This window comes from Melopsittacus undulatus, chromosome 4, assembly GCF_012275295.1.
Source record: "Melopsittacus undulatus isolate bMelUnd1 chromosome 4, bMelUnd1.mat.Z, whole genome shotgun sequence".
In the NCBI taxonomy this organism is placed as follows: Eukaryota; Metazoa; Chordata; class Aves; order Psittaciformes; family Psittaculidae; genus Melopsittacus; species Melopsittacus undulatus.
In genome coordinates, this window is record NC_047530.1 from 54,945,669 (window position 1) to 55,017,757 (window position 72,089).

General features: G+C 41.2%; 1 protein-coding gene across 4 annotated transcripts; it reads right to left on the minus strand.

Moving 5' to 3' along the window:
* Positions 1 to 7,532: 7,532 nt before the first annotated feature.
* RRAS2 (RAS related 2) lies at positions 7,533 to 52,099 on the minus strand. 4 transcript variants are annotated; one of them, XM_034062429.1, is made up of 6 exons: positions 51,765 to 52,099; positions 20,611 to 20,698; positions 19,785 to 19,887; positions 17,350 to 17,458; positions 9,464 to 9,582; positions 7,533 to 8,995 (listed from the first exon to the last, which is right to left on the minus strand). In XM_034062429.1, exons 1-6 carry the CDS (start codon positions 51,867 to 51,869, stop codon positions 8,908 to 8,910), a joined length of 612 nt encoding a protein of 203 aa, XP_033918320.1. In that variant the 5' UTR covers positions 51,870 to 52,099; the 3' UTR covers positions 7,533 to 8,907. The 4 variants fall into 4 exon arrangements, with proteins under 4 accessions (XP_033918320.1, XP_033918323.1, XP_030908604.1 ...); XM_034062432.1 differs by lacking the exon at positions 51,765 to 52,099 and adding an exon at positions 37,252 to 37,273; XM_031052744.2 differs by lacking the exon at positions 51,765 to 52,099 and adding an exon at positions 34,483 to 34,504.
* Between the last annotated feature and the right edge of the window lie 19,990 nt (positions 52,100 to 72,089).

Here is a 72,089-nt window from a genome sequence, read left to right on the forward strand (position 1 = left end):
CCCTGAAGCCAGCCAGGAGCCAGCTCTCAGCTTTGCTCCTTGGGAAGCAGCACAGAAAGTTTGACACAGTGCATCTATCCACTCTGCTGCTTGCTGCCTTAGTCAAATGGCCTTCATGGTGTAGAAGGTACATGGGCAATGCTATTCAAAAAGGCAGCATTTCACTCGTGTAGATCCTTCCGTTCACATGGACCAGAGATATAAAGACTAGAAAAAAGCAGGGAGGAGAGGGCAAAAAATGGCACAAGAAAGGCCTCAGAAGAGGCAGAGAGGAAAGACATGTAACTGCAGTGACACAGAAAGAAGCCAGGAGAGTAATGCAAGACTCCAAACCACCACTCAGATACAGCAGCCATATCAAACACTTCAGGCCCAGAGACAGCTTGTGAAGAATTGTCTGCAAGGAACAGCAGTTAAGTATCAGAATAGGTTGAAGTGCACAGCTCCAGAGGTGTGCACACAACAGCTGAATGCATTGGTAACACAGCACAGGCAAAGGGACACGCTGCTTTTGGCTGAGTCATGGCCGAGCTGTCCCCTGCTCTGTTCCTCAACCCTCCCACAGGTGTTGAGCAACCTTACAGCCAGCTCTTGCCTTGTGCATGCTGTTCTCCACATTACTTAGAGCAGATAATGTCCTCATTGCTGGGAGTGAGCTCCAGTTTGGAGGCAAACGAGCATAGAGGATGTCCCACAGCAACAGCGAGGTTAAGACCAAAGAGCAGTTTCTATCAAGGGCAGGATGCAGGCTCTCAGCCCAGCCTGCCTCCATCCTGTCAGATGCCAGCAGTTCAGAGCACCTTCAAACCCTGGGGTCCTGCAGGAGTGACAATGGCAGAACCTGGTCTTACAGCCAAAAGGTGTTTTAAATCCCTGCTCTGCACTATACATGTCATTTCCCTTGCTATTCCTCCACAGTTCTAGCCAGCTTTGGCATTAAGCAAACTGCTAATGCATCCATTGGTTGTGTCCTCAACAGCAGCTACTGACACTCCCACAGATTTCTGTAACTACCACAGACAGTGGGTAAATCAGCCAGTCAGGCATCCCTGCCTTAAAGCAGTGCAGTAACAGGGACCATCACCAACTGGTTTCTAATATGGGAGTTTTAAGGAACTGTACCTCTTGCTAGAGAAGAAACGCAGTACCAGGAGCATTACAATTGGGATGCTCAGGCTTTTTAGATTAGAATTTGGGTGTGGGAGGGAGCAAAAGCGAAATTAGCTGATTTACCCTTTAAAATTAATATGTAAAGCTTACAACATGAGTTAATGTTATTGAAATGACATGGGAAATGGGGATTACTTCAGGACAGCAGAACAGGAAGTTCATAAAAACATGAGAAAGTTAATTTGAGATTTTGTAGTGAAAACCAGACAGACAAATGCCCACAAACCCACACGTACCTCAGGCTTTCCCCTCTGCTGGGAAGCAGCTTTGTCACCTCAGTGGAGTGACACCAGCCAAAAACGAGGTGGCCCCACACCTCAAACAAATGGCATCTTCAGGAGAGCTGGCAAAAAGCACCAATACAGCTCCACACTGCTGTCAGCCCTACTGCACCTCAGGGGGGTTGTGTGAAAGTGGCAGATTTCATGATGGAGAACACGTACACCCCTATTACACTTTCCAGCTCTTTAACATCGTTTTGAAATAATACAATTTCCAGGTATGGAAGAAAGTCACTTGATCCTGCTCTGACTGATCCTGCTCTGGCTGAGAAGAGTGCGAAACAGGAGTTTATTCCCTATTTGCACATCCAGAGCCCTCCAAAGGCATTAGAGTTAATACTAGTGGGAAGAAGTCATCACGGAGCAGCTCCTAGCAGCAATGATGAAGCCCAGGTCTTAGGGCCTGGCAGTGACAGATACCTTCCCAGACACATTACAAAACCAGCAAACCATGGTATTAGACCTGGCAGATATTGATAGCATCATGAAGGTGGCTACTGTAATGAGGATTTTAATGATCTCAAGCTGGTTGCTCAGGAGAAAGATAAACAAGAGAGGTCACACTGCCTTGTAATCACAAAATGGATCAAGAGCTTAAGACATCTAGTTCCAAAAGGCAACTGGAGACGTGAGCAACTTCACTGGGAAACTTGCACATTAGGAACCCACCAGACAAAAAGGTATCAACATATCCAGAATTCACCAGGTGTTCTCCCTCTCGTTTCCCAGAAATACAAGTGGCTGAATGGGTATTTTAAAAGCAGTGCTAGTCGGGGACAGAAAGGTTACAGCAAGCACACGGTACTTGAAAATGCAGCCCTCAGAATGACCAAAAGTCAATCTTTGGAATGAGAGGGATTGACCACTTATATAGAAGCATCAGTTCCCATTGCCAGGGTGGTACACTATACTTGCAAATAACAAAAGTCAGATCAAGACACAGAATGAGGAAAGAAATAGGACTGAAAGTCATTGACGGTGAAACAGGAAGCTAGCAATTCAGGCGTATGGACATTCTTCCAAGAGGCGATGAAGGACAGGCAGACTTTACAGTTTGCAGGACAAACATTAGAGCACACGTGAACTTTTACTGTTTAAAAGACATGGCAGGTGTTGCCTGAAAGTTGCTGTAGGAGGGAGAAAAGCATTAGAATGTAGTTTCAGTTTCAAAGGTCAGCACCATGCTCAAGAGATTTCCCAGCTCCTCAGGGAAATGCCAGGCCTGGAAGAGAGGGACATTTTCCTCCTGCTAACAGCCACCCTCATTTAGATGTATTATTTAGCCGAACACAAAGTGTTTATACATAGCTTTCCTATTGCAAATTGTACATGTTGCTAATGATATATAAACATTACTCATTTTATTTTGACTCCTGTACTCCTGGCACAGCTGGTGGCTATGAGAGCTTGGCAAACCAGAAAGAAATTAAGGATTTGTACAGTATTTTAATTAACATGTATCTAGTGGTTTAGATTGCAAGCATTCTTCCTGCTTTCCGCACGAGTTTCTTCAGAACTACTATTTATAAATCATTGTTTTTTCTCTCACTGCTACCCGGATTCTACAGAGTTCACAGAACAAAATACTCTGAAATAGCACTGACACATGGCCCCGTTTAATTATAGATCAACAGCTTTGTTATGGTTCTTGTCCTTCATTCCTACCCTGCTTGTAAAAATAAGAACTTGAACTCTGTACAAGGATCTTGCACAAGCAGCCCTGGTACAGCCCATATACTGAGGTATATGCCTACCAACAGTGACATCTCGTGGTTGTCAATAAATCGTTCCCTGTGCGATTCACATTAACTAGGCCTGCAGCTAATGATTGTAGCAGCTGCTACTGCTCCAGTTGAACTGTTCAGGGTGGTAGTTACCAGTTTTCTTTAGCCATTCTCTCCTCCTTATGCCTTCACCATAACTTCCTTCCACATGGCTTTTATTGCTGTTTTTAATCCCACCTTTCTTCCCCTACACAAGTCCACTGATTTATAAATCATCACAACAAAAAGATAATACACCATCTATTCCTAGGAGACCTTCCTTCTATAGAAGTGCTTGTCTTACCTGTTCAGATCACAGCTTTTCATAGAGAGGACAAACTTGTGTTACGTTCACATGGTGGACTGGATACGCGGTCCTAGACAGGCCTCAAAATACTGCTTCACAGAATACTTTTTAAAGTATATAAGCTATTTGTATCACCAGAGTAAGTTTATTTTTTTCTATTTCTCATAAGAAACATGAGATGCATTCTTAGGAGTATTTGTTCTGTGCTATAGCTCTTCAGCAGCCCAGTTAAAGTGAAATGCCTGGAGAAGAGGAGGCTCTGAGCAGACCTTGTAACAGTCTTCCAGTACCTAAAGGGGGCCTACAAGAAATCTGGAGGACTTTTACAAGAGCATTTACAGAATAGGACAACAGGGAATGGCTTTAAACTGACAGAGGGCAGATTTAGATTAGATATTGGGAATAAATTCTTTACTGTGAGGGTGGTGAGACATTAGAATAGGTTCCCAGAGAAGCTGTGGATGCCCCATCCCTGGAAGTGTTCAAGGCCAGGTTGAACAGGGCTTAGAGCAACCTGGTCTTAGTGGAAGATGTCCCTGCCCATGGCAGCGGGCTGGAACTGGATGAAAACTGTCTCTAGTACATGTTAACTCATTACTAGGACTAAGAGGCAAAGAAGTAAGAGGCTTTGTAATTGCCTCTACTTGCATTTTTGGTGCCCATACTGTGCTATGGTAACTTCTCCCTCTCTAAAGTACTTCCATGTCAGAAACATTGTTCAAAAATGTAGTAATTTAGAAAGTGTGTCACTACAAATTACTGAGTACCAAGTACTGTGGGTCTTAATACAGCTCACAGCATCCAGTTCAAAAAGCAGCTGAACAGACTATGACTTGTTCAAGGATTAAGATGTTGAACATACTTCTACTTAACCCCTATTAAAACCCAGAATCTGCTTCAAGCCTGCAATTTTAACTTAGCTTTCCAATAGAACCAGGTAATCATGGCAAGAAAAGCTGTATTTACAAAAGGGCAAGCACTGCATTTACCATTTGGGATGCTCCGAGCAAGTGCCCATCTAAACAACTTCAAGCCTTGAAGTTTTGACAGATTGCTGCTCTACAGTGGGTCAGCTGAACAACACAGGAAAACCCCCATGGCCCCCACATTTCCAGCTTGAGTGTTTTTCTAAATTCAGTTTGAGTGCTTAGCACAGTTTTGGTACATGAGAGTAATCAACTTCCAAAACCTGCCTAAATTAAGTGAACAAATGCATTCCCTGTTTAGCAGATTCCTGAGCTTTCCTAGGCAACACACTTCTAAATAAGTACAGATAACTTATGGCAGGGCTTGGCTTGTGGTGACTGACTTCACATGTCTTCTGTTTGGAATAAGCTTATTAAAGCTTAATAACAAAATTATATGGTAAGGCCAGTCAACAACGGCTACAGCTATGCCACGGGTGAAATCTTGTCACATAAACTGATGTCAGAAGAGCTTTAGCTACAGTTTTTGTATGAATCCAGACTTGAACTTTATCAGCAATGACTAACTACAAGGCCATGCATAAAGTCAGAGTTTTCCTTGGCATCAGTGGGTGTTAACTCATTCCAAATATATTTTGCTTTATTAACCCTTTCACAACAGCTCACTACATGCTCCTACACTGGGCTAGCCACTTAGAGCTAGAGCATTTATCTGATCACCTCTTGCCCACTAGTCTGAGCACTCAGCACTTCTCCAGGGCCAACACCATTAGCCAGGGCAATGAGGAAGGGATGGAGGAGCCTTTCTTCTTCTGCAGGAAGAGGGCAGGCACTGTCAGGGTGCACCGCACCATGTGTCCTGTGTGCTGCAAGACACCACAAACTTGCATCATTAGAAAATTGAAAGGAAAACAACTGTGATAGGAAGATCACCCACCTCATATGCCTACACAGCTGTGCAGTTTTATCAGAATAGGTTAGTTTTAACCTGCAGCAGAAGGGCTGACCAGTTGTAGGTGCACGGTCCAGGCAGGTGCCCAGTGCAACAGGCTGGAAACAGACTAAGCAACTAGTCCTACTTTTGATTTCTCTCTTTTCTGCACAGTCAAGGTCAATTTGTAACTATCATCAGTATCAGTGGCTCTGCTGCCCTGAACAGGCCATGTCACAAAAGAGCAGTTTTAGAGGAAGTAATGTAATACTTCTGGAAATTCCCCTCTTCACCTGTTTATGTTAGTTAGCATGAGTACTGATGCAGAAGAGTTACTAGGTCAGAGAAAGCAAATACATCAATCAGAGCAGGCATAAGGAAAGCAGGCAGTGCACTTACGTGGAAGTAATTCTTCCCTATTATGGTCCATCTATAAAACATCACCAATTACAGAAAAAGGCTTTTGCCTATGAGCAAGTCAATCCTCCTCATCCAGCAGAGTAGTAAGCTCTCCAGTGATTCCAGAAAGAAGAGAGTTATTCTGTGCCTTGAAACAAAGGCCCAGACCCTCCTTCTCTGCTCTAGGAGGAGCAGGAGGTCATTTCTGGGATACAACTTGAGCCCCCCAAATTCCTCAAGTGTGAATGTAAATGGTTCATGAATGTGGCCCTGAAGTAACTACAAACATAAGTTACAGATCTTTCAGCATTTCTTCTGGCAGGTGAAGTCATAAACTCTCAAGTTGACAGCTAAATTGATGTCCTACAGCAAGGCAGCAATACTGCAATTCACAACTAATCCAAGGCAGACAGATCAGGGCTACTACTGTTGAAAAGACTGACAAGGTCCCTCTTGCACTTTGCAAGCTCCAGGCTAGGGAGAGAAATGCCATCTTTCACCACTACCTTCAGGTACAGCAATTAAAATACCTCAAGATGTTTGGAACTGAGGACCCCCTAGATCACTATTACTGTATCCCTTTTCTAAATACCAACTTCCAAGTCTAAAGACTAGGATCAAAATAGCTGCATCTAACAGTGTCTTAAGAGTGCCATATATGAACCACTCTCAAAAAGAGACCACATTACATACAGATTTCCCTGTACATTCTCTGCAGTAGAAGCCTTAAAACACATGCACAGGAATATATCATCTTAGTTAATGAATACAGAGCTGACTTCCACAGCAGCAGCTGATGGTCCCACTTCTATTTAACTTGCTTACACAGTTTACCATGTGGCTTAGCAGATAGGAGTAGGTTGCTTAGCATCAACCACCTCGAAGCTATTCAGCTTTCCCTATGAGCAAAAGCAAGGGTGTGGGTCTCTCCACCTTCCTTATGAATTACAGAGTTAGATATTAAAAGGCCTATCTTTATCACAGTCTACTATTTTAAAACCAGTCTATGATGAGTGAACAGTTAAAAAAACAGAAAAGAAAAAGATAAAAAAGATGAAACTTGAAGGTATTTGCACTCAGAAATCCAGCCTCAACACACATGCTGCAATTTGTTGTCTTAACTCATTCTAACGTCACACATTCAGTGACTTAACTCCAGAGCGCTTTGCATATTTAAGAAAACATGTGGGTTTTGCTACAAGCTGTAAGTTCTTACATTTGACTTGAAAAATGTATCCATCTCCCAAAAGTACTTCCTCTGTAACTCCTTGCTTCAATCTTCTACACATTATTCATAAGTAGCCCTTCAACAACCAGTAACTTTACGTAAAGGGGATGAGGGCGGGAGCTACCCACACTTTCAAAACAGTATTACACAGCCTAATCTAAATAACACAAGCAAGTTAAATTTCTCTGCCGTGCATGACACTAGCATTATTTCTAGGTTTAACACCTTGCTGCTCTGCAGGTAACTGAACTTGTTTAAGCACTGCTTTCTCAGCAGATGTTTACAGATTTATGGCAGAGCACCTGACTGTGAGCACAGCAACACAACAGTTGTTGACTGGACCACTGACTACATACTCCAAGTCAAAACAAACATAAGCTTTTATCATCTATTATGATTTAAATGGAAGTAGGCTTTCTTCCAAGCCTTCAATCTACCTCCTAAGCAGGTCCCATCATGCCCTTCTTCCCCCCACCCCAAAAGAATTCAAGTTTTGGAGGAGAGTCAGAAAGAGGCAATGTGCTTACCCCCTTATAATGGTTAGATCATCTTTAATTCTAGCACCTGAAGTTATACAAGGGTTTGCTTAATAATCAAGTTTCAAAGAACTGTTGGACACATTCAGTAAGGTGACAACTGTGCAATACCACTCAGTATTTCAATATCAGGGACCATACTCTTGAATTGTTTAAACACAATCCACAGAACTCAAAATTAAACAACCATCCACAGTTTAACTAAACAATCAGTTAAAAGTCTTACAATTTAATAATTCACGTAATAGTCTTTAGTAGGGGATACTGAAATTCATTAAAACACAACACTAGATTTTACTCTATGGGTGTGTTGGGCAGGCACATAATTTGGCCATTCTTGGGTACAACAGAAGAGTAAGGAGAAGTTTACCACAGTTTGGCAAATCCCACATTTTGTCAGTTAAAAGTGAACTGTGAGAATTAAATACTCATCTTTACATATACACAAGTTATGCTGTGAAAGCATATTTGCTTACAAACATATAAAAATACTTGTTAACTAGTTTGATAAGAAAATAATGTATAAAAGTATATAGCAAAAACATTTAATCATCTCTGACAATGGAAAGATCAAATTCATTTTTATATCACATGAAACAAAAACAGCTACAATTTTAGTTTTCCTTAATCCCTTACCCAAAAATACAAAGGAAGACACAATTTGTTTCCAAACAAATGATGTGAAATTTCTTACTAAGCTGAAATGCCTCAAATCCAGAATGAGCTCAGGTATTTGGCCATATCCTAATAGTAGTAGTAGTAGTAGTAGCTGTCCTGTAGCTGTTCTGGATTCATAAAATAAATACAGTAGACTGTTTTGGCCACTGAAATAAAACTGCAGCATAAGTGAGAGATGAAAAGTTTTGCTGACAATGAAATTCAGTGTAGGTTTCTTAAGGCTAGCTGAATACTCAAGTCTAATTTAACTGAGGGCAAAAAAAGCCAATCCACCCCTTCTTTAAAAAGTATTCTCTATACTTCCATATAGGTCTTTGTAATACCTAAAGAAATTTCAGAAGTAAAAATAAATTAATTCAAAGAGACAACTTATGCATGACTTCAACACCTTGTCCTACACGGTTTTGTTTCATCTCCTTTGCGAATAAAACTCCACAAGGTGCAAGCTCTTAAGTGAGAGGAGGAAGGAACTGTGGTATTAAAGAAGCAGCCTTAGTGTTTTGCTTTGAAGTCTGCCCCAGGATGACAGTCTTCTTCAAGAACTATTTTGCCAGCTTCTTGGACTAAGGCTATTCTGGTGACCACTTTTAGGACATGCACATGTAAGGCTAGACCAATACCAGAAGTGATGTAAAATGGTGGAAAATAAAAAAGAATCTGGCAGTTGATAGCTTGGTTCTTGGGATTCTCAGAAAATAACACAATGGCAGCCTTTCTTGTCTTTTTCTTTCCGTGTTGGCTCTGGTGAAGGAGGGCACTCTTGTTCTTGAAACTTCCTGAAACAGATATTTCAAATTAAATTCAGAGAATCATTTTCAGTTACATAAAAATAAATACTGTATTTTAAGTTATGGGGTTTATATCCTTATGGAGGATGGACTTACTTTTGACATTCAAGCTACTGATTAAATCACAGCTTTTTGAGATTTGCCTTTTTTTTTTTAATAAGAAACATCCTTTTTTACAGAAGGCCAATCCCAAATTTAGTTTATCAGGCTTACTTACGAGGTGATCAATAAAATCAGAGAGATTAGGGTGAAGAAAATACCTTTCAAATACATATTACATTCATGCAAACATTTTTCCTTATATACAAGAACACTTTGTAATAGAGAGCACTGGTCAAAGCTCACAGGAAACAGCAGGCAGAACTTTCTCAGTGATTTTCCACTACATTTCAAAACATGTGCTGCAGCTATATCCATTAATGTATGGGCATCGATTACCTGGTCAAGTTATCATACCTTATAACTCTGACAAGTTCGTGAAACGCTTGGTCTACATTCAGTCTGATTTTTGCTGAGGCTTCCATGTATGTTACTTTGAGCTGCCGTGCTAGCTGCTGACCTTCCTCTTGCGTCACCTGTAACAGACACCAATCATTAAGTTCAAGGCTTTTGCATATACCTGCCAAGGATTTATTTCCCTCAAGCAATAATGTTCATTTGGCCACAGAATAGCTTCCACACTGCCCACATAATACAACTGGGAAGCAAATCCATGTGAAACCTCTTTTCAAATGCAAGTGAAGAGTTCTTTTTTTCCCTAAGCTTCTGCAACAAGCAAAGACCAGCCCTCCAGGGAATCTCCCTCACTGCAGCTGCCTCATCTTCACTCCAGTTCTGCATAAAAAGACCAAGTTTTTCTTCACAGGCAAGCAAAAGTCCTTCACTCCTCAAAGCAAGTGCTTCAGTTAACATCTGCCAGATTACTAACACAACTGTGAACACTATTGCTAAACTGTCTCCCTGTCCCAGCTAAATCTAGACATCAAAAAAACCCCACCAAAACACAGATGACTATTTTAGAAACAAGTGCTGAAGTTTAGCTTCTGAATCTTTGTATTTAAAAATCTGCGTATGGAACAGCAAAGTATTAATACAGACAGTCTTAAATGTAGCTTAAATTACAAGAGATCTGAAAAATCCATTAAGCCTTCAGGCTATCCAGAGATATTGAAGAAAACCTGTCTACCTTTTGACTCCTTATGACAGAGAAAAGGGCGATGAAGACGAAATAATGAGCATCATAGAGCTGGTATAAAATTTAAAAGAGGTGAAGCAGAAGGCAGGAAGCTAGTGAACCATTATAGCAAGGAGAAATCAGTCGGCCACAGGGCAAAATTAAAGGTGATCACTGTGAATTTTTGGATGAACTAAGTCGAAAGCAGTGAGGTCAGAAAGTGGAAGGCTACCCTGAGCAGTGCAAGGCTTGTGAAGCTTTAACAGGAAGGTCACCCACAGGGCCAGAGAGGAAAGGGCAGCTTTCAGTGATAAAAGGAAACACAACTGATCTTGCCAAGACAATGTCTAGTGGAAGAAATGTCAAAGATTACACTGCTTTCACAGAACAATGTTAAAGCAGCACGTACAACACTGATATGATGAGAACAAAAAAAGAACAAAAAAAAATCCAACAAAAAGAAGGTTTATTTTTAATTAAGCTTTGAAAAGGCACTCACATATTTCCTTAGATTAAGAAGCTACACAGAAATAGATGGGAATAAGAAAGCACAGAAGTACTTACTAACTTGTAAAATACTTTCCTAACAGATGCACACATGGTTTGACAGTCCTCTTGCACAGTTTCTCAGTATCTTTGATGCTTCTGCCCTTAGTACCTCCACTGGCATTATATTCATTCATTTACTGCTGAACTGTGGGCTGCTCCCACTAAACCCTCATGAAGCTCTACAAAGAGATCCCAGCTGGAGTAACTCAGGATGCATCTGCTGATCTCAAACACTCTCAGAAAATACTACATTTATTTCAGTGTTATTACCATCAGCTGAAGCCAAAAAAGACCCTCAAAACCAACCCAAGATCAGCTACTGGAGCTTCATTTTTAACTGCAGGGCACAATATGAGAATGGCTGGGATCCTTCAGTCCTACACAGGTGTCTGAATACAGAATTATATTCAAGATTTGTGCTCCACTAACTAGAATCAACCCACTTCCACCTTCCTCTCTAGCCCCAGATGCTGAAGTATCCTTACTCCAAAGCTTACAAAGGCTGCTCTTTGAGAAACATTCACAGGTACTTTCTGGCACATCAATGACATTGCAGAATCTCCCAAAGTTTGCATTAGGGTTTCCAGAACCTTCTCTACATCTCTGACTCGTCAGACAGAAGTAGGTTAAAGTACAGATATGGCTGTTTTTGCAAAACTAACCATTTTTACTTTTCTTCATCCCTGCATAGTCTTTTCTAGTCCCAGAAAGTGAGAGGCTAAAGTGTAATAAAAATAAATAACTGGGAAAGAATGCATAGGCTTGAGGAGAAACTGAACCCAGCCTTTAAACGTACATGGTTACTACTTTCTTCATTACTGTCTCTAAAGAACATTAGAAATACATGTCAAACTAACACTGTAATAACATCAAGCTACACTTCCACAATATTCTGCATTAAAATACTATAGATGCAAATTAAAGTCCTTATTGCACTTACTAGACTATCTATAGTTGCTTCTATTCTTTCTAGTCTGTCTTATAAGTATATTGTCAAGTAGCTTGTGATCAATTTTAGTGACCTTAGAAAGAATATTTGATTTTGAGTACAATACAGAAACATTTGCAGTGCCCAAGCTGTAAATTAGAGGCCAGAACATACCAGTTCCATTTTTCAAGTCTGAGGGAAATGCAGTATGTGCAAACATACAAAAATATGAATTTCCATCTTTTTACTCTCCCTTCTTGAGTACAACAACTCTGTATCATGACAGGCTTTTCAGTAAGTGTGATGCTAGAGCTTATTAAATATCACCAGAAAAAAAACCCCAAAAACTAAATCCTTTTTCTTCAAAGAACACTATTTTATTTTGACAGAAGTAGATAACTACAGATTTTCTGGTAGTAACTGTGTGTGTACATGCGTGTGTTGGTTCTGCAAGGAATCTCTCTTTAGTTTCGCTAAACTTAAGGCTGAATACAAATGGGAATCATGATATTTATCCTTTTGTTGCAGGATATTTTACTGGGGTTTTGGGGTATCATTAATTCATGCTGTTCAGATACTTGGCAAAAGCTTCTTAACCTAAACACAATTACAGAAGATTTAAGTGAGCAAGTTAAACACGGAAAAGCTTATTTCCCAACTCCCTAAGCTCAGTCTTCTTACTAAAAGTTACCATTTGAGTATCTGTGCAAGAATCCTGTGAAAGCATCTCACATGGCCCTCCCTTTTAATTATTGTACCTGAGAACTCTCAGAATATGTCAATTTCTGAAGTTTCTATTCTTTCCTCCACCTAAAGCACCTCTACAAGGCTACCTAATCTAACACTGCACCCGTATTTTGCCTGAACACTTACAAAGGGCCATACTGTACTCATGTCAGCAGGTAACAGTTAAGTGTTTCCTCAAGTTTGAGAGGAATCCATTTCTAAGTCCTTGTGGTCACCCTGCAGTGCTCTCTGCTCAGAAACATTGCCTATTCCTGCCAAGAGCTCCATCGGTCCTGAAGAGTGCGTCTGCCATCCCACCCACAAGTGCTGCTTGTTCATGCTTATTGTGGTCTACCATAATGCCTTCCTGGGGGTACTCCACTATTGACCAATTCTATTGTCTGCATTTTCATACAAAAGGTCACTTTGGTAAATATAAACTGTGGTTATGAAGCACTGACATATTCAGACTGACTTGCTGCATTCATACTGCATCAGATACCCAATTGTTGGTTATCTATAAAGTTCAAAATCAGGCAAGCCAGGGGAAGACCTGAAGGTACAACCCATCTGTAAGAACAGAAGCATCACTGTATGTGGCCATAAAAACCTACTACCTCAAGCAGTTAATGTCACACTGCCATACAAGTTCACAGTCATTAAGAGAAGGCCAAAACAAAATGTCGGTGAATTTGGGTAGGCAACCACCCAGGTCCTCGAACCCATTCACCTCCTGGAATAAGCCAGCTCAGGCCAATCTATTTATGAAGCTGGGAGTCTGCAAAGCCAAAATTAACTTCTTGTTTGCCAGCACCTAGGCTGATGCTGATCAAAGTACAAGGCTGTTTAACTGGGATCATTAGCTTTGCTCATCATCTATCTGCATAAACTGAAGTCACATGCACCTCTCTTTAAAACCTTGCTTTAAAGGTATCTAGCAGCACAGACAATATTAGCACTAGGTCATTGCTTTAGTTTAGTCATGATGCAAAACCAAAAACTGGCAACATGCAGCACTTTCCTGTTGCAACTTGGATTTTCCTTGAAACCCTGCCATCTGGGGAATGATCAGACTTGACCCATTTAAACTAGCAGTTATCTACTAAAAGTCATACGTGTCCTGCACTGACAAGTCTACTCCATCAGTAATGTTTATTACTAAAACATCTGGTGCTCTTCTGAATTGTCTTAGTGTAGAAACATTCAGCGTTGTTTGAGTTCTACAGAACTGACCCATTTAAGAGAAAGACTACTGTGCAGCATTTACTTTAAGGAAAGAGCCATGAGAGATGTGACTGATCAGCGAATCTGGAAACCCTGGTAACTTTATTCATTATCATACAAGGACATCCTAAAGATTAAAGCTTGCTTATCCTCCAGTAACTTATTTTTCTTTGTCAGCCTAACCTGTGGATATTGAGGACTTTGCCTCCCATACCATACAGTAGATAAAATTACAAGTCTGCTTAACTCCATTTATCTATACAGGTACCACTGTAGCAAATCACTATTTCAAACTTCCTCTTTCACCTCTCCTCAAAACACTTGTGAGTTGACACTCAGTCTATTACAGTCACTACTCTTTTAAGCTACACCTTTGGTATGCCCCAACACTTCAAGATTATATTATTGTTTGTGCACTTGTGCTGTACAACCTAGCTCATACATTTCCTGAGGAACAGCTGCCACCACACAAGAGTTAGTAGTTACACATCATTTGCTCCCAGATGTATGGTATCACAACAATACTAATCTGCACTGCCTTCAACTACAGAACAGTTACTTGCATAAAGGTGTGGTCAGACCCTTGGGACATCCAAAACATGTTTAACGCCAGCTCTGGGAAGATTTGTGTGTTAGTTCTGTTGAGAATTATTTGCTGACCAAAACACACTACATAACTTTATCTCAGCCTTAGTCTCTCAGAGGTAGCACATGTTCTTTATTATTTCACTGGTTTGCCCCTGTCTTTTAGGAGAAAAAGACAGGTGTCTAGTACAAGTACTTTTGCTCTAAAAACTCATACTCAACTTCCTCAATTTCTAAAAATGCTATTTAAGTTCTGAAGCTGAAAAATGTATGTTTGTGACTAAACAAGGAAATAAGATGTCTTCTTGTAGAACTGCCAGGTAAGTAGCAGGACAGCAGTGTGACACTAGCCTGGCTGACCACGTTTTGCATGTAACCTGAGTGAGGCCTGGCATATCACCAGACTGAAGATGCAAAAGATCCCACAGTGAAACTGGGGCACCCCACACTTCCCACTTGCCCCAGCACTCCCAGGCAAGGTGAGGGAGCACTCTTGTCTTTGCCTCCAGGCCTCTCATCACAGCTGCACGTGCAGCAAGCCTGCAGCCAGAGCAGGACGACCTTGCTTGTCAGGAGGTTTTCCCATACCTGGGGAGACCTGGTGGCAGGATTAGTTTTCAGCCAAGATCAACAAGCTGGCACAACTCACTGACTGGATGTCTGCATTGAGAGTTCACATGATGGAGCAGAAACAACCCCCCCAATGAAGCAGAAACTCTGGCTGCATTTAAAACCCTGTTGATAACATCTAACTGCTTGCTGCTGCTGCTGCCAAAACGCAAGATCTCACTTTCTACCCCCACCCCAACTCCTCCCTGCTCTGCTCCAAGCCACAGTCCCACCTCTTCCAATGTTTCCAGCACTGGCACTCAAATCTTTGCAGGCAGATTTAACTCACACAGATCCCACAACACAATTCCACCTCGCCTGTTTTTCTCCCCATCCAGAGATGATCCAGCTCACAAAGTGCTTCATCAAGTGAGAGCTAGGGCCAGAAAAGGAAAGAGCAAAACGTGCAGTCAAGAGGGAGGGGAGCCTCTCCCTCTGGGCACCAATTAGGTCAGCTCAGCATCCTTAAACCATTCCTTCAGGCTGACTTAAGGCCAACTGAAACACACCGCATGGTGGGGAAGGGGCAGGGAAGAGTTAAGAAGACACAAGCAGCTGTTTAAGCAAACCTACAACTGCTTTTTCAGCTACAACTGCCTAAGCCTTAACTTCTGATGGAAGTCACGAATCCACCAATTTGAATGTACATTGTGTGAGCGACAGCACTAAAAGTTATGCTTGTCAACATCTATTCAATTAAGGCAATTAACAGCCATAAAAAGTGAAAGGAACTTCTGGGGACATATGCTTTTATTTGTGTTCAGATGTGAGCAGCAAAACTGCAAATTTAAGCAATTTGAAACCAGCTGGTTTGAGCTTGAATGTGTGCCAGCCCACCATCACCTGAAAAAGCAGCTAGGAATAAGGTGCAGAAGGACTAGCAGGGGAATAGGTGACAGGCACCTCTTTCCTCCTTTAAGGGAGAAACAGATTTGGTGTAATAACCTTAGGAAGGTGGAGGACAGATAACAAAGTTCTTAACGATTTCTAGAAATGGATCTACAGGATTGCCAGCTACATTTGCAGGCATCCTCCAAAAACTGGAGCTGACAGCAATGATGTTATTTCCCTCCCAAAGCACCTGCATGTTTATCCTTCAGCAATTACAGTTTGCAGAGCAGTTCAGTTTCACCTACATGGTTTCCAAGCCAATACTTATGCATAAGATAAAGTACAGTAAGTTTCAAGACCTGCAAGGTTAAATTCAGGAATTTTCATTGGGGTGTGATGACAACTGAAGAAAGAAAGTTTCACTTCTGTATCAGGGATAGGCTGAGAGTTCTGTGCATGTGTGAGTACATGAAGTTACTCCTGATGAGTCTGTGAGCTACTTCTGTAAAAACTTCTTTCAATACAGTATCTTTCAGCACTGGTGTTGATTTTGGCATGATCCTTCCACACAGGTTCTGGGGTAAAAAGGCTGTGACAACCAAGGAAGCATACTCAACAGGAACATTTTTGTACTGAAGGTTTTATGTAGTATTCAAGAAATTCATTAAACAACAATGTACTAAACCACTAAACTCTTCAATGTTATTTGTTTTGAGCCTAAATTTTTTCTTGTCCCAGACACTGTTTTTTGACAGAGAAAAGAACAAAACCTACGTAAGCACTTATGGACAGAAATAAAGTCATGCCCTGGTACACAAATCTGGGAATGTCTTATTGTTAAAAGTTGTGCTTTCCTTGTGAAACTCTTAAAATAATTACAGCAATTTTAGTAATATTTAGTTTACTCTCAGATAAAAATCAATCACATGTTAGTACTAAGCTTTTAAGAGTCATCTGACTGACTCAGGAGAAAATACTAAACTGCTGAAGTAAGTTGCTGAAAAAGAATACAAGTTTGACGCCTGCTCCTTTCCTGCTGATGTAGTAAGATTATTTTAATTTCAGCTCAAGTCAGTTTGGTTTATGACAAATCATGAGTAAAAGGGAAAACAAATTTAATTCCCCTTTTTAAAATCATTCTAAACTAAATCTTTTAAGATCTCTTTACAACTAGAGGTGACGTTGAAGACCTACTTGTTTCAAAACTTAAGGTACTTAAATAGAACAGTAATTATGTTGCTGTACTTCAAACCTTAAAAGCATTAAATCAGTTATACAGAAGATGAGCAGCCAAAGAGAAACCAGCAAATGGCTACTCATACATAACAAGAGTGAGCAGTAAAAGCAACAGCACTGAGGTCAGGATCATTAGAGCTAGTGCTGGAATGCACTCCGCTTGGCACAGCGCACTATGGTGAGTAACGGAGAGGAGGAATTAGACACGTTCATGCCTGAGTAATCAAGTCATAACAGAAAGCTCTCAACCCTGTATGTGAATACATTTGGTCTCAACCTCAGTGAGTCAGGCAGAAGATGTACTGTATGTGGAATGCCACCACACTTCTAAGTTCTTCAAGTACAGACACTGAATGTCATCGTGATTCTGGCATTGGAACTATGATGTGATTTTTCATTTGTTTCTTCCTTCCAAAAATAGAGTGGGAACAAAACTAAAATTCCTAGAAGGTGAGCAGTAACTAATAGCAAGTGAATTACCTGTCTTTGGTGGTCCAGATCTGCTTTATTACCAACTAGAATCATAGGAAACTCATCACGATCTTTCACTCTAAGAATCTGTCGCTGAAATTTATAGATTTCTTCAAAACTGTAAAAGAATAAAAGTAGACATCAGTGTACTAATTCATAGATTCTCAGGTTCTGTAGAAGCTCAGAAATTATGAGTCACCTATTTGGACTTGCCCTGCCATGCCACACAAGCACAGACAGCTGCAGGCACTCCACCAGAGTTCACTGTCACAGCATGACCAGTTAGAGAATCATCCAATGCTCAAGCTAAAACCAAAATCCTGAAGTTAGCAGTGTGCTTAGGTGGGGTGATCCAGAAGAACTTGGATGCCAATGGGCTACAGAAAATCAAGTGACCCCAGTCCATTCTCCGAATACTGACTCAAGCTACAATATCCCAGTTACAGTCTACAGACCCTGGTGATAGGCATTTGAGCTGGCAACGTCAACAGCTGCTTCTGGGAAACTTGCGGGAAGCTACCAAAGCTGGGCAATTTTGTTCTTCTAAAACAGAAAAATTGAAGGGTTAAGTGATCAGAGTGCTTTCCAGTTACCAACTGAGTTGTACCAGGTACTGATACTGTTCAAGCAGTAAGGAATAATCCAGCAGTACTTAAGGCAAAGTGAGCAAAGCAGAAAGCTATGAAAACTGTACATAAAACAAGTTAATTCTGGCCTAAACAAGGATTTCTGGAGGCAGAAGGAGGGATGGATAAACAAATAATTGCTTTCAAGTAAACACTATCAAAGCTACATCACTACATAACGAGCTTCATCACAGATACTTGCAGACAATCACATATCCTTTGGAGCACAGACCTCCCAAGCATTGTATTTAATTCCAGGCATACAGTCTGAAGCCATTTACACTTAGATTGCAAGCTAAAAATTTAAAAGCAGGATGATTTATAAGTAAGAAAATTGCATTACAAAAAAACCAAAACAAAATAATAATTATGCAGTCAGCCATGACAATGCCAATCCACACAACCCATATACTGCAATCATGAAAAGAAAGGTGAATTAGAAGGAAGATATGCCACTAAGCATGGCTGCATCTCCATTTAGATATGCTGTTTTAATACTCTGCTCAGAAGTCTGTAGCAACGAGAGAGTTGAAAGTTACCAACTAAGTCCTCTAGGTTTCTTCTTGCTTCAGAATTATTTTCCATCACACAAGCAGAACAGACACTGCTAGCAGATACTTCATTGACAGGCAAGGAAAGTCTCGAATCAGTGGATATCAGAACAAAAATGAAAACTCTGCTTTTCAGAAGTCTTTGAAGGATTTCAGAGAGGAGAATGATATGCAAGTTTAATGTGTCAAGACCTGCTTAAAATCAAGGCAGACCTTTAGCCAGAAGAGCAAACAAAAACTTCAGATTTTCAGACAAACCAGGAGTTCACATGATGACTTCAAAAAACTCTACAGTCCTCTGTAGCAAAAATATTTATGCTAACACAAGTGCTCAGTATGTCCTAAATCCACAGACCCAGTCTTTTCTGGATGGTACACCAAGATGAATTTATACGTTTAGCAGCATTAAGTGTAAGATACACATCCAATGGAAACATGCTCATGCTCCATAGAATATTTATCTTAATTCTCATTGATAGAGCTGTTAGTAAGATCATAAGTAACATATTAGAGCCTAGACTGAATCTAAGTGGGGGAAGAGAGAGGAAAACATGGACCTTTTTTTTGTCATTTTACTGCTCTCCTGTTGCAACTTGAAACAAGTAGAAGGACAGATCCCTGAGCACTTCTTTATCACTACGTATCTGATAAGCTCAATGGAGGAAAATCACAACCAAAACACTGATTGTCTGTATATACATGGAAGTTTCCTACTCTTACAATGATCAGGAGCTTCCTGACCAGTCTCTGTGAGCTTCTAAAAAGATGTTTCATCTCAACTCCACAGTCAAACAGCTATGGAGCTTCTAGTCAATTCAGGGGAATAAGAGTAAGCACTGCCTGCAAAAGAGTGCAGAGACACACTGAACTGGATAACCTGTTCAGAAATCCAGAGCCAGACACCTGACATTGATAAGTACACAGCAAGGGAATATTTCTAAGAACTGATCAGACATCTAGTTTCAATTTCTGTCGTTCAGGGAACCAGAATTCTGGACTGTAATGAAGAGCTTGAACAGAAGTCCCTTTTTTTTTTGTGCGTGTGTATGCTTTCAAGTCATCTGTTCCAAGAGACTGATACTTTCAATAAGAAACTGGTTTAAAATGGGCTTTCATCAGTGCTGAGTGTCACACCATGGAATCTAAAAGTGAACGCATACTCCATGTTTCTGTTTGAGATTACCAATAAAGTATAACCACTAGCATTATAAAGGATAGTAATTTAAGATTAACTACAATTTGTTTAATAACTTGACATCAGGCTTACCTTCCTCTGTCAGTGACTGAGAAAACAAGGAGGAAACCTTCCCCTGTCCTCATGTACTGCTCACGCATAGCTCCAAATTCTTCTTGCCCTGCTGTATCCAGAACTGAACATAAGCAAAACACTGATTACTATGGTTCATGGTCTTAAGAGTATAGACTAAGAAAAAAAAAAATCCTTTCTAATAGGATTATAGCCTCTCCTGTCCATCATAACCAAGCAGAAATCACATTTCACAGATTCTATTAGATTTTTGCTAAGATTCCCAACAAGTTCTTGGACTGACTGAACAATTCAACACCTACCAAACAAACTGAATAACAAAGCTTGGTGGACTTTGGCTAATTCATAACCAGCTGAACCAGCTGGAAAATGCTTATAGACTTGAGTGAGGTGCTGATTTGTCCTTAAAGAAATCACTGGCAAGGGAGAACTGAAACTTTTAAAGCAAAGCATTTATATAGCATTTGGAAGAGACTGCACACAACAGTCAAGTGATGTGCTTTTCACTCCACCACGGCACCCAGGTAACTGCCAGGAGTCACATAAATTCTCCTCATTTTGTAGACACTATGGATTTGGGAATAATTCTTAAAAAAAATGTCCAATTTGCTTTAAAGACAGACACACATACTTAAGGCATAAGTACTTCAGATCCAGGGTATCTTATTAATAAATCAGAGGTAGGTAGCTTTTATTAGCCATACACTTACATAAACCCCACATGCTGTGCAGCCATTTACCTGCATTACATTTTGTGCATACAGATGTAAACACAGGCACCAACAGCTACAGGCTGTCAGTACCATGCTTTAGCAAGGCTACTTACTGTCCAAGCGTGCGGCTCTCTCATCTATCACACATTGCTTGGTGTAGGAGTCTTCAATCGTTGGGTCATAATCCGTAACAAAATAGGACTGCAGAAAATAAAACAAGTTTGTGTGTAAGACAAGCACATATAGGACACTGATCGAGTAACATGCTAAAACCATACGCTTGGCAACTTCAGGAAGATGAGCAGGTTTTACCCATGTACAACTGTTTGCCACCTTACCCAAAAAGTTACAGTTAACAGCTTCCCTATTCCTAGCAAATACCCATAAACTATAGATATTACTAGCAGAGCCACTGAACTTACTGGATTCCCACAGAATTTCTAGCATTTTCTAGAGACTTCTGGTAACTCCTAGAACTTTCAGTTTCTAGTGGCTCTTTAGGTCTCTAGTAACTGCTAAGTTCCTCTGAACTTCTGGATAAAGTTAAGAATTTCTGGGAATTCTCAAAAGTCTCCAGGATTTCCTCTCCTGCTCCCAGAGCCAGTCAGTTCTAAGTGCCAGGATTTTCCCAGCTGTTTCTAGGATTCCCTAGCAGTTTTATAACAATTTCTAGCAACAGCTCCCCACAGCACAAACAGCACTTGTTTTGTAAGGTGAATAAAGTTTAGGGGATTATACCTGTTCCCAGGATTTCTATCCTGGTTTAAATGACTAAGCACACACCTCCTTCAAAAAGAAAACTCCTTAAAGGAGAAAAAGCCATGGAATGCCTGTGTCACTCATTCCCTCAGCACAAGGCTCTACCAGATACTGCCAGTCTGTTGTTTATCACCCAAACTGCAGAGCAAAGCACATCCTGGTACATCTTTCCAGTGTCAAATACTGCAGTAACAATACTATCTGAGGACAACACGGTTAGATTTTAAAGGATGACTTTTTAGCTTACATGCAGCTACAGCAAAATTACTTTCACCCAAAGCTAAAGCACATTGGCATAACAAATCTGTATTCTGATCAAGTTCCTCCCCTCTGTGCCCAATGAAGCAGGCACTGGTGATGTGCATACCCTGACAGTTCAGAAATAAGGCACACTGGGCATGCACACACCAATATGAACACCACAGTAACTGAAGGCATACTATCTGAGTATATTACTCAGTCCTGTAAGCCAGTAAGGAAATAGGAACACTTTAAAACGACATAATGGCTCCTAGGAAGCAAAAATAAGGGGGTGCTGTCCTTGTATTAAGAAGACATCACCAAAAACAGGGTGCATCTCCATATTCATGTCAGAATTAAGAGTTCTCTCTGAAGTGTCTTTCCCATCACACAAATTCAAAGATACCAATAAGACACTACCCTGTTCCTCTAAACTTATCAAGTTCACAAGTGTGAACTTGCAGGGAGAGAGAGAAGGAAAAGTATGCAATACAGCACTAGCCCACAAACCTTCTCCAGACACATCACTGCCAGTATAGAACACAGTGAACTCAGTTCCTGCAAATTTAGTTTCACTAATATGGATGTATTTGTTCTTGTCCAGTTTCAATTTGGAGTTGCTCATGGGAGCTGGCTGCAGTATTCTGTCCTGACTGCACCCAGCTGACTCCCACCATTTGGGCACATCTGCACTAGGTTTCATGTCTAACAGTGTGGACATAGGTTTCCCTGCAAAGCTCATCAATCCAGCTGCAGCTGCCTTACTGGGAGGAAAACATCATCAGTTGTAACATACTTCACCAGCAATGTATACTATACATAACCCATGCTCATATACCACAAACTCACCGTCACACAGTTGGCTACAGGACGACTATGTACAGGTTGCTGTTGATCTATTCATTGAGATCTGGGGTGTTGGTCAGTGAGAAACTTAACGTGATCCAGCAGTGTGCACTCACAGCCCAGAAAGCCAACCATATCCTGGGCTGTGAGTGCACACTCCTCAAATGGAGTGTGACCAACAGGTTGAGGGAGGTGATCCTGCCCCTCTACTCTGCTCTTGTGAGACCTCACTTGGAGTATTGTGTGCAGTTCTGGTGTCCTCAACATAAAAAGGACATGGTACTGTCAGAACAAGTCCAGAGGAGGCCATGAGGATGAGCAGGGGACTGGAGCATCTCTTATATGAAGACAGGCTGAGAAAGTTGGGGCTGTTCAGCCTGGAGAAGAGAAGGCTGCGTGGAGACCTCAGAGCAGCCTTCCAGTATCTGAAGGGGCCTATAGGGATGCTGGGGATGTACTCTTCATTAGGGACTGTAGTGATAGGACAAGGGGTAATGGGTTAAAACTTACACAGGGGAAGTTTAGATTGGATATAAGGAAGAAATTCTTTACTGTTAGGGTGATGAGGCACTGGAATGGGCTGTCCAGGGAGGTTATGAATGCTCCATCCCTGGCGATGTTCAAGACCAGGTTGGACAGAGCCTTGGGTGACATGGTTTAGTGTGAGTTCCAACCCCCCCATGGCAGGGGGGTTGGAACCGGATGATCTTAAGGTCCTTTCCAACCCTAACTATGCTATGATTCTATCTGGCCCCATACTGAAAAACTGTTGACCCCTAGAACAGAGACACTGAACAGCTCCACACATCTCCTTTGCATTTTAAGCAGACACCAGTAAGCTATCTTCTCAGGATACACCTACACAGTAGTTTCAGTCACCCTGCATCCACAGCACCACCGTGGTACCAGCTACACTTAGCTAGCAATAACACTAAAACCATGTTCCCGTCCAAGAAGTAGAAAATCTTAGGACACATGAGATGTTGCAATTCACTCCTTTAATAACATGTAAGTCAATGTAGTCATTTCTGGATATGAAATACTCCTTGTTTAAAACATTCACCGGGATAAGCAATCTCTCCCCTCCAACCCTTCCCAAAACCCCACCCTCACAAAACAAACAAAAAACCCAACAAACCACAGCCCCAAAATTTAATAACAGACTTTCTGAGGAATCAATTTATTCATAAACGATAAATTAGGTCTCAAGTCTTCTGCAGCCTTTAACAACCTTTGAAAGATGGAAGAGGAATTCACCTATGTGAACATGCTAATAAAGCAATTTACAAAATCTGACTTTGAAAAGAATGATCACAAGAAAGGGAATATAATTCTTATGTTTCATGAAGGAAAGAGAAATGGGTATTTATAAACAAAACAACAAACAAACCATGAAGTAACACCATATATCTAGAAATTCAGGGTTGTGATCTGGAAGATAAAGCACACATTCCGAAGTTATTCCCTGTCCCTCTCCTGCTTTGACTTTCATCTCCATATCCTGCAAATTCAAAGTTACTGTCCTACCCTTCACATGCATAAAGTGGTAAAGTATATGCCAAGTTTTAAGTAAAAGGAATAATTTGGAATCAATTTACTTCACTCCCATGAATTAGTATGAGTAGACAACCTAAAGCAGCAAGTTTCTATCCAAGAAGGTCAATACTTTTCACTGAGAAAAGTCAGAAGAGGAAAACTGTAATAATCTCAGAGGAATTCTTCATATTTTCCTTATTATTTGTCCAAGGGCCAAGAACTGTAGCACGTTCTGTAATCTCCAAGGCATTTCTGTGATTCCCTCCACCCTTTTTGGTTTAGTTTGTTGGTTGTTTGTTTAACAGAAGGAAGCTACACACAAAGTGAGAATGCCAGACTAGCTACAGAGACATGGAACAGGGTTCCTCCCTCAAAAAATGGAACAAGATTCAGTTGTCCTGATCCAGCTTCAGCCACATCTCAAATTCAGCATGAGCAGATGCCAAAGCTCCCCCATTTAACAGGCCACTTAGTGCAATTTCTTCCCTCCCATGGAGCTGCACTTCCAAATCTGCTGTCACAGACACTCCAGGAGAGGTTTGCAAGGCAATTAGCGCTGTGGTTTTACCTCCAGGCACTGGACAAAACTAATGTGCCTGAAACAGCTGCTGGTTTTGAAGGATGCTTTCCAAATTGCACTGGGACTATTTGCCACAGGGAGCATGTCAACCATAGCTTGCAGGCCTCATTCAGTCAGGGCTGATTTACAAACATTAGATGCAGCAAACACAGTATTTATCAGTCTGAGCAGAAATGGACTTTTCTGCTGTAAAGACAGTGATAAAAGAACTGAAGCACTTCAGAGGGATGTACCTTTACTTCTGAATGCAACAGCAGGAAGGTGCCTGCACACCCAACAAGCCCAAGACTATATACCTGCATTTGTAGCTTTGTAAAGGTCAAGCAGTTTGCAGCAAAACTGCTTAGAAGACTAACAGGAATGCAATTCCAGCAGATGCAAACCATTGGCAACCTACTGCTTTTAAACTGATGCCGAGTCCAGACAAATTGGAGGAGCACGCACACACCACAGCCTGTGAATACTCAGGCTTGCCTGCTGCTGTCTCCTTTCTGAAAGCGATATGTGCAAGTCCTAACACTTCAAGGCAGTTGCCCTGCTAAAATACTAACCTACCAAAAAGCTACAGCAGGTGCCTCAGATGGACACTGCACCACTCTAGGATGATCCCTTACAGACCACTTTGTCAGATCTGCTCTTCCTGAAGCAGTTGAGTTTCTATGATGAATCATAGGAGCTAAGTCACAATCCGTTGGCTCCAAAGCAGCTGGATATCGCCTGCAGGAAATAATTAGAAGAAACTAAATTTCTTCTATGAAGACAGTAATTTGAACACACTTTTACACCACTCCCTTAATCACTAACGGAATCAAGGCTCTTTTCCACCCAGCTCCGAGAAGGGAAACCAGCAGCTGAGCCCAGTAGTCTCATCAACCATTCAATTTACCCAAAATGTTATGCAACACGTTTTCTAGGTTTCCTCTTTCGAAGACTGCTGAGGCAATGAAGTCCAGAGATGGGAAATCCTGCCAAGGATGCAAGCCGTTTTGCAGAAGGGGAAGATCGAAACAAAATCACAACAGCGACAAAAAAGCTCATCCTCTCACCATACACCACTTGTAACTGGGCAACCCACCACCAAAATCCGTTCCTATATACATACTTGTCATCTTAAAATGTATTTCAAACACAGTCTCCTGACCTTCGCAGGAGTTTCTACTTTCGGCAGATGACACTACTACACTGAACGCTGCTCTAGCAGTTCTTCTCCATTTAAGGTAATGGTAATCCTTAAATCATTGTTTCAGTCACTCAAGTCTTTTGGCAAAGAGAACATGTGAAAACCTGCTTTCAGTTTATCATCTTCCCCCTTTGCTATGCTGCCTTCAAAATACATAAGGGAATTCTTCCATTAGCTGGACTCATTTACAAGCTCAGGAGTCCCACCCCATAAATTAATAAAAACAACTACCTGACTGAAGGCATCCTACATTGAAAGATGGAGAACCCCAATCCAGTTTCACAAGTTTTATGCAGCTTTTCTCATTTAGCCTTTTAAGGTCATCAACAGTTCACAAGCTGAAAAAAACACTGGATTGATTTCTTTTGCACCAAAATTGAAGTTTTAAGGCAAGAAAGAAGTCAGACACTATCAACAGGGAACTGCAATAAGCTGCAGTCCAGAGGCTGCATAATGTGCTTCTTTTTATCTTTATATAAATCTTGAAGACCATGCAACAAAATGCAGCCCAGCACAATGAAAGCACACCACTATGAGTAAGCTAAAGGAGTGGTACATGCCAAAATACATGTTCATCCTTTCTGTGGCTATAATCTTCATTTGTATTTATTAAATATACACTGAATATTTCAAAGAGCCACTAGCTGCTTATTTAAATTTTTTCCACGTTTAAGTTTTTAGTTTCAACCAAGTGAGGGTAAGGAAATAGAAGGGTTTCCTCCAAGCTGAAGTTACAGACCAGCTCTGGATTTAAATAGCATCCACAATTTCAGCATTGCAAATAGTCCAAAATACTTCCTAGTTATAATTGGTAAGTTAGAACTTAAACCAAACATGCTGGTGAATGTTAAACACCAAAGCTTCAGCTTTAGACTTGCGTACATTCCCAAATGCCCAAAACACATGATCTCAAGACATTTCCAACGCTGTAAGTGCTACTTAACCAAGTATTTCTTTTGGCAGTTTCTCTTTAGGCTATCTGTAACACTATCATTTCTTCTCTACATTTCTCCTTGTTTCCTCTGCACTTCACCAAGAACATTTGTCTGTTCCTGTCCCACTCAACAAAGTTCAGTTCAGGATCTGTAGTGGCATGTCCTCACCATGGGTATAGAATAAATAACCATACCAGCAACAGCTCTATCACACGCTACACTGACCAGATTAGAAATATTTCACTGAGAAAAAGACAGAAACCAGACCAAGTTCTCCTCTAAACAGCTTTCTTCATGTAAATGAGTATTTGTGGCATTTGTTCCAAGTCACAAAGTCAGTGTCTTAGTGTAAGACTCCAGTGTCCTGGCCAGTTAGTAGGACCATAAATGGACACCTTTCTGTCTGAGGTACTTGTCTATAGCACAGAAGTTTTCTCAGACCATGAATTAAGATGTAAATGACTGACTGCATAAATCAGTTTGAAAGCTTCACTGCTTTGCCACCCATGGAAATCTTATAGCCTCCATCTTCAGCTCTTCTACCTAGAAAGAATGACACGAGAGACAAGTCCATACTAACATGACCACAGTGTCACACTGCACCCTTCTCCAGGCTTCAGAGAGATCAGAGACCATTCCAAGCAGTTTTAATCTACGTGTCCATCCCTGTTCCTAGAGATTCAAACAGATTCAATATCATCACAGACATTTCCTTAGAGAATGGGTGGCAGTAGCCTGCCATCTTGTGCAAGGATTACCCTGGCCCAGGGCTAGAACCAACCCCCCCAGAAGGACTGGTAAGTACACAAAGCAGCACTAGGGCATCAGCACCTTAAGAGATTAACCAAAGAACCTCCTTTTACACCACAAAGGAGATCCCTCAAGTCATTCCTTTTGAAATATGTGAGTTTCCTGGCTGGAAAACATGCAGGAAAAAAACTATACTTACTTCTGGAAGCAAAATTAAACCCAGCATGCATTCCAAAATAAAGGAACAGAAAAAGCAAAACATACAAATTCAGTATTTTGCAGAGCCCCGTGTACTTGGGTCACAGGAAAACAAACACAACCCCCCACACACCTCTGCTTAAACAGCCTTTGACCAGCTTGCTAAGTACCTAATATATACCTCCCCAAAGCAGGTGGTTCACTAGGACCTCATGTTTCCAGGCATGCCTAATTGGTTGGTGTTGGGGGAGCAGGAGATTAATGCTCCTGGGGTTGATAACAGGCAGTGCCACCTCTGCAAAGGGCTTGGTCACTGCACAAAACCACACCATGAAGGCCACAGGAGCTACCCACAGCAACACAGCACTGTTTTAAACAGAAGAGCCTGAGATAGCAATGAACAGGTTTTGCTGGCATAAACAGTCATAGAATCATAGAATCAGAATAGTTAGGGTTGGAAAGGACCTTAAGATCATCTAGTTCCAACCCCCCTGCCATGGGCAGGGACACCTCACACTACATGCTTTGTAGAACATGGGGAAGTACTTTGGTGCATCAGGGAGAGTGGGACCAAAGGCCTAGAATTATGCTGATAAAAGACTAGACTGCAGAGATACTGAATAAAACACTGGATCATGCTGGAGAAGGGCAGGTATATCCCACTTCAATTACCCCATATTCATGCAAACCTTTAAAAGTTACTTTCTTTTAATTACACAAACAGTTAAGAGCACCTGCTCCTTTCTTCCAAAAAACATAAATTAAAAGACAGCAGTGTGTGTAAATAATTGATGCTTCCCTCCACTTACACTATTTCCTACTGTTCCAATGTATATTGCCAGCATTGTTATGGCTATCCAGGGAAATGGTAATTTGTAACTACAGTTACTGCAATTATCCAGTGATGTGAAACACTTGACAATTTCATGAACAGCAAAAACTGAGACACAAAGAGAGGAGGAGATTAAACTGGAGAAAGTTATAGCAAAAGACAGATGACAGGAGCCCTATACAAATAGTATACACATTTAAAAGTTCTTTTATTTGTTCCTGAAGAACTAGCATTACATATACATGTAACACTGATATTTATTATTAAGTACCTGCTTCATCGAATCTTAGTAGTTCTGTTAAAGAAGAAAATCACAACAGAGAACATAATATTCTTGAATAACCCCTTGTGGCCTCAGAGTGCATCCATTAGATTACCCCCCCCCCAAAAAAAAAAAAATAATTAAAGGACAGGAGAGATACAGATCTTAAATTCTGAAGAAGATATGGTAGGATGCAAAACTCAACATCCGACTTAAGTTTAGGCAAGTCTTTCCCTTAACCTTTTTATGCAGTGCATGGATTGTACAGATCTTGTGCCTGGTCTGGAAATGCTAAACAAAACATGAGTTAGCCCTATTATATGACCACATAGTCTTCTCTCTTCCTCTTTTACACTCCCTGCCCTTTCATATAAACAGTGAGCACTGAACAAGCACATCAGATGAAGAAAACTATTAAGAAATCTGTGCTCAGTGCACAGGTATATTTATCACAGGTATCCAAACATAACACAGCTTTTTTCTTTACGGACTTTGTTGTGGTCACTACCCAAAGTGCCTAAAAGCAAAACTAACTTTGCTTCCCTCACAAGCGCTGGGAAACATGAGTTAGGATAGGGAGAGCAAGAGGAGAAAGGGCAAAGAGGATAAACCATCTTCAGTCTTGAGGCAAATACACATACCCGAGTCCTGTCTACACAACTTTATTTTTCATATTTCCTAATTGAACACTTCAACCTTATAACCATAAAAAACTCACTTCCATAATGTTTCTCTAGACAGCCATACACTAATAAATTCCACAGATATTATCTGCAATTCAGCAGGATTAACTTGCGTTAGGGATTTAAGAGTTGGTTCTGAGGCATCAACTTATTGTGCAGGTCACACAGTGGACTAAGACTCAGGAAGATAAGACTAAAATGAAACTGACTTTTGTGCTCTGAAAGGGAACATCCATCTGCTCTTTACACCTTTCAACACTCCTGAAAAACCGCCTGACAGTTTTTGGCCTTCCCCTAAATGCTACTTAGAATAAAGCAGTTTACCTTTTCCAACCCTGCATGGGTTGCAGCAGCACAGGAAAGAACCTCCCTTTTTTTTTGCTTGCAAAACGGCTCAGGCTTACAAGCAGAAATCTGGAGAGTTTAAACCTAAGAATTCCCCCAGTGATAGCACATTTCTCTGGAGAAGAGTGTCCTTGAAACATAACTAAAGCAGCTTCTCAGTTCACAGAGAGTTTAACGAGTAACTGTTACAGCTACTTCGTTGAAAAGTTACATGCCTTTTTGCTAACATCCTGCCAAGCTTAAACATAGTGTTGGGTAACTTGTAGAGCATTAGCGCAGGCCTCAACACTTACACTTGATGATGTTAAAGGTCTTTTCCAAACTAAACAATTCTATGATTCTATGACTCTAGCAGACTGATACTGGTTTTAAAACAGCTTTTATCTTTTAAACTCAAACTGAATCTGCACTACGCTTACCTCTCAGTTACTCACCTAAAGCTCTCCACACTGTACATCAACTCTGTATTAGCAGCTCACCAGCCTGCAAATATTTGCTTCCAATTTCTAATTCTCAAATTTCTCAGAACCAAACCACACCAAACACTGAGTAGACTCACAGAGACCTGTTTTAGGCAATACACGCACTAAAATTTGGCCTTTTGAATACTTACTTCCTGGTGATGCAGATCAGAGAACATACCCTTTCACTGTCTGTTAAGACTTCTTTGTAATGTCTTGAATTAATGCCTTTTAATGCCAGTAAGCACCTACAAAATTCTTTGAAGGCAGCTGTGTAATTTCTCAAGTCAAAACATGTCTGACTGTAAAATGTACTCTATACTGTAAGCATAGATGAGTCTTGATTTCATTTAATTTCATTTTTGTTTCACAGTAAGTACATGAAGCAAAGAATGTGCAAGATACTACGGGCAAGAGCTATGAACACACCAAGTGCTTAATCTTCCTGATCTTGGCTACTTGGCATTCAAGGAATGTTTGAAATATTCACTACATACTGTCTTTTCATCACAAAATTTTATCAGGTTCAGACAGTTTTCAGCATAGCAGCTCCCACAAGCTCTTCAGGATTAACTCAGGTTTTTATCTCAAGAAGCCTATGATGTGTTTTAAAAAGTACATATCTGATTTTAGGATATGTGTATAACCAGATAGCAGAAACTACAGCTATTAGTGAAAAGAAAGTAAGAAAGATTACTCAAAAAATCCCCTGGTGGGGCAGAAGTCAATGGAATATCTTTTCACATACAAATGAAATCATTAGAATACCTCAAGGTACATAGTGTAACGCAAGAGCTTTTGATTTAAAAATGTAAGTATAGTAACAGGGTTAGACTTACAATCAATCAAAACAACTCTTCAGTAACTTAAACCTAACTAAAACACAGTAACAGACTTCAGGTTAGAGACTATGAGGAAGCCCATGTTTAGGGCATTTACTGCCTATAAAGAAGCCATTTCACAACTCCTTGAGGAACATACCGGAAGAACTGAAATGCAAATTGGAAAAGTTAATTCCATGGCAAAGAACTCAGGAGTGCAGGTGTTCACGTGAAATCAGAACCTTTAAAACAGGTTCAAGCTGCAAACAAATTGCTTGTTAATTGGACTGTTTGGATTGTCCAGCCAAGGTTATGGACACTTGGACCCATACAATTATATTAAAAAGTAAGAAGTTTTTCTAGCCCAAACAAGCCAGTAAAACAAAGCCTCTCTTCAGATACACTAGTGCATTTTAGTAGTGGTAAATCCTACTTCACTTTTTAAGTACCTGAAAATGGTTGAGCCCTGGGACTTCACAGCAAGCTAAGGTCAAAAATTTATGACGTTAATACCCTTAATTCTAAAAGTAGGAAGGAAAGATCTGTTTTAAGTAGTAAAAGCCATTTCCTACATTTACCATTACATTTCAGTTCCCTGTATAGACAGGCACTATTGTCAGTTGTGTAGGTTTGCAACAGCTGGGAAGCAGATGTAGGCTTGAACCACAGTTCATCAGAAACAGCCAGGTAAAAAGCCTAAGGAAAGTAAGTTATCCATGTTCTTGCTCTTAAAACATTTGTCTAACATGGAGATACAGCCAAGTTAACTAGTCCATTAAGCCCAGAGCCTACAGTTCTCTAGAATGATACAAGTTCGGATTAAGTATTTGCAGTAGTATTTCAAAATAGGATTTCAAAATACAGTTCAACTACATTAGCAACTTCCTACTCGTGGAAGAAGGAGGTTTTGTCGTCCCCACTCCTGATCTTCCACCATGGTTCCCTGCTGCCTGCAACACAATTAGGAGACCAGCAAGTTCATATTGCCTGCTAAAAACTGCCAACTGCAAACCACCTTTACATGTACAGCCACTTCAGGAAAGCTTCAGAAAAGCATATCACTAAAAGACACCTTCCCCCCCCAACTCTAATATACATATATATAAATAAATAAACATTTATTTGCTTACATATAGGTTTATGTATGTATGTATGTATGTAAAGTGCCAGACGGGGACTGAAGCAAATGACTAAGAGCTTCCAGAAGATTTCACCATTCATTATGTCAGAAAAGAAGACGACACAAAATCACTAGCACCCAGGTAATTAAAAGCTCAGATGACACTTTCAGAGCTCCTAATACATTTCATTTATACCAAAAGTTTATTGTAGCCATAGATAGCAATACACTAGTTCCTGTCCTATAATTACGCCATTGTTTGGGTTTTTTTCTATTGCCACAGCTGATACCATGGAGTTTTTGAACACCAGCTTGGACAACATCTAGCATAAAAACATTCAGCTTCATTAGCAAAGTCTGAAGTACTTTATTTTTCAAAGATTTATTGACTGATCATTAGAAGCTAATTATTTAGGAAAAGCTATAAAATAGCACTTATATCTAATAAGAACTATTGTGTCAGAAGATAAGCACAGTTCTAATAGCTTTATTTGCCTAAATTACATATTTATTCAGCCCCAACCTTTTAGCCTGAGACTAAACTGTCTAGACTCATTTTGCAGACTACAGAAAATTATTATATTGAATTTTTCAAAGTGCCATAACCAGAAATTCCAACAATACTGCAATGGCAGCTGTGTTTAGCCACCTATTTTCATTAGAAAGGCTAATTATTACTAACCTTCCCCAAAATCCTCACTCAACTAAGTAAAATACGCAAAGCGGTAATCTTTTGAGACATGAAAATTTTAAATTATAATGAAATAATTGGTTGCCTACCTATGAAATAATGGACTTTGAGCCATTCGAGAGTGCCAGCATCTGAAGCTGCATGATGCAAGGATCATATTAAAATGTGCAGCAAAATCAGTTAAAGTTACAAGATACTAGGCAACTTCCCCTTAGAAAAAGAGTAACCAAACAGCTTGCAGGTGGCCAGCAATCAACAAAAAATTCATGTTAAATAGTAATAGCAAAAATGCAAATTTTAAACAAGGCATTTCTTAAGTTGTCCTTATACCACAACAGACATGGCATGAAGGCTGCACCAAACCATGCTGATCGACTCAACACATATGAGCTCCATGCTGCAGTCCCATCAGTTATAGCAGCTCAGAAATTAAGAGTACTTACACCAACACCAGGTACTTTTGCACATCTGTATCAGTCATCACACTGTATTCTAGGCAAAGATGTGTTTTCTGCCTCCCGGAACCATTTCTCAGAAGTTTGCGGCTAAACAGCAAAACCTCAGATGGGGGAGAATTTGTACTGGCCAACAAGTGTTTTTTCCATGTGATCTGACTTTCAGATTTGGCAGCTCCCAACAGAACCAGCACATGGGCTCCCACAGGGACCAGGGAGAACACTTACATGCCAGTCACTCCTGAGTCCAGCAACAATCTCCATAACCTTAATGTGCCCTCTGCAAAGAAGCTTTTCAAGAGACTGACATATCAGCATCAGGTTTTTAACCCAGACACATCAAGTACTCATAACCTCACTTTAGGATTTAGAACCAAGCAACAAAAAGCTTAAAAAGAGGGGTTTTTTTTGCCTTATATCTAACCTAAGGTATCAGGTTAACCCACCTAATTGTGAGAGCAGAAAGGAGGGAAGGGGATCTCTTCCAAGGTACATCAGGCTATGTAAGCCTTTTCATGCTAGGGATTGTGTTCAGATCTTCCTGGCACACAAGCCATCCCTTTGTTTCCTTTCACTGCTTGGGCACGGCATTCAAAAGATCCCATTCTGACAAAAGGGAAGGAAAAAAGAGCAGACTTGGTCATTGTCAACAAAACATAGCAGAACAATGTGGTAAGTTATTCCACCCCTGAAGCAAGGCAGAGAAATCCTACCCCATATCTAAGCAGAAATACCTGACACAGATTTCAGTGATGCAGGCTGGCCTGAAATCATGATGAGGCATGATGCCTGTCAACAAGCACAAGTACTTTAAACAGAGGTTAGTCTTACTTGAGTAGACACTCCTGCTTCCGAAGTAGTGGTTCAAATTAATATCACTAAATTTTCAAAACCTCCAGGTTTCTATAAGAACATAAGAAATCCAATATTTGGAATTCAAGGAACTTGCAGCATGGACTTGAGTAACTGAAACACAGCTTCAGCTGGACAAACCACTTTGAAAAAAATAATACTGAGTATTTTCCATTACAGATACCAGTAGGGTACAATGCTTTTCTTTCCAGCCTAATCAGTGTTTGCAGAGAAGTTAAATCTTCATGTCCTTGGAGAATGTGTTCATAAGTCTCTCCTACTACTACCAGCAGTAGATTTCAAGACCAAAGGTTATGGCTCCTTCACATCTGACAACAGCATAATTCAGACTGGCTTTCTCATCAAGTAGTAAGCTGCAGTACAGTGCATAGTGAACGGGGATTGTTTACAATAGGAAATGTAGTATTTTATTTCTGACCTTTCAGAAGCAAAGCCATGTGTATTGGAACTTTGACATCAGAGACAGTTAGCTTAAGTTCCTAGAAGAAATACAGAAAACTTTAGAGAAAACTTTATCCTAAATAGAAGCTAAAAAAAAACAAAAAAAAACCCAACCAAAAAAACCCCACCAAACAAACAAACAAGAATTAAAATAAAAAAAAACCCACAACGAAACAATCCCCCCACTCAAAAAAATACCCCATCAACAACCACCAACCACATGGTTGGGAAGGCTTAGAAGTTACTATTTTGTATGGCATCAGTGTGTTCCAGAAGCCAACCCAAGCATACTGTTCTGCAGTAGCTCCAGCCCTCATGCTTCATTTCTCTGTTTTGAGGTCTGTGCCCATGCCTGTGCTACACTTACATCCATGCCTCAGTGGCACCGAGTTGCTCAGAATCAATGAATTCACTTTTAAACCAGCAAATTTGCAGAACAGCACCTGAAGTTTCTGTACAACCTAACAATGTCTGTGAACCTCACCCCAAAACATGGTTGTTTACTCTTAGCTGAAGGGTATCAAACTGGGCAGTACCTATTTTACCCAAATTATATTTTGTAGTGCTCATGAAGCTGTATCAACATCAGAATCACACAGCAAATAAGAGAGATGCTTTCCAGTCAGAGGATGCATGCATGGCCCCCCTTTCACTCTCCATGGAAGTGGCTGCACACAGGCACACCCCAGCAGCAGGGTGGTCATGAAGACAAGTCATTCACAACAGGAATGCTTACCAGGGAGGCTGACAGAAGCACGTTCTCGAATGGCATTATCATCCCAACTAAGGGAGGCTTCAAAAGTGCAACATGACCAACATTGTTGCAACTTACACCCAGGGAAATGTGTACAGACTCAGATTCCAGGAACCAGAAACTTATTGACTTGTTTTACAGTTGCTAATCCTGACATGTGAGCAAGATTTCAGAGCACAGAACTGGTTACAAGCACAGTCTTGCTAAAATTAGCTTGGTAGCTGATCTAAAGGGAAAAGGAAGATATCCCAAAGCCCCAGTAAGCACAATTCAAATGCTCTTAAGCAATTCTAGAATTTCAGCCTCAGCAATTTCAAAATCTAAAGTGAAGAGAGTGAGTGTCAGTGGAAGCGTGCTTATGTTCAAGTTTCATTAAAAATGCTTTTCATTATTCAGTCTACACTTTTAAGCAAGCATCAATTTCCATCTAAAAAAATAAAAAAAGCATATTTACCAGCAAAATATTTGGTTATACTAAAACTAACCACAGTGTTTCTTCCCCTTTGTCTCTGCACCTGCAGGAGTAGCACCACTCTGAGTCAGCATCACCCCAAACCACAGGGCAGGGAAATATACAGGAAATTCAGAGCTTACTTTTTGCTTGGAATAGAGAGATAGATACAACCAACACTATTTAACATCTACAGCATTAATAATGTTAGATTAATATTTCACATGATCTTTGAACTAGAGGACCTGAGCAGTTAAGTGTTAAACCTGTTTTTTATACTTTTAGAAAACTTACTATCTCAATCATAAGGACCGTTTCACCTCAGTGAGATTATAATCACTCCCAAACCCAGTTCTAACTAAGGCAAAAAATAAAAGTATGTTCTGAAAGGCACCACCCTCATTCAATTATCAAAATCCAGAAACAAGGCATGCTAAAGACAAGCGTCAGCAGACTTGTTCTCATGTTAAGATCTGCTTCACAAACAGCACCACAAACTACAGCTTTATGTGCAAATACCTACTCTGACATTACAAAAAGCCACATCTATTATGAACTACATCAAGAAACTGCAAGCAAACATTCAGCTGAAGTGCTACACAATCAAACACCCCATGCAGTCAACAAATGTTTTTACAGTATGGCCATTTATGGTAGCAGTAAAGAAGGCAAATGAAAGACTGCAGCAGTTTTACACCAAGCAGCATCACTTCCCATGGTGGAGCTGATTCTAAGTAACAGATAAAAAGCATGATTTGCATTAAACACTACATCCACAGGCAATCCCTTGTTCAGGGAATTCACAGTTCGAGCCAAAGCATTTGCTAGAGTCACGTAGACCTTAGAATCCCATTTGTTGATGGTACCTTATTCTTTCACATGCTTCACTTCAGGGAAATACCCCATCCCAACTACAAGAAGGCAGAACACTTATCAGTTCACATACAAGAGAACTCAGCTCAATTCACTTAAGCAAAATATTAACCTCATCCTTCTGCAACACTGCATCTTTCTATGTTTATCTGAACACATTTGAGCCCCATTTTCTGTTGGCATTTGTTACTAAGAGGAGTACAGCTAAACCTTCAGAGCCACCCATGTATATCCATGCAAAGCCTAAAGGACAACTCTTTATAAAATTTCATTAATAAAGATTAAATTAGTCTCTCTCTCCTGCTACTCCTAATTTCAGTAAAACACAATCTTGTATTTTAGGAGGCTTTCAAGTTTTAAGGAAGAATAAGGGGGACACACACCACTAAAAATTTCAAGCATGTTATTCTACACCATACTCATGTTGACAAGTTCATCATCCCATCCTCAAGACTGGCAGGCTTTTGGATCTTTAGGTTCATTAAAGGTGATCTTCAAAACCTGAAGGTTTTTAAGTTTAGTAACAGCATGTAGTCAACATTCACTGCAGGGGTTTCCAGCAAGGTGATTTCCCTTCTGTCCCCTGTGTGTCTCATTCTTACAAAGAATTTACATAAATTCTAATAAACTTGTTTTCTAAAGCAGATAGATCACATGATTGACTTCACCTGCCTTACAGGATACACGCTGACTTCTCCATATAATATTCCTTTACAGACATCAATTCAAAAAAAGTATCACGATCTGGAAAACAAACGTGCATGAGATTAATATAGGTCATGAAAATCATTGGTAAACAGATTATCTAAACCATGTACAAGTATGATCAAAGTGAGGACAAAGGCTGATGAAAAATAACTCAATCATCTTAGTCATATTTCTCCATTTTAGACCAGTTGGCTCTACTACGGACCACTCTCTGATTTTACGAACACTAACTTGTAACACATTCTTTAGCAAAATAAGCTACCTTCTTCAGGACAGATTCTGTGAACAGACATTGCCACAAAAGCAACTCAGTCATTTGTTCACTACTAACATATTTTGCCTTTAAAAACAAAAAAAAAATTACTTATACCAATATTCTTAAGAGCAGGTAAGATGCTCAGAAAGAGGATACTGGTACGAATCCAGCAAAAAGCACAGAAAGCAAAAGATTTCTACATAGGCTATTAGCAATTTACAAGGAAGATCCTTTTTGCTTAATCAAAGTGAGAAGTTGTACTTCCACTATCAAATGCCATAATCATTTGCACTATGCTAGTTTACAATCTTCCAACTTGTAAGATTTTCCAGGAGGGAAGCCATTACTGAAATGTAACCTTGGTGCTCTCAGCTGCCTTTCGGACTTCTCCAAAGCAATCCATCCATTCCTCACCTCATTTCTGGAGACCATAATCCAAGAGGAGGCTGGTACTATAGTGCAGAAGGCACAGCACCAGAAGAATTAGCTATCCCATGCAAAGTGCAAGAAGAAAACAACCCAGTAGCTTTAACAGTACGATATAGAGCAATTATAAAAACCCCAAACAAAACCAACAGAAACAAAACAAATTCGAGTTATCCTCTCTGCAAGCAAGTATGCACTGATAGAAATGGAGCAACTGATAAATTACCTGAGCCCAATTAATAAACGTGTACAGAAGTGAAGAAGTCATACCAAACTACCCAAACTTATTGCATGCCATAGCCATGTAGTACTTTAACAGGTTAGGAGCACTTGAAAAAGTGGCAGTATCATACATCTAGTAGGGAAGACAGCTGAAGACATCTTGCCCTGAAGGAAAGAACGCACTCCATCACCCAAAAGCATTCATTTTCAGTAAAAAAAAAAAAAAATAAATATATATATATATATATATATATATATATATATATACAGCAACTTCTAAATTCAGATTGTAATGAGCAATATTCTGCCCTGGTCCGACAGGCACACACAATGAGGTATGACTTTAAATAAGTAGAGAACATCATTATCTGATTGTTTCCTTGAGCAAAGAACTTATGCATATGTTTTGTTTAAAGGTGTAAGGAGGTAGCAGTGCAGTGAAAGATATCTCTAAATGTGTGAGCAGTGTACAAAGACCTTCAATTTGTTTACTTCAGAAGAAGGTTTTGGAATGCACAAGGTTTGATCAGAGGGGTTTTTGTTGGTTTTTTTTGAGAAACCTACTGCTATTTCCGCTCCCATATTCTACCAAGTAGTGATCTTGTGGTAAAGGCATTCAGTGAAGAGAAAACAGAGCGTGGAATGCACAGGCAGACAGCCTTCTGCACCAAAACCACAGGAAAGCACATTAGTTTCTCTCATTTTTATAGATTAGAAACAGGTTCTTCAGCTTCCATCATACTTAGAATAATGGACTACTCAGTGCTATTCAGAATTCCAGTAATCACAGGTGACGTCTCTGGACAGGCAATACATCAGTAAGACAAGCAGAAACTCTACAGAACACCTTATCTTATTCATTAACTTGCACGTAGCCAAGTGCGAATGCTCCTCCGGACACAGCATTACCATCACGTAGCTCTGCCAGCTTTTAACATACAGATAGCTAATGTTATTTACAAGGACAGGGCAGATGTTGCCAAGAAAAGACAAGTAGTTTTTCTTTTGAGCTTTCTTCCAGCATTATAAAGTATTTTAAAGTTTTCTAGGCTCATTTCCTGTGCATGTGTTAAAAGCCATCTTTCGTAAAGACCAAAACTCAAAACTGGTAAAATGGGCCATATGCATTACAAACTTGCTGAACAAAATCAAGACTACTAATGTGTTGTTGGTTTGGGGGCTTTTTTTAGAAAGCAAGCAGAGTTACAACAAAATTCTTTCCAAATACATTTTGGCACTGATAGCCTACATGCTTCAGGTTTAGGAAATGATTCTCAGATCCTGAAGACAAGACATAAAACAAATCTAAACATATCTTCCTATGAATATGGTAGCCCACTGCCAGGAGAGCAGGCTGGTTTGCAACAACACACACTCGAAAGTATTAGCATGGAAGCTGGCAAAAACTCAGTGCTCCAATTCAGAGGTGTTCAGTCAGCAATCACAGAACTAGCACAAACATAGGGTTTTGCCCAGGGGAATCACAGTCCCTTTCGCTAACCACACTTCATGTAGTTTCTAGATTCAGGAGAGACAAGAAGGATCATAATCCATTCAGAGAAAAGTTACTTAAAGATGATTAAGACCTAGCTGAGTAGTGTTAAACTATCACAGTAGCATCTCGTAACAATGGGGCTACTCAATTGGCATGGAAGTCCCCATTTGCAGAACAGCTACCTAAAGTACATCATGCACTGCAGAAAACGTTTTCAGCTTTAACATAAGCTGTTCAGCTGTTAGAAAACTCAGTCTCAATTATCTAGTCTGAAGCAAGTGGCTGCAACTTAAATTATTCATCTTCTGCAATCATCCTGAATAAATTCTTCCAGATCACCACCTTCCCTCACGTAGGGAGGCAGCCAGCATGGTTTTCCAGGAGATCACATCAAGAGATGCAGGGCTTTTGTTTATCTTCTTCAGAATATTTGCAAATTGAAGGAATGCACACGGAATTCCAAGGTGTAATTTTAGCTCTTAAAATAGCAAAGATGCCAAACTCTTAAACCTTGAGCTTAACTCATTGGGATTTTAAAACCCCAGGTCACAATTCCACTGAGCAGACATCCAGTCAGCACAGATCACATCATCTTCAAATTCTGCTCAAAGTGAACAATTCTATAATCAGTTTCCTTTTTTGGGAGAAGATTTCTGTGTGTCAGTCGAAATATTCAAGTCCTCCCACAAAACAAGTCAAAGCAGCTATGGAGGAGGGGAAGCCACTATTAAAAATGTGTGGAATGTAACCTACTTGGAAGAAGGCAGATAATACTGGGACAAAGAAGTCAACTACTTCAGATCTGAGGCTCTTTGCCCATAGAGTCCCACCAACATAGATACTGGCCAATATCAAATTTGCAAATATTAGTGAATTTCATTAACCTTTGTAGAACATACATGACTATAAATTAGTTTCACAGACACGTACATAAAATTATCAAGCCCTTGGTTACCTGATACACGTTATATCCATTATAATAGGTGCAAAACTTTCTAAACAGCAAAAAGTGTCTTTACTTCAAAAGCTGAGCCTTGAAGTGTCTTTTTTAATTTCAAAGAAGTAGGGATCTATGCAGCAATATATTTGAGTGTGCCTTTCAGGCAAGATAGAAAGCAGAGACTCTGTAGGAGACAAAACATTTTCTATAGATATTAGATTTAGGCCACAAATACAGAAATTAAGAAATATTTCAGGTTTTAAACATCCTTGATAAAGTAAACCACTCAGTTTAACAAAGTCTCCTCACACAAAGTATTGCTCTTAGAACTAACAACCATGGGGATCAAAGAGCCAACCCACTGACAGGCAGTAAACTAACTTTCAGCCTTAGCAGCCTCAGAAACGCACAGGAACCTGCTGTAGATAGACTAGCCAGAAGACAACAATAGCTTGAAGCCTCAGAGCTGCCTTAACATTTCCAGATGAACCAGAAAGAAATCAAACCTCTTGCTCCATTAGCTGACCTGACACAGTCTGAAGTCAGAGAGGCTTCAGCTGAACACCCTCTGAACAGATAACAGGACTCAATCATCAATATCACACACAGGAGGCGTTTTGCAACTCTTCTTGTGTTCACTCTACACAATAAGAGCAACCACTCCAGTCTCATTCTCCACTTGAGCAGAGCTAGACCAGGTTAACTTCCCCCCTGCTGCAGAGGGTTTCATGCTGTTGTACACACATCTTCCTCAGTGGTTAACCTACTGCAGAAGCTGCTGCCTGTCCCATCCCTCCCCCAGTCACTCTGCACACAGGCACCAGTGTAACTGTGTTAGTCCCCATTACCTGAGTTTGTATGATCATCTTTATAGCATCATCCCCAACAGCTGATTCGATGCAACAGAGCAAGTTATGCTCTCCTAGAAGCAGAAGCATCTTAAATTATCCTTCCTGCTGAAGATATGTAACATTTAATGCTAAAATTGTGCTTGAAAAGTTACAGTGAGCAGCCCAATTCCCTTCTGATGATTACTTCATGATTCTGGAGTGCCTCCAGGTGATTAATCTTCCCATAATCCAGGCACGCTATCCAGTTTATACGCTTAATTATTGCAGCAATCAAACAAGATGAGAGTTTTAAGGTTCTATGTTTCAGCAGTCGCTAGTATCACTCATATAAAATAAAATTAACATTGCACTGAAAGCTAGAGAAGCAGTTAAACCATGAACAAGATTGTACAGTGGTTTAGTATGTCTTTTCCTTTAGTTTATGGGAAGATGCTTCTGGACTTCAAAGAGCTGGAAGCACAAGCATCCAAACCAAAGTTAAGCAGTCAACAGCCCTGCTGGTTGGTGACAACCTGTTAAGAGCCAGCACTAAACAAGGCAGGCTATTCAAAGCATCTCTCCACAGGACATCACAGGCATAACACTTCATTTCTAGAAACAAAACAAACAAACAAATAACCGCACCACAAAACAAACAAAACACCCCACACACACACACACTTTACCCATACAAAGCCAGAAATGAGATGCATCTCCACATTTTTAAACTTCTCATTTAACTAATCTCAGACAGCAAGGCTGATAGAGTTCTTTTACCTTGCTTACCTGTTAGGAAGTACTTTTCCAGACCCTCCGGTTTGAAGGCAAACCTGTGAGGCCAAAATACTTCCTAACACATAAGCAAGGTAAAAGAACTCTATCAGCCTTGCTGTCTGAGATTAGTTAAATGAGAAGTTTAAAAATGTGGAGATGCATCTCATTTCTGGCTTTGTATGGGTAAAGTGTGTGTCACAGGTTTACCTTCAAACTGGAATGTCTGGAAATTATTTATAATGGCATATAACCTGCCACCAAAGTTCTCAGCATTCACTGCACCACTACAGGAGTGCTGCTGAGCATGGGAGGATATTGCCCCCACCCATGATATTTTAAGACCCCAAGCAGGATCTGAAATTGATAATCCCTAGCAGGGTGAGTGTCCAGTTCACAGAGAGGACCAACATCTGTTAAAGTGTACGGTAACTCAGAATGAAACAGCATGTGTATTTGCATCTTGGAAATCTCAACCAGGACATGTGGTTGAGATTCACATAGCACTGTTTGAGGCCTGTGGGGAGGCAGTGGAATAAGGATGCAAGTGCAAGGATAGTATGTTTCCAGAGCACTTCAAAGTGCTAGGAAAAAAAACATCCAAGCAGCTACTGAAGTTGCAAGACAAAGTTAAAATACACTCATAATTGCATTCTTAGTAGCGCTGGGTCATGCGAAGACAGAATCCATTTAAATATACCACAGCTACCTACTTTTACCAAGTTTTGCTAATGAAAACTTCCACTTCTTACCTAATAGAGGAAAACATTATATGCATTTTTAACAGGATCTTGTTCTTAAGTGATGGAGTTGGTAGCACATACACAAGTATATTATCAACAACTCCTTTTTATACATGATTATAAAGGACCTTCATAAAAGGAAAGATAAACACAGAAATACTACCAGGAACACTCAATTTAGAAATGGCCTGCCTCACACAGTACATGTTACTGTAATCCCACTTACTTTCCTCACACAGAATAAGTCTAACGACAGAAGAAAGTTAGCAGATCACTTGCCTACCCACAGATGCCAGATTTTTCACACAGATTTATCACTGGCATCCTACCATTTCGTGGTCTACTTACCACATAAAAAGCAAAATATTCAGATTTGCTTGCAAGTTTATAGGTTTCTATCTGCTTAAATGAGGAATGCTGAAGATGCTCTGTGATACGAGCAGAGCAAGTTAGTTTTGGCAGAAAAACGCAAAACAGTAACTGCAGTGATTTTCAAATGTCTACTTTTCCTAGGAATGTAATTTGTGACTCAACATGTTATATCACTACAGTTACAAGAAACTCAGAATAGGACTGGGAAAATAATTTGCTTGGAAGTTGTGTGGAAGCTCAAGTTTATTTCTGGCTTAAAAGACTTTAGAAAAGTGACACACATGATAGCTATGAATATGTGTACCTAAGATTAATCTGCTGAGAAATAACACTCTGCATAGGTCTTCCACATCAAGATCTTTGTAGAGTACTTTGGTTATTAGTGTTACACTATTTTTTTAATTGAACTGTAGCAGTTTTCTGTGTCAGTGCTAACATCCAGTTAATTATTAATTAACTAGTCCTAGCAGCTAGTACTTCATGCTGTCTTTAAGAGTGTCCTTCTGCATACATTCCTACTGTCTGAACTCACTCCTGCCCATATTCACCAGAAACTACAGTTCGCTTTCTGGACACAGCGATGAAGCTGGTGCAGGTCTGGTTAAACGAGCACAACTGCCAGATGAAGTTGTTTGCTGAGCTGCACAGCAAACCAGACAGGGTAACTGATCCCGGGTAAAAACATTCCCTGGTTATTTTTAACTCTGATCCCTTGTGGAGTTTCAGTGAGCTAGATGGAGTAAATAGCTATAGTGGTGAATTGCTGGGGCAATGTGGGGACTTTCTGAGCATTTTTCCTTATGGTAGTACTAGCTTATCAAATTAAACCTTCAGTTACAGCAAAGCCCTGTTTTTTCAGGCTTCAAGTGTAAAAACATTTCCCTAGCCTTGTGCCTTCCCACTGGTGGTCCCTTCTCAAAAGCAAACAAAGGATCAACTTGCCCTCACTTCAGTTTCTCCAGCTGCACCAGCGCACTGATCTGACAGCTTCAGCATGGCCCTGGCTTTCCAGCCTGGTTTTGGGGAACTCCGCACAAGCCTCTTCCAGAGGCACCTTCTCCTTTTCAGTCCTTTGTGAGCTTTTGTGCGAGCACATTTGTACAAATTACAAAATTCACCACAGAACTTAAACCATCCAACAGGATCTCCATCTGTAAGTAGAGCTTACGGCACTTCCCCACCTTACTTGAGACATGCATGCAGTAATCTCCAGTAACTCTCACCCAGCTCAGGTTTGAGGCCCTGTGTATCCTTCAGGACAGTTAAAGCCCCCATTCTCCAGCCTTTCCCTTTCCAGTGGCAGTTAAGAATCCCTGACCTCACTTTAAAGATGGGCAGCCATTGTGTACAATGCTTGATTAGTCGCAAGATCAAGCACTTCAAACGCGAATACGTGACCTTCTTTAACTTAATCATGAACAGCCCATGCACTGCATTCCAGCCAGCCCTCTTGAAGAAACCTAGTGAGAGAAGCCATCTACAAAAGGAGAAAAAAAAAGTAATTTGAACCTCATTGAAGTTCCACCCAGAAGCAGTGCTGCATATCAGGCAGTTTACACATCAGGATGTGACTAGCTTAAGTATAGGCATGGTGTGTTGGAGGAGGAGAATAAGCAAGAAAAGGCAAAGCAAACAGATTAAGTAAACATCCTTTTTGTCTGCTATCTACTCCAAGTAATTAAGTTACAAAAAGTGGAAAAAATCTTTTCTTTTGTGTTACCTTCTTACACAAAGCGCCACACAGGCTACCCTGGACCCAAGCTGCAGCCACAATTAAGCTGCAAAAGAGAACATTAGAATGACAAAGAACAGAAGGGGAAAAAAAACAGAAGAAATAAAAAGCGAAAGGGGAAAAAATAGCAAAGGCTGTTCAAAATTACAGGACCTATCTCTCTGAGTAAAGCAAGCTACAGTTCAAGGCAAACTGGAAGGAAGGGCCTCACTCACTGCATTCACCCGGGATCCAACTCAACTCTACATCTGTAGTAAAAGTCTAGCACTACCTTTTGTCAGCATTTCAAAACAAAACTCCAGCAGCTTTGTAAGGCAAACCATTTTTCAAACACCGCCTACCAGTATTACTTGCAGTTAAGCTTTTCAATGGGGATCCAGTTCACTCCACCCCTTTCAGTATAAGTTTGTTTTGGTTGAACAAAGTTACATCCAGAATTCAGTTTTAACGCTGGTTTTACGTATTTCTTGAAATAGAACACATTCACAGCAAGTGGTGCATTTACCCGGATGTTACATTTTCCTTTAATGGTGTTTGTGGCCATAACTGAAGACAAGACTACCAAACCAGGGCAGGTAAGCCACCTGAATCGTCAGAACCAACGCAGAAGTCACCCACTTGCATCATACCAGCCTAGACCTGAAGAATGAACAGTTTAGGAAGGTCTGCAAAAAAAACAAACAACTATCTTCCTACCAGCTAATCAGAAGACTGTTACATTTCACTTCTTGAAGCTGTTATTTATCTAAGGGTACATCAAAGAAGCTTGGCCACAACGTTTTCAGTGCTGGTAACTCAGTAAATGCAGACAGGTTGCGTAAGGTATACAAACAGGAGCCACTCAGGTCCTTCAAAATTCTCTGAATATATGGGCTCTACCTACATGAGCCACTCTCCACCACCACTACTGAACTGGAATTTGGAGCTCCAGCCAAAACCAGAAGCCTCTCCCTCTAGCACGGGAAGGAGGAACAGGGTTACAGGCCAGCGGCTGCCTATTCATCCCTAAGAGTGCAAAGGGCATACCGGCCAGGAATTCGGGAAGCTGTGCCAGTACTTCTTGTGCAAGTGGCAGTAGAAGACAACCTGATAACCAAAAGGTACGTCAATATTTACCCACTGTATAAGCAACTGCTGCTAGGGGTTAACACATGGAAAGGTACTTCTTGACTGCAGTGTGGTTTAAGTTATCCCAAAGGAATTTCACTTTGGGAAAGGACTATAAATTCCTCAAAACCAGAATGATGAGTATCTCAAACTTAAGCACTACTCCAAATTTATGCCAGCTTTTGAACCCGGCTCAGTTCATTCAGCTACATGCACATTAAGACACGGTGTCCCTGCAGGCTAAGTTATGACGCATTACAACATGGCTAGCTATACAGAACAGTAACATGCAAAATGATGCTTCCTTCTTGCCTGCAATTTAAGCTTGAAGTCACCTACTACATTTCCCAGGCTGTAGATGTACAAGTAACTGGAGGGAGACAAATCATTTGTTTGGTAGCAGTGCTCTAGGAAGCAAGGAGCCAAGCAGCTTGAGTTTCACAAGAAGTGCAACGAGCAGCCCTTATTATTCCAGGTGAGTGCATCACAAGTGCTTTGTTTTTATTAGGATTTTTCTTTCCCACCTTTAACCTCAACAGATGCCAACAGTCAGTTGCTCACTCTCCTAAACTGTATTTTGCTACCTTGAATTACATTGTACTACTTACCATAAGTAGGCCCCACGCTTTATCAAAATGTAAGCATACCAGCCCCAGCATAGCCCTGCATGAATCCGCGGCCTGGAATTCATGGCATTTAATTCCTTTGATTTTCTTATGGGCTTACTTGAAGAACACTTTTTCTGATGGTCAGCAATGGTTAGTCAGAATACCTAGCTAGAAACTGCCGAGGGATTTGCACATGCCCTAAGCCTAGCATACAAAAGTGGTACACTAAGACATCGGGGTCTGTCAAGCATTCAGCATGCCAGCTCCAACACCAGCTGCGTTTTCAGTTGTTGCTTTTCAATCTGCTTTACTCCTCTATTTTGGAGCTTTACCACCAAATTCAGAGCAAGCTATTTTCTTGTCTAACAGCTATATCAGAGATAAATTATACTTTGAGATAACCCACCTTTAGCTTTATTGCTAGTCAATGAGAACTAACAGTCTTGTGAAAGTAGCAGCTTGGAAAGCAAACGGGAAAAAAAAGTCTGAACAGCTGCTCACCACCCCTCTGCAAGTCATATATGCTTGCTTTCAGACAAGTGTCTGATATTAACATTAAAGAGTCAAGTAATCTACATCCAACTGATTTTATTCCCTAGACAGTAGAACAGTAACCTTAACTCAAATTACAACTTGTTACTGGCAGTTCAAGAGCAGTAGGAAAATACTTTATTTTACAGATTCAACAGTAAGTATTAAGCTTGTAAATCACAAAATCAGTAAACAAACAAAAACAAATACTGAACCCCTACATACATTCTTAACCAACACAGTCTTGTAAGTCACCAAAGTCTACTCAGTATGCAAAAATACACACCACTGTCACAAACCAAAAGCCATAGTTTTACGAAGAGGAAAACCAGTACAACAAATAATATTGACAATTCTGATCAAAATCATTCACTATTTTGTGAAGCAGATTTGAAAGAATAAAACATCAGTGGCTTTCTTGCTGTACACTGCTAAAACTAGCTACACACTGTTCAGTTTAATGGAAAAAAATAAGTATGAAGTAAATGGCAACTGCAGGATAGAAAAATGAAGAGGGTGATGAGGTATTGGCTAGGCTGTACTCCCTTTGAGCAAGGAAACCTGAATATTACAAAAGGCCAAGTTAGAAGGGAATGTGGGGTATTTTGTGACAGACCTCTGCATGACAGCTGGAGAAAAGCTATTGTGGCAACAGCTGTGTGCTCTGCACAGCTCAGACTCCCAAATACCTCAGCCTGCTAAGAGGCCAGTTAGCTGGCTGCAATGCATTTTTAAAGTCTTCTGCCTCTTGGGATTTGAGCATGATGGATTACTGGTGTATGTTTTAAATAACAGAAGGAATGTTTAGTTCTATCACTTACAGTTTTACAGAATACCATGGCATAACGTTGAACTATCATCCACTGCTGCTTTCCTGAAGTTTATAGCTGCGACAGATCCCATCAACTCTCCTCTACAATTAAAGCATCTTCACTTCCTGTCTTAACAGTGCACTGACTCGGCAGCACTAAGTTCATATATCACATCCTGATTTAAAGGAAATGATTTGGTATTTCCAGGATGAAATCCTGGCCCACCAACAGCAATATCAAGCTCTGTTTATCTCCCCAGAGGAAGAATTTTGAGGAACACAGCAGCCATCTAACCACTAAAAGCTTTGACCTGTTAATCTGTGCTCTAAAGTTTCTCTGAATTGTTAGATGAAGTTCTGAAAAGTGAACCCAAGATCACATTCACTAACATTTGACCAGTTATATCTCTCAGACTAGTCCTACTGCACTGTGCTAATGAGCACGATACTGAACCCAGTACGTAAAAGAGCTTTCATTGTATGACATGGGTTTGCTCACACAGCCTCCTTACAAAAACATTGTTGTTTCAGCTCAGATGGAGGCACAACAATCTTCCCGATACCTTCTCGCACAGAACAGCATGCACAGAAGTGCACTATGTGCTGAGCACTACCATAAGGAGTTCAACCACAGCCAATAACAACTCTTGTAAGATTGAAAACTTTTTGTTTCCCACCAACACCTAAACAAGGCTGTCGAGGATTCGCTGTGCACAAAGCCCAGAAAACTGGCAATAGAAAGAAAATGAACTGGTTCTTCTTTACATCCTCAGCGTCTTATGTTTTCATTTATTTAATGTGGAATGAAGGGTTTTCCCGTTTTCAAATACAAATCCCATCTCATCTTTCAAAGATACAATGTAAATCATAGCACATGCTTCCCCCCATGTTATCCTACCACAATAGTCTCATTTATTGGAAAATAATCAGTAGCACTGAAGGAAAAACAAAAGTAACTGTACTTTAGTACTGATTTACTGAAAATTAAATAGAGGATTACAGGAAAGCAAGACCAAGCATGGAAGTATTTGCTAGCATCAGTAAGAAGAAACTTGCCTTTTTAAGCTTCAAAACTGAGTTGGTGACACACAAGCAACGAAGAAGCAAAAGATAATCTGAATGCTTCACTGACACCAAGATTTGTCATATGGCACGAGCTAACAAGATCCATGTTTTAGTGAAGGCAACTACAAGTTTGTCACTTAATCCTGAGCAATTCCAAAAATGAAGCATGTGACTTGCTTGCAATCAATTTTAAAACATTTTGGAGCAGTTTCTATGCAGCCTTAAGAGGCAAACAGCATACTGTGCAATGTACTTGCCATACAGAAACTACACAAGTGGCCACATGGCATTGCAAACCACTTGATAACATCACAGCTTTTAGAGCTCAGGAAAATACTGAGTTATAAAAATAATACACCAACCCTCATCTCTTATTGTCCGTAACCACCCAGCAAGCATGGAAATGATGCAAACTCTTCAAAGTACCTGAGGTTCTACCCAGAAAATCTTTATTTACCAGGTATTTCTCATATTTTTCAGAAGGTCGACTTTTCTGCTAAACACCTCTTTGTGGTGGCAAGATTTCATCTCAAGATAAAGCAGCTGAGAGGGCAGAAAGATGTAGATAACTTAATACAACCTGACAGCAAGTTGTTATGAAAAATTTACACTCAACATGTCAGCTTAACACCGTAGTGCTGCTCCCCCAACACTCTTTCAAAGTAAACTATTTTTTTCTACTATTAATTTGAAGAGATCCTTATATGTGACAGAGCAGATGCAGGTTCCCCTTTTGCAGGTATTTGCTGAAAGACAAGCGTCAGTCACAGCACTTGAGCCAAAATTCTTATTTCCATAGGGGTGTATCTCAAGCTTTTAGTTTAAAGAATCAATTTCCACCAGCACTCAAATAGTTAACTTACCCAGTGCTCGACATAACCCTACTGCTATTAAAATAAATGGACATACAAAGGCATCAAGTGTGCACTTCACTTTGTTTCTCCCTATGTCTTTAACAGAAATTCCAGCCTTTTCTTTTTTTCTTTTTGTGAAGTTAAAATTATCCAAAAGGCTCTAACACCACCAGGGACTCCAGAAATCCATTCAGCAACATCTTCCAAGACAGCAGCATCTCAGAACTGAAGCCGTGCACAGCTGCACACACTGTTGTCACAGCCAGTTTAGATGTCCACAGAAAGACTCAGGCAATACCTTCTAAAGCAGCAGTACCATGTTTGGGTGAATGGCACTCTAAACCAGCTTTGGTCAACCTCAGTAATTATCTCCATGTACAAGTAGAGAGGAATTCCATCAACACAGTGAAGGGACTGCAGTTACTGCAGCCCCATCACCTTCAAACAGACCAGGAAGTCAGCATCTTGCCAGTATCTGACCAGCTATCTATGCCTCCAACACACAAGGTACCTGCACAACATGCACTGCTGTTCCATCTCAAAGGCAGCATTCGAACTAATTTGCAAATAACTGATTCCCCTAAAGCATCAGCTATTTTAATGTCCTGTACAATACTGGATCTTCTAAATATTTAATTATCCAGTACTTATCCAGATTTTGAAAGTGCTATTTGCTATGTGGTTATTTACATCTATGAAGCAGAGGTTACATTCTCACCAGAATAAAAATCACATGGATGCATGCATTAGTGAAGAAAATTTTAAATAAATAAATAGTCTACTTGCTATTAGATCACCTGTGCTAAGGAAACATTACTTGAGAATATCATTGCCCCAAACATTAAAACCCAAGCTTGCCTTGCTGTCATACAGCCGATCTTAGGAATAGGTACTATGGACTTTTCTCAGTAGAATTAAAGAAACGAACAAGTCATTCTCTCCTGATCTGCTGATCTGTCATCAGCAACACCAGCAAGCAAAACACAAGTAGTTGTCTCCTCCTTCCACCCTAAACACACAGAGGTAGGTGAGTGACAGCAGTAGAAACGCTAAAAGCAACAGGGCAGAAGATGAAAATTAAGTGATATGGCCAAAATAAAGGCGGAAAAGGGCTCTTCCTCACGAGGCTGATACACCCCCTTTACTTCACCTACTCTGACATGTTTTTCACTGAAAACGACCAGAAAAGTTACAATTGTCTGGAAGTTAAACCCTCAGCAGCAGGAGCTCAGGGGACTCTGGGCGACACCGCTTCAGACCTGGCACCGCCTGCTCGCCCCACAGACCCCGCTCCTCTCCCGGGGGGCTACAAGAGCTCCCTCACCCCTCGCACGGCCGGCACAGGAGGGGCAGACTCTGCCCGGGCACCTACTTCGGAGCCGGCCGCCAAGCGTCACCGCTGCTGCCGCCTCCACAGGGAGGCCGCCGGTCCCCACGCCCCGACCACCCCACCCCGGAGGGCGGCGAAGGCTCCGGGGGGGCTCAGAGCGCCCCAAGCCGCCGCACCCCACCCGCGGCCCCGGGCCCCTCAAGGTCACGCCGCCGCCTCCCTTCCCACCCCTGACTTTCCGCTTCCCCACCGCCGGCAGCCGCCACGGCCCCGGCCCCCCCCCCCCCCCCGCTGGGCGCCAGACAGCGCCCAGGCCCCGGCGCCGAGCCGAGCCGGGCGGAGCGCAGCACTTCCCCCCGCAAGGCTCCGTGGCCCCTCACCTGGATGAACTGGATGGTGAGCGCCGACTTGCCCACGCCGCCGCCGCCCACCACCACCAGCCGGTACTTCTCCTGCCCCGGGCCGTCCCTGCAGCCCGCGGCCATGGGGGAGCCGAGCGGGGCCGATCGCGGCAGCGCCGCCGGGGCCGGCGAGCTCTTCCTCCCGGTGCCCGCTCCTCTCTCCTCCTCCTCCTCCTCGTCCGGCCGGTGCGGAGCAGGAGCAGCCGCAGCCCCGCCGTGCGGAGCGGCAGCGCCGAGCGCAGCGAGCACCGCCCGCCCCACAGCCCCAGCAACGCGCTACAAATGGCCGCCGTGAGGCGGGGCCTGCCGCTCGCCGGCCCTCCCCTCAGGGCAGCGCGGCCCGGCCCGGAGCGCTTGAGGCGGCTGCTCGGCTCTGCGGCTGGGCCGGGCCGGCTGCGGCTGCCCCGCTCCTTCTCACACGCTCCGAACGGAGCGAGACGGAATCACCGGTGTCCTTCCTGCTACCCCCTTCCAGCCGCCGGGTGTGGCCATTAGCGTTCCCCTCTGTGTACCCACGAGTGGGGAAGGAGGTCGTGCTGCCCCGAGGTACAGCTTGGTTTAAAGCCAAAGCGTTGTTAATAGGGCCAGGAGGAGAAAGGGGATGAAAAAGTCACGGAGACTTGAACCCTTCCCCACGCTTCAGTAGGAATTCTTGTGACCATGCACTGGAAGGGGTTTCCCCACGCTTTTAGGCTGTTCTGATGGAGACCAACGTGTCACCCACTGCCGGGCATCACAGCCCCGACTCATCCCTTCCTGGACAGAGCACACTGGTTGCAGTCAGAGGTAAATGCACTTTAGTCCTTTAGATCTCCGCGACCTCGGCTGGGGCAGGCTACTGATGCTAGGGATGACTGGCCCATTTCAGTAACAATTTGCTGCCCAGTATGTTTCTGGACATCCAAAAGACCAGGCAGGTGGCCACTGTACATACTACAGTGAAGCACAACTTTTGCTAGTACACCTATTTTCAGGTAATTCCTTCTTCCCCTCCTCTCCCTCTCCTGTTTTGAAGAGATATATGGCAATAAAATATGATACATATGATTTTACATACACATATATACATAACATACAGCCTTTTACCAGCACAGAGTGACAGTTAGTTGTTACCATGTACCTGAATGGCATAGTCACACCAACAAGTCTGTAACACAGACACACTCCTCCTACCTAGAAAACAACAAAACCAAAAGTAGAGTCCATGTATGAAAGCTCTGCTGGAAGGACTTGCCCTCTACAATGCTGCAGCTGTTATGGGGGCAGGAACAGCAATCCAAGCAATCTCCTGCTTATTTGCCCAAGAAACCCAGACCTTCTGCATTTGACACACGTTTCAAATCTGCACCAAGTGAGGGTCCCACAGAGAGCAGCCTGCTTTCCACTACAGCACTGACTGCCCCACTCAGTGACCAATGGAGACCCCCGAGAAATAACATACTGTGGAGCTATTTACTAGCTAACATGATACCGCATATACACAGGGGGATGATGTAGCTGTAATCTTAATTCCACCATGCCCTAGTTTGTCATGCTGAACTTTGCAATGCCTTCACTGGATTTCTCTGCTTAAAAAAGCAGAACTGTAAAACCAACACCAACACAATGAATAACATCTTTCAACACCCCTTCTGTCTCAGTGGAGGGGAGGACTGTTTTGACACACAGGAAACAAACCAATACCTTGTGACTTGATGGGGTAACTGTATGACAGGGAGATACTTTGCACCAGGCTTCACAACTGTATTTTATAAGTGGAATGCCAGGACTCGGGCCCTGTTGGTTTAGTATTGTCCCGTAGTGGTAATCCACTTTTTCACATATTTCCTTACTGCCCTGGCTGATCAGAAATAAGGAACAACTCACAAAGTATGCATAACCTAACATTTTCCAGTTTGGAAAAGAGATAAGTGTGTGGGAGATATAACAGGTCTGTAAATTCCTAAGCAGCAGAGAAGTTGAACAGCGAAAGTCTCAAAATAGGAGAACTAGAGGACATCCAGTGACAGTATGAAGAAATCACTTTAAGAAGCGGTATATGAAGTATCTTCTTCAAACAGAAGTTACTGCCATAGGGGGCTTTGGAAAACAAAACTGCATCTGAGTGACCAAAGTTTAGCCAAAGTCACAGAGCATAGAGCAGTCACCAAGCACAGTGGTCAGGGACACAGTTTTGATGTGAGAAGTTCCTAAAAGGTTGGCAGCCTGAAGGTTTGCTGTGAGGAGCAAGTTACTTTCCGCACATCCTGCACCATAGGTAGTGCCCCTGCCTACGGACCGCTTACTCACTGGCCACTGTCAGATCAGGAACCTGTGTGACTATTAAGCCAACAGAACAGGCCTTCTCCCAGTTGTTAACTACATTTTTATCTTAAATGAAAACAAAAATACAGACCATGATGAAGTGAAATTGCTCCTAGTTTAGCAAGTATTGGGTGGTTTTTAAAAAAATACAGTTACGATCTCCTAGTTGGCTATTAGTACAGTAAGCAGCCAACCCCACTGCCAGGAATGGTGCTGACACAAAGAGCAGATCTTAAGTGAGTTTTAAGGACACACTAATCTCTATGCAAATGACTGCAACATCTGTTTTCTTCATTTAAAGACACACATAAAAACAAGCATTTCTATTTTCCCTTCTCTTTTTTAGGGTTCTGTTTCATTGTGCATCCTTTCAAATAGCTATTGTTGCTGATGTGGCTATCCAATCTTGTGAATTCTACAAGAAAATCTTGGGTTTTAAACAACACTGAGATATGTTAAAGGATTAAAACAATGTGATCATCCATTATGTTAAAAAAGATTCTGCTGCAAAAAACTATTACCAATAAATTCTTTACATTTGTTATTTTTGATAATGAAATCCAGTTTTATAAACATTATCGCAAAGCACAAGATAGTGATCACAGAAAAGCAAGACATGGACAGCAATTAAAGAGCACCTTTTTTTCTGGTTGGTTCATTGGTTGTGTTTTTTGTGGGTTCTTTTGTTGTTTTTGTTTGTTTGGGGTTGTTTGTTTTGTTTTGTTTTGTAGTTTTATAACTGTAGTCAAAATCCCAGTAAGAACTGTTTTCTCTTTGCTGTATAAACGTAAGTAGAGGGAGAAAGTCTCAAGTACCAGAGATTTTATCGTATAGATGCTTGGGTGTTCCAACCGAAGCCTAACAGTAATTTTATACATGGAAACAGTTGTCTTGTGCTCCTCTTGCTGTCAATATACTGAAGCTGGACCCTCCAGAGGAGTGCCCAAGGGCAGCCAGGGCAGAACCAGCCCTAGAAGTGCCAGTCTCTGCATCCTAAGCTCTGGCAGAGACCCCAGCACCTTTTCTTCCTGCAGGAGCAGCCCTTGCTATGAGCCCTGGTTTCAGGAGACAAGGGGCATACATGTGGATAAAGACATAGGGATGAGGGTACAACACAGTGGAGGTTTCATTTCTCAATTCAAGATCAGCTAACCTGGGAAAGGCTGAGTGGTGGGGGACCTAGCAGGTGAAGACAAGAAACCTGTGACTGACAGGAGGTAGCAGGGGATGATGATTCAAAAGGGCAGTTGTATGATCTATGCAGTCAAGAAAATAAATCTTGCAGCACCAGTTTGCATATCCCCAGGGAGGCAGAAAATGCAGCGTTTCATAACAAAGAGGAAGAACTTGAAATACCAAGACTTGAGACGATGAAGACATGACAAAGTTTTGATGAAGCGGCTAGGAAAGAAAGTACAGCTTTTAGAACCGTTACATAGAAAGAAGCTGTGTCATTTCAGGTCTAGCCTGAATATGCATATTTAAAAAGAGACAAAATCAAGAATGACATCCAGATGGCAAGCTTAAAAGAAAGAGCACCACAGCGCTTTATATAATGACAGGGAAAAAAGATTTCAGGAAGTGCTTGGGGGAAAGATCCAGAACTCTTATTTTACATTGGCAGCCTGGCAAAGATGTGGGTTTGGAAGGTTAGAGGATGTGTATGCAGTAAGTGACATATTGAAAGCTAAAAAGCACTGTGTGAGAACGTAATAGCTTAATTAAAAGAAAACTTGTTCACAGCCTTATCACAGAAAAAAGTTAGAAAAATCTTTGGACATGAGTCAGCACAGTAGGTAACTGAGTTATTCCACTAATTTAGGATTATATGTGTTGCACTTATTTATTTACCTTGCTAAAACAGGCCTTAAACATCACCCCTCTGCTGTGTGGATATTGCGATCTAAGGAGGACCATGTGCTGCAGTTCCCACCAAGGACTCTGCCACTGACCATAAGAAGATGGGAGGAAAACAGCTTTCTCAAAGCCATTAAACAAGAAGCTTGAGAGAAATGTTTAAAAAAATGAGATTTTCTGTGGGTAGGAATGTGAGACCACATTCAGAATAAAATGGGCAATAATTGGTCCTATGTATAAAAAAATGTGAGCTATTATTACACTTATAATGAACACCCAGAAACTAGAAAATATGAGCCATTTCTCCTCAGACACACTTGTCAGTTTCTATCTGAGTAAGAAGTAAAACTATTTCCAGCCAAATGGCTACAAGTTTTTATAAATGTTCATCTGTTTTTGTATCTACCTATTCCAGTAAAATAGCCTACAGTAAACACTTCAACATGCATCATTTTCTCTGGGGCTCAAAATTGATCTATAAAAGAAAAATACTATGTGCCCCCTTTTTTGTGCTGTAGTTTGTATGTTGAGCTTGTCAATTTTTATTAATTATTATCATAGTACAAGGGGTAATGGGTTCAAACTTAAACAGGGGAAGTTCAGGTTAGATATAAAGAAGTTCTTTACTGTGAGGGTGGCCATAGTGCACCATAAAGTGTGATGCCTTCAATCCCTTACACTACACATCTCTTTGTCTACTCTGGTCACCAGTGTTCCATCTTCCTCGCAGTATAGGACCACAACAGAGCATTCCCAGAGGCTGGTGAGCCCCACACGTGCCCTCAGTCACTGTTCATGCCCCTTGAAGAGAGATACCTGAGACCAGAGGTCTTCACAGCATCTTCCATGACCTATCTCTGGGCCAGAGGGATAGGACAAGGCCAGATGCTGCTGACTCGGGGACCTCCAGCATCCCAGAGGAGCTTGTGTTATGGTGCTTTTTTGTGTGGTGGATAACTACACTCACAGTTTCTCAGTGCAGGGGGCACATGAAGCACTACCTCTCAGGAGCAGGCAGTTACTGAGCAAGCCCTGCAACTCCTGACTTGCTGCCATGCGCCTCTCAGTAGCGAGTTTAGGGCTGAGACCTAACACCTGCAACTCTCTGTCCCTGTGCTTGTCTCTGTGTGCATGCCCAATGGCAGCACATGGCACCTCCAGGAATGCAGCCTGGGGGAATTGACTGGAAGAGCCCCCTCCAGCCTGATGAGGATCAGCAGCCAAATTCACTGAGCCCACCACCTCCACAATGTGGGGGACCACAGACAGGCATGAACCAGCAGTGCTGCGAAAGATAATCCCACAAACCACAGCTGGATTTCCTTGGCCAGAAAATGAGCTACCTTAATCAATGCACAAAACCACTTCATGGACCACAGTATGATCAGAGCCTCTGACCTGCACAAGACACAGAAACTGAGGTTTTGATTCTTCACTACCAAAAGGTTAAACATTATTGTTTCCTTTCCTCTTGTACAGGATATAAGAAACTTCTAATTTTCCCCTAACACTCACAAGACTATTTGCTTTCTCACATTGATGATGTTTCCACAGAGCAATGAGAGAAAGGCAACATAACAGACAGTTCTTGTGTAGGAAATACGTGGATATCCAAAACAGCCTCTGAATCTCAAGGTTGGGAACAGCCAGATTTTCACCCACCTCTCAATCACGCATGATCCTGCTTCCTCAAAATGGAAAGAGGCAGTTAGCTTTTGCCACCTGCACCAATAAACTTTTTCCTTGCAAAAAACCTGAGGGTTTGTGGGCACATCATAGTTGGCTTCTATTGCTTTCCTGGTGTTGGGAAGACAGTGCAGCCAAGAGAGCTGCAACGTCAAAGCCTATTTCGACTACTCTTATAAAGTTCCCACACCAGTACTGCTCTTCTACGTTCACTTAATTGTGATAGCTAGGATAGAATAGAAAGAAAGGGCAAGAAATTACTTAGGTAGGTTGGACTAAATCAGCTGTGCCTGACAATATTTCTTATAATGTACACAGTGAGCAATCTTAGAGGCATTGGTGGTTGCCCTCAGCATTTTACAGAAGGCGTATGAGAAGTCCAGAAGACTGAAGAAGATAAATAAATTAAAAGAGAGAAGAAGAAGAGTAGAGAATAATGGATCTATCACTCTAATTTCAGTTCCTGTAAAAGGTACTAAATAATTAAACTGTTTGTAAAGATCTGGAAGAAAACAAGGAGGTAACTGACCACCTATATGTTCATCTCCAAGAACAAGTTGTGCCAAATCAAGATATTTTTCTCCTATGATCTGTTAACAGTCACTTGAGTAGGAGGAAGCAGTATGCATTCTATACCTTGATTTTAGTACAGAATGTCATACGGTCTTTCACGATGTGCCTACAAACAGGCTAGTTCCCTGTGTCATGTTAGATGGCAGCACTGAAACTGGAGCAGGGCAGGTGGCAACACTGGACTCTGATTTTTAGAGGTTCATTGATGAAACCAAGCATAGTACCACAAAACTATCTATGCAGAAGATCTGATCTGATGAAACAAAAAAGCACATGTCCTACATTTTCAGAGGCTGGATGCTGGGGGACAAAACATGACTTCCAAATGACCACAAAAATTAAAGTACTAAAAAGAGAGAATGTAATTCAGAAACAACAAATGCACTATTCCATCTGTAGGCAAAAAAAATTGTTCATTGTTTGATTGTAGTTAGGTACATTAAAGAAAAAAAGAAAAAGAAAAAACCAAACAAGCCGTTCCTTTCCCTTCCCTGGTGCTTTCCTTGGCTTTTTGGTTATACAGCACCTAAGCTTGAACTCCCTCTCCTTACTTATATGCTTTCAGAAATATCCTTCCTTGCATTTTATTTCATTTACTAACTTCCAGCATAATTCCCATGATAAAGGCTCGTTCCATCACTTTAGTATAGCTCCTTAGTATGATGACCTACATTTTATTTTCTGCATGTTTCCTTCTTACACCGAGATCAAACAAGAGCTAATGATTGAGGCACTCTGGTCTTACTAAAACTCCTGCCCTCCTTTTGTACTCAAGTAGTGCTTGTGCTTCATAGCATTTCTTTAGCAAGCTGCCAACTCTATTTAATTCCCTATAAACATGCTTTTTGTAAGGCCACTCACTTGGAGACTCATTTCTCTTTACTTTTACCCTTCATGATCCATTCCCATGGATTAATTTTCATATGCCATTTTTCTAGAATTCATTCTCCCAGTATTTCTGTACCGCAGCCAGATGCAGAGTGATGTCTGGTTAATTCTGAGAACTCTAAATCCACGCAGGAGCAAAATGCACTAGGAATCATTTACTGAGATGCATGACCTTGAAATAGCATAGTTCCATAGCACAGATGGAATTTACCAGATGTCTGAGGCTATGAAATGACGAGATTTAAAAGATTCAGTACTTCAGAGTGGTTTAATCAACTGAGATTGCAGTATAGGATAGAGATACTGGAAGTCTATTTCAACAAGCACATTTATACATAGAACCATGTTTTTTTGTGCTTAGACTAGTTTACCCACCCTTCCTCTACAGTGTGCACTTACCTGTGCAATACAGGTACACCCTGAGGATAGTGAAAGCTTTACTCTTCATTGATGTGAAAGGTCAGGCATTCTTCCTTGAACCATCAGAGCTGTCTGGTGGTATGAAAAATTCTCTCTGTTGGCTGTCCAGTGTTTGGTTCTTCATGCCACATTCTGATCTTCTGCTGGTGACTAAAATGGCTGAAAATCCATCTAATGTGAGATCAGCATCCAGCTGGAAGAGCAATCCTTCAAAAACACTCACATCACCTCTTAAATTTCCACTGCTAAAAATAGGGCAGTAAGCATTCTTCACCAAGGTGGTGTCTTAAAACAATACTGTTGCTAGCAAAGTTTGTACAGCAAGGTCCTGCCTCTATAGTTTTACACATACATAAACGTTCTTCTTTCTCTGGCTAAAAGCCGCTTGGGGACATTATTTTCTTTTAAGGAGATATTTTTCCTGTCCCCACTCTCTTTTTGATGCACCTTATCACCAAAGTGCCACATTTCTTCATTCTTCCAAGATGCTTCAACAGCTGAAGCTTCCCTTTGTTGACTCTTAGGTATTGACCGCGGTTGCCTATTAAACGTAACAGGGCATCTCTGCTGCTAGTAAATAACAGACAGGCTAGTCTGTTTTCAAATGTCACATCTTGCTGAAATCACTGCTGTAGAAGCAGTAGAACTCTCTTTCCTCAGCCTGCAACAATTTGCCTCAGCACTGTCATTTCATCACTTCAGGATTAGCTGTGGGTGAACGGGAGAAGGTTCGGCAGTTCATTTGCTTTGGACATGAGAATTAAGATACCAGTGTAAAAATCCTGTAAGATGTGGGGTTTTTCTCCTGCCTACCATTCTTCCCATTTTTAATTCTGAGGGCAACTCCTTGTCTGCAAACTCCTCTACCAATCTCCTCTGCCAGTCTTGTCCTCAGGTTCCTCCAAGTTCTGCAGCCTGGCAGTCTCATCACAGACCCTGTGCTTCTCAACACATGAACAATGAAGTCAATGCCCTTTCCACCCTCTTCCTATCATCGACAGGCCAAGGAGCCCCTTCTCAGGGCAGGGGTATTCTGAGGGACTGCTGAATGACAGCTTGAAGTCCTGGAAAAGTGTTTTCTCCAAAACTCAACCAACATACACTGCCCAGGTGAAACTGTTGTCTTCTGCTTGCCATGGTTTAGGTATGGGGAAATCGGAGTGGAAGAATTGCTGAAGGTGAGAGAATAGGCTGTTTCAGAGTTTCAGCAACTCCTCCTCCTCTTATTTTTCTCCTGCCCCAACCCCTATACCTCCAGGAAGCCATCCCACACATAATACCCTGTTATTCAGAATACCTTCTGTTTAGCACCAAAGGCACTTGAACTTTTGGTTCAAAAGTGATATCAGCAGACTTTGCCAAATCCATCATATTTTGACCGGTGGGGCCTATTTCCAAGAAGAACTACACATGTTCAAGTATGTGAAATTAGTTTGTATCAAGATTTCAGCTGAGGAATTCACATGTATTTTTTCCTATTTGTACAAGCTGGTTTTTACCACTAATTTAAAGAAACAGTGCTATTAGATCACACCAATGGATTCTGTACCAACATGTCATGACTCAGTTTCTGTCCCATGCAAATTACTGTCTAAATAGACAGAAGAAATATTATTATCCCATTTGCAGACAGGGCATTCAAGCATGAACATGCTAAGGAATATGCCTGAGGATATGCACAAAGCCTACACCAGTCAAGTGAGCCATACTGGGTAACAAACAACATATATAAGCCCTTTACTTACTTCTCCAGACACTCCGTATCTCCTTTGAAATCAGCCTACCAATTCATCACCAGTAACAATGCAGGTGAGGAAGCTGTTGAAATAGATCATCATTTTCTCAAACACATGAAAACAAGAGACTGAATCAATAAGAATCAAGCAGATCAATATATCTGCTGCAGGAATTAATTACATTTTATATACATATACATTTGTAATTTGTTTTAAAAAGAAGAAATTATAGTATTTTCTCTGTGCTCTCAAATCACTGAATATATGAACCTGTCTGAAAAGTGAAAATTTACCTACCAACTGAAGAATGGGGAAATGAAGGTAAAACCAAACAGGCCCGCTTGCTAACAAGTGCATGATAAACGGACATTTTACTGAAAAGGAGGCTTTTCAGCTATTTCCATGACATGTTGTTGCCACTTGAAATGTGGTGCCTTCTGGTGCTGTCTCGGAATATCTGGCAGAACATGTTGTATGTAATCAGACGCTATTTTTTCAATGTATCATTTTTTCAAGTTCTGTCTTCTCTGATGCACATCGTGCAAGACGAATGTTCTACCTGCTAAATGATTCCTTCAGGAAAATAGCACAAACACATCTCTAGCGTTTTCTGCTGCTACCAACTCCGACTCCCATTTCTTAAGTCCATAACACAATAAAGGAAAACTTTCAAGATGCTTTGGCTCACTATCAAATCCTCGAATAAAGCAAAAGTTGTACAATATAAGATATATAATATCAAAATAATAATGGAATAAATTATAATAACCATTTAACCTACCATTAAATCTGAATATATCTTTCTATTAGCTATATAGAATAAACAGTCACATTGAGGAGCTTACACTGCAGGCCCAGGGAAATGTGGGCATTCAACACTCACTGAGTTCAGTCCTGTGCTAAAAATGGCACTTTCCTATGCGACCTTGTAGTAAATGATTGTTAATCACTGATATTCCAGCAGACTCTTACCCATCATTACTTGATTCCCCATGTAGTATTTGTGCACAAACTTTTTCCAAAAGCATTGGCAAGGTGAGGGCCTGATTTTAACCAGCATTGTTTTGGAAAGAAAAAGAACTGAATGGAAAACGGTGACTATTAAGATCAGCAAAGACAATGCTAAATAACATTAATGTTCGCAAGATACCTGACCCTGAGGTCAGCACATCTTCTCCGGCCATGGCACAGCTTGTGCAGGAAACCAGGAAGCTTTTTCTCACATTATCACATTGGTGGGGAGCTATGCAAAAATGTCCTGCTGTTTTCCTGGGTTCCGGCATCAAGTCCAGTGCATTAGATTTGCACTTCTTCAAAACAGCTTATAAGATGCAAGCAAATATTTGTGCACTTGGCTCCTTGAAAATGAAGACATTTCAGTTCTTGCTTGAGCACTGCCTGCTAACAAGGAACACAATGAATTAGGAGTAAATCAAGAGGCTAAATTCAACTGTCCTGAGGTCCCTGCAACTGTGGTAGGCACTGCTGCACCATTTTGGACAGGATGCATCCTGGTTCCCTGGACCAAAAAACCACGTGTGTGTTTAGAAGCTCTGCCCTCCCACAAGTTGTCTTTCCACCTGCCACATTTCACCCCAGCCATCCTCTCCAGTACAAGACCTCCTAGGCACAACCTTTTTGCTCTGATTGTATTCCTGCCTTGGGACTTCTGAGGTGCACCAGCCAGCAGCAAAGCAGGCTGTGGTGGACAAATCCAACACAGGCAAAGTCATGACTAAAGATCTCAGGGTTATCCTCCAAAGCTTCTCAGTTTGGACTGCACAAGTCAGAGGATATCACTGAATCATCCAGGCCACTGCTCTCCAGAAGTTCCCTATCTGGCAAGGCCCATTCTCCCATCCAAAGTCTGCCCCAGAGCAGCTGCAACTACTTAACTAGCAAGGGCTAGCACTCCTTTGCCAGGAGGTCTCAGTGGACCCACCAGCAGACTTACAGACATCCTGACAGGTCTCACATCTGTGTTTTCCCCTTCTCCAGCATGAGGTTCAAAGGGAATGTTGAAACCTTTTTCTCAAGAAGCATCATTCACAGCTTAAAGTGTAAGAGGCTGAAACCCCTCTGTGCTGTTGGGTGCTGAAGCCTCACCCACACAACAGTGGGGAGCAGGGCTAGTTTAAACACATGCTGTGAAACGCTGAGTAAGTGCAATGTGCTTTTTCCTTTGACTACAATATGTCAAGTCCTGATTGACAGACTAGACACAAATGTGCAAACTCCACAAGCTGCATAAATCAGTGTAGCCCTGATGACTGCTGTGTCCTACACAGCTCCTGTAAGGAATCGGCTGAGGCTTTCCATCTGGACCAAGAGAACAAGTTTCCTCAGCAGTTTTATGCCTATTTTCTGCAGTCTGTGAGTAGCTGAAGAAGTCAGATGACCCCCTAAGTCTGACCATGCCTTCATTAATGGGGTGAACTGAGCAGGTCAGGGTTGAGTCCAGTTAACTATACACTACTTTTCTCTCTCATGCTTTTTCCTAGAGGAGGGGTTTAGGTTTCCTGCATTACCCACTTACTCCCCAGGGAATCTCAACCCATACTTCTGAGCAAGCATGGTGACTCTGACTATGCCTGTCCTGGCCCTCTGCCTTTTTTGACCTTTAGAGCATTTTGGCATATGGTAATTTGGCATTTGGCATTTGGCAGACTGCTGCCTGCCTCCAGAACCCTCAGGAAACATCACAGGCTGAGGACTATGTGTTTTGCTGAAGAAAAATGTGTCTGACAAGTGCCTATGCCACGCAGTTCAGGAAAGAGGGAGGGTGAGCAGAGATTTGCTTGCTGTTGTCTTGTTGGATGAGGCGGAGAGAGTGGCAGAGGGGGTAAGGCTGTGTAAGCAACTTGGATGGGGGATTAAGAATTGATAAGGGCTAGAAACGCAGAGCGTGAACCCAGCTGCATTTGTCCTGATCCTGCAAGACAAAACAAGCAGCCTTTCACCAAGGAAACCTTTTTTATCTCTAAAGAAACTGGCTATTTCACCATTTACTGGGCTCTTGGCCATCTGCTCTGCTCATGGAGAGGATGTGCCTTCTGAGCCTCACAATACGTCACTTGCTCACTGGTTGTTATGAAGAATTTCTATTTTGTGGAAAGGAAATGTCTCAGTGGTCACCATGTGGTGTGGACCCTGCTGCTGTTTTGTGCTCTTTCAGCCTACACCTACAGAGGTCTCTGAACAGAGGGGGACACATCAGACGTTACTCTTGCTTATACTCCATTGACTGGTCTACCTAGCACTTCTTGGGAGCACAACTCAATGGCTGTAGAGGGAGCCAGAAACTATCCTGGCAGAACCTGCAACTTGTAGCCCCCAAGGAGTGCTCAAAACCAGAAATTCATAGAAAAGCAGTTCACTTAGGTTGGAATGAGAAGTAGTGGCACAGAAGATAGCTGATGCAGGCTGGGGTTAGGGGTGGGCTGAAGAGATTTCCTGGATTTGCTTTCTCTAGGGGACCCTGTGGTGTCTGTAAACATGATCTAAAGGATACCTTCTCTTTGTGACTCTTCTGCATGGTCTGTCCAGAGCATGGATATCCAAAGTAGTGCCTGATTCAGTGGTGTACTCTCACTGCAAGATGGGTTCAAGGTGTCTACACCATATCATAATATAAAGAACAGCTACCAAGTCACCACTCTACATGGTTCTTTCCTCAGGTCTTTAAGGACACCTTGAACTTGCTCTCATTACCAGCTGGCAACCTCCTGATAGTACTGCAGTGCTGTTTCCTCTAAGCTTGGTTAGGTTGCTCTGCACTGGCTTTCCTGGAAGAAGAGAAGGATTGATGTTACCAAGCAAAAGTCCAACAAGGGAAAGAAAGAGGGAGAGAGAGACAGGAAAGGGATAAGTGTTTTAGCAAGGGAGAACAGCAACAGAAGATACAGCAAGCAAAGCATGAAGAAGTGAGCTGCAAAAGTTAGAGGGCTAACAGCAGGGCCTGACATGTTTTGAGCATTTGTACCTCCTGAAAAGCACCTCAGAGTGTCACAGGATCTCCCAGAGAACTTCAGCCCACACTGTAAGACTTCGTGATGGTGTAGCCCACTTGCTGCCTTAAACACATTAGAACTGGGCACACAGTGAGTACCAGCCTGAAAGTGGTTTGGTTTCCCCTAGAAAGGATAGAGTCTGCATGCACCAAAGCTGCTCTGTGGTTTAAAACACCAGGCAGCACATGAAGGCAACTGAGGACATTAGCTCCAGAGCCACAGCAGAACTCCAAGCCAAACTGCATATATATCTGCAGCTGATGGCCAGCATTGCACAAACCACAAATATAACTGCTGCTGTAAGGAAACTGCAAACTAAAGACAAGCCAATGATACAGCCCTGAGATAAGACAGAAAAAGCAGGCTCCTGATTACAGCTTGGAAACAGATCAGATCACGAGCACAGTCAAACCAGGTATTGCAGGAGTATTAACCATCCCCAAGGGGAATGGGAACAGGCAAGTCTGTGGCTTCAGCCACAGCATTAAGGATCATTGTCTGGCTGTGCCTAAGGAGCCTCCTCCAAAAGAGCAATGTGACCAAGGCAGGAGGAAGCAAGCCCAGCTTGCTCTTCAAATGGGACAGAAGAATCACGTCACCAGAAGTTGTTAGATGATGCAGCCAAAAGGTTTGGTCTGTTCATTTTGTTTGGATTTACCTGATATTACTGAAATGCTAGAGCTTGATGTTAGCACTGGCATTAAGCTTTTTACACTTATGCCTAAAGTGATAAAAAGGCTTTGGTTTCCAAATACTTTCATCACGCCATGCCTCCATATTTGCCAAAAAATGCTCCTCAGTTTGTTGAAAGCAAGATTTCACACTACATGTTTGACTAAGCTTTTTGTAATTCCGGATCTCAGGAAAGGTTTTTCATATTTCATTGTAGGTAGTCATAAAACCAAATGTGTCATTCATCTGTGCCCTACAGGCTTTTTAGACTCTCTTCTTCTGGCACTTGTCTTACTATTGGAGAACCATTCTAGATAATCAAGCAGTAAATTGCTAATGCTTTCCGGGGTGGGGAGTGAGGAATAAGCTTCTTTCCAAAAAGGAACAGAATAAAACAATATCTAATGTAGACAAAACTTCAGTTTTGCTCTTTGGTGACCTGTTAATGCAGTGTATATATGAACAGGGATTCATCCTCACCCTTTTCTTTCATGTCAGTCTGGATTTAACAGGAAGAGGCATAGCACAAAGGCCACCTTTCTCACCATTTGGGAATGGATTGGATATAGTTATTACATCCACAAGAAGCATGATTGCATTACTTTTGTGTTTTAATACATAAAAAACTCTGCCCTAGGGATAACAGGCAGGTCTAAGTAATGTACACATAACATATGGGTTCCTGTTGTGTATTTTTGACACTCCTTAGCAGTGAGAGTTATGATCTATGGCTCTCATCTTTCAGCTGATAACATCATGACAGGCTGCAGTGACTACACAGAGCCCTCCCAAAATCAAATTGGTTTCTGAGCAAACAAAGCAGTTCATGTGTTCAGAACAGCAGCTTAAACTGCAGCATCTATAGAAACAAGCCCTAGTTACTGCAGCAGATGAAGCTGTAGTTGATAGCTGGCTCTGACTTGGTTCTGTGATAAAGAGTCATGGTTTTATTTGGGAAATGGACAGGAACTACCAACAGCCGCTCATAGCTGTGCAAAGAGGTAACCTCCAGTGGAAAAAAACCCCAACCATTGCCAAATAATTAATCTTGCATTCCACTTGAGATCTCTCCCACACAAATGGGGGAAGGTGTGTCATGATTCAGATCACTGCCAAAATAACACGATGTGGTATTGCTTAGCTTAATTGTTTCAACAGATCATTTATTTTCTTCTGTAAGAATGAGTCTGACTTGAGCTCCCATCCTTGAAATACCAGGGTGGACTTCATTAAATGCAGCTTACCCTCACTGAATGACTAACAAGACCCCCAGTGCTGTGAGAAGTACAGCAGACTGCACACTCTCCAGGCAGCTAAGCCAACACTGCACATTGCCAGTCACAGCCATGCTCTCCCGTGTCCTTCAACATGTGTTCAACATAGGACAACAATGGCCTGTGGCACATGGTAAGAACACTGCTAGGAAGTTCTCTTCCTGAGAAGGCTGGATTTTGAGGGGAAAGTCCAGGGGAGATAGGGTGACCCCACTCCAGGGAATTTGAATCAGACAGATTTCTACTTTCTCCCTTTTTAATCATGAGCTATCAGAACAGCAATAAGGATGTTCTTATGTCCCAGAAGTATCATGAGAACATCTACAGACAGCACTGAGAAGTCCTTGTGTGCCTATACACCCCTTACTCATATGTATAATTTACTCATTTCTTCAATGCTATTTTTTCTCTTAGAAATGTCAGAAATAATTTCTTGTATTAGTAGCTTCAACTCAGCACTTACTTATTAGAGACACAGTATTTTAAAATAGGTCCATAGTAAGTTCATAAAGCCTTTGTAAAACCCAGTGCATTCAGCATGTGCTTATTTTTCATACGTCAGTTGTCTGGCTTGCTCAACAGTAAAACTGAAGACAATGAATCCCTAGTTAGACAATTGCTTCCTTAAAACACTGGATACACATCCAAGGTACTGAAATGCTATTTAGAGAAATACTCAAGTGCACGTGTGTGACTACTACCAGGCTATTGGATTTTCTATCCGTGCAACTGCCATCTTACAATAAAAATACACAGAAATACGAAGTCAGTTGTAGAAACAAATCAGAGTAATGGGCTATAGTTTCCCAGATTTTTCCCTGCTGAAAGACAAACATGTATTTGTACCACTTACTAACACACTACATTGAGATAAAGATGAGTTTGATTTGATCTCAATGCTGGGCTCGTGAGCTCAGAGTATCCACGTCAAGCATAACAAATGAGGAAACTGGAAAACACAGTGAGATAAGCAAAGTACTCAGCAATTCACCCGAGAGTAGATCTCCTGTTAGGGATCAATGTAACACTGACTGAAACTGGTAAGGATCTTACTGAAGAGTTAGTAAGAATTGTGAGTTACAAGTTATGACAAAAAGGGCTCCTGCAGTCACCATGGAGGAGATGGTGATATAGAGGGGAAGAAATAGTAAACAGATTTATTTTTAAGTGTCCTAGTGCTTATCTGAAAGTAATCTGTAAATTCACACAAAGTGTATTAGTCTCCATAACCAATAAACTGATAAATTCCCTTTACCTTTGCACTGAGATAGCCTTCCACGGCACTTCAGCAGGGCATGCCACAGGTCACATACAAAGGATTTCTTCAATGCAAGATGGTGTCACTTATGTTAGTCATAAAAATGGAGCCTGCACTGTTAGAAAGTCCCCAGGACCTTCCTTTTTTTTGTTGACATAGAGGTTGGGTTCCAGCTTTTAGAAGCAATATTCACACTGCAATGAAATGTTTGGGTTTGTTTCACTAATAACTATAAAATAATACCGGTAAGTAAAGGTACCCAAGACAGGAGTTATTCTGTGATCCAGCAACCAATATCTGTACTTAATTAACATTTTTAAAGGCCAAACCTAGCAGTAATGAAGCACAAATACTGAGATTCTATCCATACGTCCTTAAAGGGCAAAGCCTTCTGAGTCTTTAGACAGCACCTGCCCAGAAGGTAGCTTGCACTAGGTACTAGTGAACTTGGACTTTGCCCTTACTTAAATAACACATATAACTAACATCAACAACAGAAATAATACCCCTCCTCACCCCTAGCAGCAGCTGAAACAGAAAGCAGTGGAGTGAGAAAAGCAAAGGATAAGCCCACCGTACATATGACAACACTGAACAAATGTGAAAGCAGAGCTGCAGTCTGGTTTGCAGTAGCCCTTCATCTCCACTTAAAATCCTGGAACAGACAGCCATGACTTAGCTAATAGACACATTAGGGATAAAGAATGGATTCACTTACACAGTATTTGCAGTGACAGTAATTTATTCAATAAAAAGCAGCTCATGCCCACCCTGTCACAAATCTCTAGTAAATAGATTCTATTTATCTTTCCACCTACTTCTCATTACTGTCTTCCTTACCACTCATTATTCTCTCCACAGTCAAGAGTCACAGCATCTGATGCACTGCTTCACTATCACTCATTTCTTCAGTTAGAATCTCACCAGAGACATCCCCCACTGTGAAAGCTCAATCATCACCCAAATGGATTATTGCTAACCTCCCTCCATGGCCTCCTAAACTCCTCTCAGCTCTTCCCTACTTTGCCCTAGGCTGGTCACAGTAGAGCTCTAATAGCAAGTCATCTTCTCCTTCATACTATCTTGAAGTCCACTTCTTTTGAGGAACTCCTTTCCTAGCCTCCTGCCTTTGTGTTCATGTTCCCCAGCTCCAGTGACAAAGTCTCTCTTCCATTTGTCCCTTTCTTTCCTGAGAGCTTTCCTAAGCATCTCTTCTTGCTAAAACCCTGCATCTTTGCGATCTCCTCCTCTCTTCAGCTGCAACATCCTAAAACCACGGTTTTGTTTAAGAACTTTGGAGGCAGAATTAAAGTTCATGTAAGGTTTTGAGATCATAAATGTCTAAGATCAGAAATCATATATCAGCCTAATACAGTGTCTGTTAAACAGAGTTCTCAAGCTATGTTTGATGCATCTGTAAAAACAGAAATAGCAATGACACTAAGGAAAGGGGCAACTGCTGAGAACTTCCAAGAGTTGTAGCACATGCCAGGGATAAAGATGGAGAAGACAGTAATTAAGTTTAGACTCATCTGCCTGCCCCTCATAGTGAGACTCTTGGAAGGTGGGAAATAGTGTCATAGGTTACAGTAATTTTAAGTTAAAACAACAATAAACAAACAAAAAAAAACCAGAAAAACCCAAAAGAGAGTGAATGTGAATGAAAATAGAGGTGAAATGCAAAAAATTAACTCTAAACATCAAAATATTCCAATATATATGATAATTGCTATCATATACATAGTGGGAATAAGCAAAGGCATCAGAACAAACAAAATGGAAGAGTGTAAGGAGACAAGAAGGTTTAAGTGAAGCGTCCATTTCAATACTGAAGCGTATCACAGTTTTCCCAGTTTAACTCAAATAGATCATCATAAGCAAGTAGGATTTGCCAGAGGGAAGCGGGTTAGTTAAGAAAAAAGTAATAAAATATTATCAGGTCTTGCTATAAACGATACTTGTATCTGTGCCCAGATATTTTGCCTTTGGGAGCAAAGCAGGATTTCTCCCTCCATCTGCTGTTCTTGGAGAGATGTTACAGTATTCCCTCATGCTGTCTCCCCATAGTTCTAGTGAAGAGCTTGGTGTAGTCTGGGGATACAGATATACCATGATGAATTTTATAGCAAAGAAAAAAAAGAGGACAAATCTGGTTCTAGAAAGTTAGCTTTCAGGTCATCTGCTGCCAGATTACTGTTTTAATTGAGGTACTGCCTAGGACTATCAGGCAGAAATTAGGAATCTATTTCTGAACACAACACAGTGATAAATAACACAAATTTCACCACTCCTAATAAAAGAACAAGAACACACTAGCCAAATTCTGTGCCCCGTTCAGATAGTCTGATCACAGAAGCTCACAATCCAGGAGCTGGTCTTGACACAGGGGGACACCAAACAAGAAAGAGCAACAGTGGTAGCAAGAAAACAGGCAACAAAGAAAGGAAATTAAATCTAATGTGAAACCAGAACTTTGAGGACACAGATTCTTATTGCTCATGTTCTATCTTCTCCAAGCTGTGATAATGGTACCTGCAGTACAGTCTGCCATAGGGCCTTTTCATTATTTCTGTTCACTGGAGGAGAAAGGTGGAAACTTATACCATACACCACTGATAAATACCAGGTTTAGTAAGACCTGCACTAAGTAAACTCTGAAGTCAGACACATTTTAGAAGTTCACTGGAATTTTCTGCTTTTGTATTGTAGGTTTTCTGATCAACTTTTGCAGCTCATTCAGTATGAGATCCTATAGCTCTACAGACATTATATAATCTTCTTCATGACTACCAACCATTACTTCTTCACTATTCATCAGTTTTTAATACTCTGGTAGATTGCTTGTCCTCATTTTAATCAGTCAACTCATCCCACGAGTCAGAATCTGTGTAAATGTCAAGTCAATACTCAATTCTGTTAAGGCTGAAACTTAATACCTTATCTCATAAGCCAAACTACATTGTGCAGTCTGGGCTCTGAGTCAAAGTCAGGTGACATGAGGGAAAGCACAGAGAATCAGGAGAAATTCCTGGAATATTTTGTAAGTGAGTGACAATAAATTGCGTGTCCCACCAAGCTCCACTCCAAGTAGATCCCTGCCACCCTATTCTAGAACATGTTGGCAAAGAATTACCATTTCCAGTAAAGATTATTGTATTTTAGTAAGGACTTAAAGGGATATTCTGCATCCATTAGTGGCCTGCTCAGTGCTGAAAGGCTTAATGAATTGCTAGAGGTATCTAGAAGAGTGTATTGTCACTCACTTTTTGGAAAAGTACCAGGCAGATTATAAAATTATATCCTTTTATATTTTTTAATTAATAACTAAGGAGATGCTGCTTTTAACTGCAAGAAAATTAATTAAATACATACATCTTGCATCACAGACAAATTAAAAGGGAATATAGAGAGATTCCTTTGGACAACAGTAGGTCCTGAATCTGCAAAGACTTTCTAATTCCAAAGTTTCAAGAAGACAACATTTTCATGATTTGACAGGAAGATGGAGGCAGAGACATGCTCCTGCTTAGGTATTTACTGTGAACTCAGACTCCCAGCACGGGGACTTTTTTCTTGGTGGTTTAGATAAATGTAAGATTGAATTTTCAGCTAAATGAGCTTCATGA

Excerpts from the sequence above, each read along its gene's own strand:
- RRAS2 (XM_034062429.1), bottom strand. The coding sequence starts at position 51,869 with ATGGCCGCGGGCTGCAGGGACGGCCCGGGGCAGGAGAAGTACCGGCTG. Across the intron at positions 17,459-19,784 it reads TCAGTCACTGACAGAGGAAG|TTTTGAAGAAATCTATAAAT; the intron begins GTAAGCCTGATG and ends ATTCTTTTACAG. Across the intron at positions 9,583-17,349 it reads ATCTGGACCACCAAAGACAG|GTGACGCAAGAGGAAGGTCA; the intron begins GTAATTCACTTG and ends TGTCTGTTACAG.